The 71,502-nt window shown below is 35.3% G+C and overlaps 6 protein-coding genes across 12 annotated transcripts in view; 3 read left to right on the top strand and 3 right to left on the bottom strand.

Moving 5' to 3' along the window:
- The window catches only part of LOC137960245 (uncharacterized), a 3,807-nt gene extending 1,345 nt beyond the window's left edge, over positions 1-2,462 (bottom strand). Inside the window, exons 1-2 of one of the 2 annotated variants that reach the window (XM_068807814.1) lie at positions 2,368-2,462; positions 1-553 (exon numbers count right to left, since the gene is read on the bottom strand). The exon at positions 1-553 is cut by the window's left edge and continues 188 nt beyond it. In XM_068807814.1, the coding sequence (XP_068663915.1) occupies positions 1-547 (547 nt within the window). In that variant the 5' untranslated portion in view covers positions 548-553; positions 2,368-2,462. Of the gene's footprint in view, positions 554-2,009; positions 2,052-2,367 lie in introns of those variants that run through there. The other variant, XM_068807808.1, reaches the window with a different exon arrangement.
- Positions 2,463-11,381: 8,919 nt separating this feature from the next.
- On the top strand, positions 11,382-20,718 carry LOC137950793 (uncharacterized). Of its 5 annotated transcripts, none has more exons than XM_068797434.1 (9): positions 11,382-11,657; positions 13,600-14,057; positions 14,154-14,226; positions 14,376-14,456; positions 14,553-14,616; positions 19,828-19,915; positions 20,009-20,093; positions 20,180-20,244; positions 20,497-20,718. In XM_068797434.1, the coding sequence occupies exons 1-8, from the start codon at positions 11,544-11,546 to the stop codon at positions 20,222-20,224; spliced, it is 1,008 nt and encodes a 335-aa protein (XP_068653535.1). In that variant the 5' UTR covers positions 11,382-11,543; the 3' UTR covers positions 20,225-20,244; positions 20,497-20,718. The 5 variants fall into 5 exon arrangements, with proteins under 5 accessions (XP_068653535.1, XP_068653527.1, XP_068653519.1 ...); XM_068797426.1 differs by having other exon boundaries at positions 20,407-20,718; XM_068797418.1 differs by lacking the exon at positions 20,497-20,718 and having other exon boundaries at positions 20,180-20,393.
- Positions 20,719-21,332: 614 nt separating this feature from the next.
- Positions 21,333-29,954, bottom strand: LOC137950784 (pre-mRNA-processing factor 19-like). The gene is made up of 18 exons (XM_068797406.1): positions 29,875-29,954; positions 29,661-29,793; positions 29,431-29,516; positions 29,261-29,332; positions 29,092-29,154; positions 27,439-27,525; positions 26,871-27,012; positions 26,657-26,778; positions 25,425-25,541; positions 25,058-25,213; positions 24,778-24,852; positions 24,603-24,707; positions 24,377-24,499; positions 24,206-24,283; positions 24,004-24,097; positions 23,327-23,378; positions 21,815-21,885; positions 21,333-21,726 (listed from the first exon to the last, which is right to left on the bottom strand). The coding sequence occupies exons 2-18, from the start codon at positions 29,671-29,673 to the stop codon at positions 21,611-21,613; spliced, it is 1,572 nt and encodes a 523-aa protein (XP_068653507.1). The 5' UTR covers positions 29,674-29,793; positions 29,875-29,954; the 3' UTR covers positions 21,333-21,610.
- Positions 29,955-33,297: 3,343 nt separating this feature from the next.
- Positions 33,298-35,116, top strand: LOC137960236 (large ribosomal subunit protein eL37z-like). Its single transcript, XM_068807797.1, has 4 exons — positions 33,298-33,374; positions 33,499-33,634; positions 34,746-34,847; positions 34,945-35,116. The coding sequence occupies exons 1-4, from the start codon at positions 33,372-33,374 to the stop codon at positions 34,989-34,991; spliced, it is 288 nt and encodes a 95-aa protein (XP_068663898.1). The 5' UTR covers positions 33,298-33,371; the 3' UTR covers positions 34,992-35,116.
- Positions 35,117-35,335: 219 nt separating this feature from the next.
- On the bottom strand, positions 35,336-39,353 carry LOC137960222 (uncharacterized). 2 transcript variants are annotated; one of them, XM_068807776.1, is made up of 5 exons: positions 39,095-39,353; positions 38,880-38,999; positions 36,130-36,291; positions 35,910-36,056; positions 35,336-35,817 (listed from the first exon to the last, which is right to left on the bottom strand). In XM_068807776.1, coding segments are annotated over exons 1-5 (750 nt in total). In that variant the 5' UTR covers positions 39,096-39,353; the 3' UTR covers positions 35,336-35,497. The 2 variants fall into 2 exon arrangements, with proteins under 2 accessions (XP_068663877.1, XP_068663887.1); XM_068807786.1 differs by having other exon boundaries at positions 36,130-36,210; positions 39,095-39,350.
- Positions 39,354-62,473: 23,120 nt separating this feature from the next.
- On the top strand, positions 62,474-63,947 carry LOC137951559 (heavy metal-associated isoprenylated plant protein 47-like). Its single transcript, XM_068798339.1, has 3 exons — positions 62,474-62,528; positions 62,602-62,680; positions 63,521-63,947. The coding sequence occupies exons 1-3, from the start codon at positions 62,523-62,525 to the stop codon at positions 63,841-63,843; spliced, it is 408 nt and encodes a 135-aa protein (XP_068654440.1). The 5' UTR covers positions 62,474-62,522; the 3' UTR covers positions 63,844-63,947.
- Positions 63,948-71,502: the final 7,555 nt, after the last annotated feature.

The following is a 71,502-nucleotide window of genomic DNA, read 5'->3' as shown; positions in this document are numbered from 1 at the left end:
CAAGGAAAGAGGAAGAAGGCGAAGCGGGGCCCATCCGAACATACGACGGAGGCATGGAAGACAGAGCATCCTCTTCGAAGACTGTCCCTAAGGACGGGCAAGTTCCGAGTGGGACAGAGGTGTCGGACGAGTAGTGGGATAATCCACTCGCCTCTACATCCGCAAGAGGTATCTGCATCGAAGCTAGATCGAAGTGATCATTGTGGGTTGGCATATAGGGTAGAGCAGAGAAGGCGGAGGAGACTTGATTCTGAGGGGACACGGGCATGGACGAGGGGTAGTTTGTGGAAGCCGAAACCTTCGTTTGGTTTTCGGTGTGTGAGTCATGAAGGACGGATAGATTGTTACAAGGGGCAGCAGGGGCGGTTGTCGGGTCATGGAAACTCGTAATCTCTGAGGGAAAGGAAGAGAAGGAGAGGTCGTTTGTGTAGGAGGTATCGTCGTAGCAGCAGCCAGAGCAGGAAGATACCTCGGAATTGTGCAGAGCTTCGGCGAACAAGTTGGGGTCGCAGAAATCGAACATATGCGCCGCGATGGGGCTCGACATACCCTCCTGCATCAAATACTCTGTTAAAACTCTATTACAAACAACATTTGCATGGGGGAAGCTAAATCGCCCAATCCACGGACGTACCTAAGCTATCTATAGTTCGACTTCCAAAAAAAAAAAAATTGATAAAAAGTCTAACCAGACCGGTTTCCGGTCAAGGACATAATACGACAAACTGGACCATGGGTCCCACGATCTCGGATGCTAGACATCTGGTGTGGGTCCACGAAACTCTTCATATGACCCGATAAACGTTAGATTCCCGAAAACTTTATCTTTCTTGATAACAGGTGCTTACTTTGTGAGCAATTTCTGTGACAGCCCGTACCAAAAAGCCGAAGATTCCCAATACTTGGTGGGCCCCATGACTTTACATATATTTGGTGTTTACGTCGGGTGGCAAGGAATGTATAATGCGCACCACGTGAAATGTAGCCTCCGTTAATAACACCGGCTATAGTGACCCGATATGCAATCTATTAATATCGGTTAGACCTGTATTCGATTCTAACCCTCTGTCCTCCCAAAATGAACCAAAAAACAAGAAAAACAGAACAAGAGGAAGCAATTGCTTTTGATAGAAACAGTTATGAGAAAAGGGATCGTCCACGCCTTTTTCCTTCTTAGCATGGGTCGATTTAGGCCAAAAAAAATGGAAGCTTTCCTCGATCGCCGAGCAGAGAAAAAGCTTCAGAAACTGTGAAATAAATATTGGGAAACTTTGAGACCAGCTATACCGTACACATGCAATGCTTCAGGAAAACGATCTTGATTTAGAAGCTTCATTGACAGGCATCGATAAAAAAGCTTGGTGGCGGTGGAATAGACGAAAGAGAGCTAACGAAGGAAATATGCATCGCTACGGGTATTTAGGGAATGAATGGTTGCATATAGGTCAAACAGTTTTGACAATCTGTCATGTGAGAGTCGATCAAATCCAACCTCATTCATTACCCGTCGTTTCAGGAGCATTTGGAAAATGGAACAAGTCCTCCATTTGTTTTTTTCCTTGATGCGCGAAGAAATGGAGCAAATGATCCAGTAAATTGCACAGAATGTCAATCGGTTGGGGAAAACTAGATTTAGCCTTTGGATTTGATCAGATCAAAGGATGTGAACATTTTTTTTATATGTCCACTATTAGCTGCAGATCTGACATGAATCCAAGCTCTTCGTTCAGAAGAAGCTGGAGGAAGTTAGTCGGAGCTGCTACAGAAAGCAACCTAGCTGTGGACTTCTGGCAATGTGCGTCATGATAATGGAGCGAAGAGTCCACAGAAGATCGTCAATGAAAAAACTCAAATTAAACAACAGGATCAAATAAGATCATGAGATTGTAAAGCTAAAAGCCGAATCTGAATTGTTAGAAACCGTTCGTCCATCCTCAAAGAAGAAGGATCCAATCATAATCTGAAAAAATTCATGTAAAAAACCGTGAGTGAAAAGTTAGAATAATTACTATCTGCAGCTGCTCCGGCGGATGTACGACGTCCTGCAACATCCTTCTGTACGTGCAAACAGCAAAGAAAAGAAGAAGAAAAAAAAAGAAGCCAAAGGCTAGATCAGGAGCTGCAAAGCTGACAAATGCTCCATTGTCCTCTGACTCTCCATTTTTTATTAGTTTTTGTTCGTCTAAAACAGAGGAATACTCCAAACCAGATAGAAAGACATTTTCATGGATGGAAAAAGAAAAAGAAAAAGAAACAGAGAGAGAGAGAGCGAGCGAGAGAGAGAGAACGCGAGGGAGAGAAAGAACGCGACAGGGAAGACATTTTTATACGTTAAGATCGGAAACAAAAACGGCGTTTCGAGGGTACCTGTCCTGCCGCGTAAGACAGAAACAAGAAGAACCTCCACCCTCGCCGGGCGACCGCACGCTGGATACACGAAATTTGGTCTTTGTAGGTCTTCCACGTCCCACCAGTCACCGTGATCCCAGTAACTTCATCGGCGAGATTTATAACATATTAAAACCGTCGCGCGGGCCACTCTAACAGTGTGATCTCCTCGCTTATTTTTTTATTTTTTAACGCATAAACCGATCAACGTGGAATTCCCAGAAATAGATTTTGGTATTCGTGGGTCCTACTCTTGTCTTACGACGTGGCTCTGCCTCCGCATCTTACGACGGGATTTTCAGATTTGGCTCCTTCTCATGATCACCTACTCTCCTCGACTAAATCCCCGTCGCACCAAAATCTATTCCTTGTTTAAATGTGGTGGTTCTGCAGGGAGGAGGCCGGAGGTCGGAGGTCGGAGGCCGGAGCTCATTCTAACCGATGATTTGGTAAGCGAAGGAATTCTTTGCTTTTACTGAACTTTAGAAGCCGATCAATTTTCGGATGGCCTTGTTATCGTTGTTTCACAATTTTGCTTGAAATGAACAGAATTCGCTTCTAGAAAACTGCAATTTGTGTTTCTACATCTCGTAAAATTCGATCTTCGTTAAATAAAATCTTAGAACAATGGATTATGTTCTGCGGTGGCGGGGCCAGAGTCGGAAAATATTCCGGGACATTGAGGAGACTGCAGCACAAGTACCTGCCGAGTTCATCTTCTCTGGTCAAAGGGAATCAGGTTCCCTGGGAGTCTTGGTTGGCTTTGTCCTCGGATTACGAACTCAAGTCAGATCGGTATAACTAACTATATCCGACAAATAATAGGAAGCCATAGATTTGTAAAAACAAGTGCAATGTGTAGCGATTGTCTCGAAATCCCCCTTTTGAGATAATTTTGATGAAAATAAGCACTTAAGTTACAAATTATGTACATTAAGTATGCCTTGTAACTCAAAAAACTATGGGTCATATAAAAAGGGAAGCAAACAACTCATGCTAGAAAATACACGGACCAAACGACCTAGTAGCACTATTCGAATGAACAAGAGAGAGAACTCTCTGTTCAATACAATTAGCCTAGAATAGGCAAAAAGAGCAAAAGAACACAGAATTTGTGAAGAAGATCGTCCCATAAGATAGGAGGGAAAAGTTACTGAACTTTACATTTGATGACATGTTTGAAATACCAAGCTAATGAAGCCCAACACCCAAGAAAAAAAGAAAGAGACATCTAAATAAGACCATTCAATTGCTAAGAATTGTTTGAATAGTATGCTCCAAAGAAATTGAAGAACAAAATTGAAGTCTTTGATTCAATCAAGATAGATCTCCAAAATCCGTTAATTGACCTATCTATATGATTAACAGGTCGTCATAAAAAATAATAAATATTTTGTTATAATTTTTATTCGAGATTTCTTTTTGTTTTTACAAATGGACAAAAGGTCCCTTTTGCAAACTCAACAATTTGAAAAGTTAAACGTTGAAAACTTCTCTATTTAAGTCAATTTTCCCCCATAGTTTACTCTCATGATTCCTAACAAAAGCGACTGCACTTAAGTACTCTTACTTTGAGATCAAATTTAGAGATTGATTTAGGCATTCGAAACAGAAATCCCCCAATAAGCTAAATATTTTCAAGCTTATACTTTGAAGTTTCTTTACTTTTTGTGTTAGAATTTTTGCTATCATACTTTGAAATCATTGTATACATTCAAGCATTTTGATTTGCCAAGGCATTTGAAGGTGCTCCAGATAATATTAAAATTTGGGGATTGTATTATAGAATCCAAGTCTGAATGCATTTTTACTTTTTGAAGTCGGTCGAGTACATTGAACTAGTGCTATTGCTCTTTGAAATTCATCAATGTTCAACATACTACTCGTGGACTTATAGCTTGAAACTTTTACATACATTGAGTTGTCTTATTTATTTTCTCCCTTATTTATTATAGAATCCAAGTCTGAACGCATTTTTACTTTTTGAACTTGGTTGAGTACATTGAACTAGTGATGTTGCACTTTGAAATTCATCAACGTTCAACATACTACTCGTGGGCTTATATTTTGAAACTTTTACATACATTGATTTGTCTTATTTACTTTCTCCCTTATTTGAAAATTAATTCAAATTTATTGAGCTTATATTTTAAAATCTAGTTATTTAATGATCTATTGAGTTGCTATTCCATTGAATAGGTACTAGGATTGGTGTCCCTATCCGATTGTGCATAAATTATAAAATCTACCTAATCTAGAAGTTGTTTGCAAAAGCGCTAAACTGCAAAGCAAGTAACCCTTGTAAGCTTTGATCATGTTTGTGTAGGTAAGACTGTCCTCATCTCAAATTGTTTGAGATAAGCCTTGATTGACTCTTTTATGTATGATAATTGATCATGTGTTCATCTACTAAACCTAGATTTAGAAAGCCTTATGGACTTAACTACTCCATAATGAGTAATCTCTCCTTAAGTCAAGCCATGCTATAAAATTTAACATTATTTGAGCTTCAGAAGTTTGATCAATTGGATATTGGTGAACCCAAAAATATATGTTGGTTATAAGTTCTTTAGACATTGAAATTAACGTATTCATGCTAGAAATTAGTTAATGAGAATTTGGGTTTAAGTTGAAATATTAGAATTTCCCTTTTGTGAGAAGTATGTGTAGCACTAGGCTTCAACCTAGATGAGGATTTAAACATTGCAAACCTTAAGACTAGATTGACCTTGAATCATAATTTTATACACATTTCTTAAAAGTTAAGTTATTGAAAATATTCATTCTCTTTAGAACTTGAATTTGACTTAGTCACTAAGTCAATCTCCTTCTTATTTTGCCTATCATCTTGTTATAGCTATAATATCAAGTTACGCAAACATGTGTTGAAGTACAATTTCTATTGGTAATTTGTCATAGATACAACTTACTTGAGTTAAATTTTAAAATTTGGACAAAATTTTTAGGAACCTATTTGTCATATTCAAATGTTCATTAGGCACCCCTTGAACGTAAAGTGTAAAGTAGTCCAAGTCAAATTGAGTCTCAAGTTCTAAATTCATTCTAAGTCATGGGGATCTCATTATATGGTTCAAAATGACACACACACACACACACACACACACACACACATATATATATATATATATATATATATATATATATATTATTTTTTACGATTGCTTAATCATTTTGTTACATAAAATCTTGATTGGTTGCCGAACTTGAAATGAGATTCCTCAAAGAGTTATAATCCCTTGGGTGCACATTATTGAAGAATTTAGTTGATAGAGGAAGTTCATTTTGCCCCTCTATGCGGATGTAAGTTGCCAAATGTTATAGGATCTGTTTAGAACCTGGCCTTGAGTTTAAATTTGAAATCCACAAGTTCAATAGCCAAAAATACATATGTAGGAAGATAGGGCAAAAAATCGATTACCTCGTCATTGGTGTGGGATTACATGAACCAAACTTTGTATAGGGAAGTGTCTCTTAGAAATGTTTGGTATGAGCAATTAAGTCAGCATATACATTAGTGTCACTTTGTTGGTGAAATCAAATTTTTGGGATGAGTGAATGAGCCAAGGAGTGCTTATAAGCATAATAGGCATCTATACTTTGTGATAGCCATACTTAGGATATCTAGTTGGCTATATGTGCTTTAATTTGCTCTTTGAGTTTGCTTAAAGCAATTCAAACTAGCCTATGTATGCAAATTTTAAAGTAGGCATTCACCCCACATAAATTTGAAAAAGACTTTTCTCATGAGCATTAATCTACCATAGTTGATTTGGATAACTGAAACTATGAACTAATTATTTGAAAGGAAATTGAGTTCTGAATTCAAAGAATGATTTATGAGTGGATATGCTTTGTTTGAAGAGAAACATAGATATAATAGGCCCATGAAGAATTCTAGATAGCACTTTGATCATGGTTAGGTGGAGTTCTATAAAATGGTTCGGATGCTAGTAATTGTGACAAGTGTTTAGGGAGTGTAATTTGACTAGGTATGTATGAATAATGTTAGAATATCCTATGGGGTTTTGAAATGAGGAACATGAATCGAATCTCCTATTATGAAGGTGTAGCTTTTTTAAAATGATACGGGTCATGTAGTAATAAGCATGAAATTAGGTGATGGACTAGAATGTGAATTTCTGCTTTGGATGAATCACTTATGGAAATTGAAAACCATCTTGACCTTTAAGAAGTTGGATTAAGTGTTACCCCAAGTCAATAACTTATAGAAAAAAGAAAATAAATTTTTGGATATGTTGTTGAATTTACACTAGTTGAAATGTTTCCAGACCATACTTCAATTTTAAAACATGATTTTTTTATCTTGAACACATTCAAACATGGATATATTTTAGAACCATGCCCCATCTTTATGTACAAAGTTCATACTTGTTGAAGAGCAGGTATGGAAGAGTCTTACATGACTCTAACAACAAGAAGTCTTATAGAGCCAAGAATAAAATAGTCACAGCTTGAGCTCAAGTGGAATGTGTCTCACCCTAGTTGTTGCAAACGACTAGTCTAGAATTATGTGGGTAGATTTCTTAGCCAATGAAGATGAGGCACTTCTAGCCTTTGCCAAACTATGTGAAACAGTACATAAGGAATAAGGTTGTAGCTGTGTCAAAAATAGGAGTGACCATGGAGGAGAATTTGAGAATTCTTATTTCAAGGACCTATTGTACTCAACATGGCATTCAACATACATTTTCAACTCCTCAAACTCCTCGATAAAATGGTGTTGTTAAGAGAAAGAATAGAACCTTAATTAAAATGGCAAAAGTTATGTTACATGCATATGACATGCCTCATAGATTTTGAGCCGCAAATATGAATACAACTTTCTATATTTTGAACTGAGCTAGTATTAAGCCCCTTGTAAAAAAAACTCTTTATGAGTTGTACACGGGCAGCCTTCCCAACATAACCTATTTGAGAGTCTTTTGATGCCAAGTATACATACTAAGAGAGCCAAAGGAGAAACTATGGAAGTTTGATTTTAGGGCTGATATAGGAATATTGCTAGCTTATTCATCTCATAGCAATGCTTATACAATAAAACATATTTAAGAGTCACAAAGACATTATATGTTGAATTTGATGAGTCAGGCCCATCAAGTACAATACTAAATCCAATTTCCGATGATGAAGATGAAGCCCCTCTTGATCCATCAAGAGGGGCCCATTCACGAGACCAAAACCTTAAAGAGAATCGAAAAGACATGTATAACCAAGAGGAACCTTCTACTGGACTAAAGAACTCTAGGTTCACAAACAATAACCCTTTAGATCAAATAATGGGTAGCCCCCAAAGGAAAATTTCAACTAGAAGAACAAATCATGAATTCATGGCAAATAGTGCCTTTGTTTCTCAATTAGAACCCAAGTGCTTTGTCAAAGCCAAAAAATATGATTTTTGGATCATGACAATACAAGAAGAGTTTAATCAATTTAAAAGAAATCAAGTTTTGACTCTAGTTCCTAGACCTCAAGATCAACAAGTGATTGGAACTAATTGGATCTTTTAGGAACAAAACTGATGAAGAAAAAAAAAGCTATAAATTTTTTTTTTTGGGTTACTTATCAAATGATACAACCAAGAAGAAAGTATAGATTTTGAAGAAACATATGCAATTGTGGCAAGATTAGAAGCAATTAAAATCATAATAGCCTACGCTTGTAACTATTTCTTCAAGTTGTACCAAATGGATGTAAATAGTGCATTCTTAAATGGATACATATAATAAGAAGTTTATGTAGAGCAACCTGAAAGCTTTAAAGACCTGAGCAAATCAAACCACGTATATAACTTGCATAAAGCCTTATATGGTTTGAAACAAGCTCCTAGGGCTTGGTATGAAAGACTTAATAAATTCTTGGAAAAGAATGGATATAGGCAAGGTAGTGTGGACAAGACCTTGTTCAAGAGAGTCACGATCCAAATCTATGTAGACAATATCATATTCAGCTCTACCAACCCTATACTATGTGAAGAATTAGCTAGAGCAATGAAAAACGAATTTGAAATGAGTTTAATGGGTGAACTCATTTTATTCCTTGGATTACAAGTGATGAAAACCGAAAATGAAACATTAATAAATCAGTCCAAGTATACAAAAAGATTGCTTAAGTGATTCAACATTGAAAATCTTAAGTCTATTAGCACACCCATGATTTCATCCCTCAAATTAGATACAGACAAATCGAGTAGACCCATAAAGCAAAAATGATTTAGAAGCATGATTAGGTCACTATACCTATCATCTAGTAGACGCGACATAATGTTTATGGTATATCTATGTTCTAGATTTTAGTCTGATCCTGGAGCACTTAGTGGTCGTGATAAGAATATTCTGATATCTACTTGGAACACCTAATTTGGGGCTTTGGTGTTCAAATACCTCTACCATAGACTTAATTGGGTACTCCAATGCCAATTTTGATGAATACAAAATTGACTGGAAGAGTACTAGTGAAAGTTATCTCTTGGTTTTCTAAGAAACTACACTTACTATGGTGGAATGCATTATAGGCATATGTTGTTGTGCCCAACTTCTGTGGATGAAACAACAATTGAAGGACTATGGTTTAGATTGAGGTGAAATATATATCTATTGTGATAACATGAGTGCAATATGCCTAAGTAAGAATTCGGTTCACCACTCTTGATCGAAACATATTGAGATAAGACATCACTTCATAAAGCTAGTTCAAACCAAGGTGATAAAAGCTAAATATGTTCCTACTAAAAATGAATTAGCAGACATTTTCATAAAGCCATTAGGGTTTGACTTCTCTAATCTACGAGGAAAACTAGGCATTAGCAACCATCCTTAGTTCAATTAGCTGAATTTTCATAGATCTAGAATATATATCCCATTAATTCTAAGCTAGAAATGTGAAATGAAGAAAAAAGGCCAATTTGGGCACATCTTAGATGGCATGATCAATCAATGCAAAGTGCATGATCGATCAACTTAAGAGATTAATGGATAAATACAACTCGATTGATCGATCAACCATGAAAATACCCTACTTAAAATAGGGTTCAAGTTTCATTTTGAACATCACATTTTCACTCAGAACTCTCTAAGCTTCTGAATCACTCCTCCAACCATCCTTTTCATCATTCAACCTTTATTGTAAGGATTCTTTTTACAGATTTGAGATTCCATCCATTGGTAAAGTCTTGATTTCACTCTTGTGTGCCCCTTTCCCTACTTTCTTTGCCTCACAATCAAAATCTCTTTTTTTTATGCTTTAGTACCATCCTCATCAATGTTCATACAAAGTGACAAACTCGTAAGGAAAAGACACCCCAACTTGAGGAAGAATACTTAGAAATGTCGGATTGGCATAGTAGAACCTACCTAGATGGACCTTGGATGCTACCACTGTGAGGTAGCTCCTTTTGATGATCTTTTTGGGTCCACCATTCTAGAATGTAACTAACCCATCTAACCCAATCTTGTAAAGGGAGTGAAGTCATAACAAAGTAGCCATATTGGAAGGCATGGTTGTATCACCTCTTGTCGGGTATTTTGGTTTGACTCTATTTCACGCACAAAAATAAGTGAGCTACATCTAAGCTAAGCTTGGAGGTGGAAGCAATAATTCCTTTAAATTCAGATAAAGGTAAAGGAAACTAGCAATATATTCATTGTATATTATGGGGGAAAACACAAAGAATAAAAACAAGTTTATTACAATTCATGCCACTAAGGATGTTGGCCTAGGTGGCTTCTCAACAGGGGGTGAACTGAGAATAACAATTAAAATTTTAAGTGCAAAATCTACAAATAAAAGTGTAAACTCAAGCAAATATGTACACACCATAAGGAGAGTAAGATTTTTTGTTTCGATGTTTGCCTAATGGTAATCATCACCCAATAACCCCTGCTCAAGAAAAAAAATCACTAATAAGCTCTATTAGGTGAAATTAAAAGAAAGAGATTTTGACTCTCTTCAAGTCGTGTAATACCCAATTACACAATCCAAAATCTCCCCAAAATAGATTGAGTACAATTAGATTCTATCTATAGTGGGCAATTTCCCTTCTAGACTTAGTAGCTCTAGAAAACCCAAGTGAAAAAACAAAAACAAAAAATCTAAAATTTACACCTTCAATGGAGACATAGCTACTCCTAGAGTGTTTCCAAGCTTCCACCACATTAGACACAACTGAGCAATGATTTTGGAGCTTGAAAGAACTATTGATTCCAAGAGATATTCGAAAAATTTAAAGAAATTTGAGTGAAATCTGAAATTTCTCTTGCAAATGGGAAAAGTTGGAGATTACAATGGTAAATAATCTTTGAGTGAGTAGGTTTGTCAATAATTTTTCATAACTATTAAGGGACAAGTTAGGGTTCTTATTTATAAATTTCTTGGCAAACTAGACATTTTGGACCATTATAAAAATGTTGCACAAAAGGTTGATCCAACACGCATTTTCATTGATCGATCAATCGACCTCCAATGCTTAGATTTTTAGCCTGGTTGATCAATCATGTTTTGTGTAAGTTAATCGACCATGCTTTATAATCTTAGCCAGCTTCACTTTGGTTGATTAATCATGCCAAAGGGGGTTGATTGATTAAACTTTATATCTTCATCTATCACCATTTTGGTTGATCCATCATGCCCAATGTGGTTGATCAATCAAGTATATATACTGAAAACTTGTTGCCAATGTGTGATCTATCACAAAATTGATGAAGGGTTCCAAAATATTAGTATAAACTTTGAAAAAAAAAATTGAGAAAAAACCTTTCACCAACCATAGTTAAAAACAGGAGGAAGAAACTCAAGAAGAAGAGAGTCACCACAAATTGAGAGAGTCGAAATTGCAGCCCTCGAGTACGCCCACGTGTCATCAGCGTGTACGAAGAAAAAGCGTACACGCCCATTGGCCATTCTTCGTCGCCGCTTCTTCCCACCGACCTTTTCTTTGCTCACTTCCGTAACGGAAACAGTCATGAAAAAAAAAAGGAAAAAAACAAAGAGAAAAAGAAAAGGAAGAAAAAATTATAGGTGTTTCGCATCTTCAGATTTTTGAACCAATCTGTGCTTCCTGGATGGAAATGAGGCGTTAGGGTTCGTTACTGTATGCTTCTCCGTTGTCCATTGAAACGATGAGCTCATGGAGAGAGAAAATAGCAGACAAACTCTCTCGCATCCTCGCCGATTCCCCTTCTTCTCCCTCACATGTGGCTAAAGATTCTCCTGTTGTTCGCCCTGAGCCTCAGGTACCTTTGCCTTGTTTTTCTTATACCAAAATTGCAAGTCTTCCTATGCAGATTTTGTCTTCAATTTATCATATCTTTCTCTGGTACTGTTTTTATCTTTTCTTCTAAAGTTTCGGTTCGCTGTTTTTTTATATTCTATTTTTCGTCATTGTTGTCTTCTGTGTAATTAGCAGCGATTGGATGCATTTGGCTCCAGGGGAGATCAAGAAGTTCGGTGTTTAAATGATTATGTTTTATTTACTTTGTTATTTTCTTAAATTGAGGAACTTATTAATAATGATGAATGAATCCTTCGAAGTGAATATGAAGCTCTACCCTGAGATGCAAAGTCTTCGAAGATTTATTGAATTTCCATTGAACAAAAGGCACACATCTGAGTGGATAAGTCATCACTGTCTGTGCTTCACATGGCTACCACTTGATTTGCTTCTTGGTGTAGTAATGAGCTGACCAACGCTGTGGATATCCAACAGTGAAGCACGATCCTCCAAATAATGCGCTGATGATCAATGCCTCTCCCTTTTCTCTCGATCCTTTGTATCATGCAAAATGACAAGCATTTCCCCATACTTTTTGAGTTTGGCTCTTCCATTCTAAATCAAGCCCAGTGGATGAATGTTTGGCATGAAAATGTGATGCATCAACACTTCCACGTATTTTTGCATTGACAGGGAACAACCACCCTCTTTTTGAATTGAGGGTTGGTGGTGGTTTTTATTGAGGTCGTTTTAGATTAAATGCTGCTTCTAGCCCCCAAGATAGCTGATTTAAGTTTTCTATAGTATACGCTTAGAGATCACTCTTTCATTTTGTAAAACCACCCTGAAAGAAAAGTCTTTCATTAACAAAGAAACTTGTTTCTTGGCAATCGGTTAACCAAGTCAGGTATGTAAAAGGGGCCTCCGAGATGAGATATTTTTATTTCTTCAAACAAAAAGAGTAGATCTTGAGTACCAGCTGTCCTAAAAAAATTTCTGGGCAGCCCATTCCCCCTCCTCTTTTTATAAAAGTGGATGTCTAAGATGACAAATAATTATGTTTTTAGACTTTCTCTCTTTGTCAGCATCAGATGCACTAAGAAAACATGAGAAATAGTTTGATCAGGAAATTTAAAAGATTGCCAAATCATTAGGTTATCATGAAAACTTTTTATCTAAAGATTAGAATGAAGCTCTGAGGTGTAACAATTAATTTCTTAACAGGTAAAGAAGATGTGGCAAAAGTGAAAAGAGATTTTAAATAGTTTCATCATGTACATTATGAGCTTAAATTTAGATGAGTTAACAGAGATTGTAGAGTTGATTGTTAAGTTTGAGCCCTTGAACTATGATTGGCATCTTCTTTTTAAATTTGGCATAAATTTATATTATTTTGCCCAAGGTTACCTTAAGAGATTGCTAAAATGAAATGACATAATCAGATCTGATTTTGATTTAGGATGCCAATTGGTGGCTGCTTCTGCTCGTGCACAGCCAATGCATTTAAGTGTTAGACAAAATTGCAAAGACTTTCATGAAAAAGAAAAAAAAAATCCAAAGATGAGAAAACGGATCTGCTTGGAACATAAAATCAACTCCAAATGATTTGGTTTTCACCTAAGGAATATCAACAGAAATATAAGTTTGTAAATGCTTGAGATTATCCGAATGACTCAGTTGAAAGTAGGAAAAGTAGTTTGGAGATGTCACACTAGATCTTCTTGCTCACATTAAATACAAGACATCCTTGAGTTGACATATCTTTGCAGATTGGATCAGTTTTGAGCCCTTGATCCTTCAGTTATGTTGTTTGTTATTTTGTTTAATTTTATACTAAAGTTTGTCATGCCTATTGGTTTATTTTCATTACTAACTTAATGAATTAAAATCTATTTCTTCTTCTGATATCTGTATTCTCTTTGTCTTACTACTTTTGTCATAATCGGAGGCTTTTGCATGTTCAGGGCTTGCTGTTGCCAAATGAGGAGTTAAATCAGCTTGAGTCTCATTCTTCTTCATCATTGCTGTCATCATTCATCTCTATAGGAAGTAATGCGTTTAAACTAAACAAGCGTAGGTATTCAAGTGATACTGCACGATCAACTATTCGTTTACTGCCAAATAAATGGAGAAGCCAAAAAAATTCTTTGAAAGAAAGACCTTCAGAAGACAGTACAGAATCTCTGCGTGAATGTGAAACCTATCAGATCGTGGGAATATGTGATCAAGACCTAGATCCTGAGTCTGGAAGGGATAGCAATGGTTCTGACAAATTTGTGGAAGCATTAAGTTCTCCTAGTTTAGCCAAGTCTATTCCTGATCTAACAGATGAGTCTTCATTCATTTTGCCAGACTTATATGAGTTTTTGCAGTCTTGCCTTCCTAATATAGTTAAGGGGTGCCAGTGGGTTTTGTTGTATAGGTAAGAGACTTTTCATTTTCACATACATTTTAGTCTTATTTTCTGCTAATGGTCCTGAATCCTGATTTGTTGCTTCTCTGTTTGAATGAAGGGCAGTACGGCCAAACATGGTATTTCACTTCGTACACTTCTACGCAGAAGTGCAGCTCTATCAGGACCTTGTTTGTTGGTGAGTCTGTTTCTTTTTTAGTGGCTTTTTTTGACAAGTTGTTTGCTTTTCTGACTCTAGTTATGTTATTTTCAATATTTTATTATAATTATTTTCGCAAATGATATCTTGATTTAGAAATTAATGTTGAAAATATTTTGTTTTTCTAGATAGTTGGGGATAGTAAAGGTGCTGTATTTGGTGGGCTTTTAGAGTGCCCTCTACAACCTACGCCCAAAAGAAAGTATCAAGTACGTCATCCGTTTCATTTTTAGGTGTCATTTGCTGGATTCTAAGGTGCTATTTGACTTAGATGTGAATTCACACCAATCCATTTTGTGTCTCAGGGGACGAACCAATCATTTGTGTTTACAACAATATATGGTGCACCAAGACTATTTAGAGCAACTGGTACTTGTTTCAATACTGCAATCTTTGTTTTTATCTGAAATGCCAGTGGCAAATCATATATCCAGAGTTATCTTACATTTTAGTCAATGTGAAGTTAAATATTTGGACAAAATGAAATTTGATGAGAAAGTATTTCCCAGAGAATAATTAAAAGACATTATATGTGAAAGATAAAATGGAAATTTTCATTTATGTGCATGTCATTAAATTGCTGTTGGTGATTTAGTTACAATGTCTTTCTTCAAAAAAAAAAAAGAAGTTGGTGTGTTCCTTTCTCCCGATCAAGCATTAAAGTCTAAATGTATCACAGATGTCCTGGTCTAAGATTTCTATTTGTGGTTATTGGATGTAGTGTCAAATTCATCGCTCATAATACATTGTAGGCCAAGCGTGACTTAAGTTCTGTTTTATTTTTTCATTGGTTGAGATCAAATCAGGGACTTTTGATTTATTTATCAACAAAAATTATAGTTCTATACCATTCAAAAAAGAAGAATATGGTTCTCTAATATTAAGTTTTACAAGATAGAAATCCTGATTGTGTTAGAAGTTATCTATGGGAGGGGAGAGGTATTTCTTCTCATATAGATGATTTTTCAAGGAAGGTCTAGTACATGAAGGAAAAATTAAAAACTGTTATAAAGTGAGTAGAGAGTAGAAGTAGAAAAACATACCGGTAGACAGGTAAGTGTTTGAGAACTGACAATGGTGGTCAGTTCACTGGAAGAGGTTTAAAAATTTCTGTATGAAAGAAGGATTGAGCATCATTTCACTATTCTAGTGACAGCTCAACAAAATTGAGTAGCTGAAAAAATGAATATGATGCTACTTGAGAGGGCAAGGTGTATGAGATTACTTTCTGGGTTGCGTAAGGCATTTTGGGCAGAGGCAGTCGATACAGTTTGCTACACCATTTTCCACAGAGGTTGAATTCAAGACACTAGAAGAAGTATGGTCAAGTATGATTGTTGATTCTTCTAATTTGAGAATATTTGGACGTGCTGCTTATGTTCATCTGCAGGGTGGCCAAAGATAAAAAACTTGACCCAAAATCCAAATATCGTATTTTTCTGGGATAAACAGAGTTAAGGGTTACCGGTTGTGGAACCCAAATTCAAAGAATTTTGAAATCAGCAGAATGTAGTGTTCAATGAAGCTTCCATGTTACGATGTGTGCAAAATGAAGTCCAAGAAGAAAATAAGGATTAAACTATTGTCTAGGTGGAGTTGGAAAGTGAAAATGAAAAGAAAATAATATGTAACTACAAGATGACAGGAGTGGTAGTACTTCCAACAAGGTGGAATTTGATGGTGAAAATGGAAGAGATGCTATTGAGCTAGATACCTATATTTCTATAGATGGAGTTCAGGATGCATAGTTACAGGACGATGAACCTTATTGTGTTGTGAAGGGAAAGAGAAAAAGAAATGTTAGACGACTATTTTGTCTTGGGTTTGACACTATGTTTTTTTTTGCTTTCACAGTGGGTATGGGTGATCCAACCACCTTCAATGAAGCAGTAAAAGTTGAGGATAAAAATGAGCAGTTGAATGCTTTGAAGGAAGCGACCTTGGTTGTCCTAGGATCGCGGGCTACGGAGGTGTGTTTTGTATTGCGGATGACCTCTTTGTGTGACGGATTCCACAAGTGCTGAGCTCTTCAGACTCCTCCATGATCTTATTATCTTCCGAGACTGTTTTCATGGGCCCCTCATCATTGAAGGAGACTCGAAAGTTGTGATTGGCTAGTTTTCTACTCCTTCGGACCCCTCGTGGCGGTATTGGGACATTTTTTTGGACAATTCAGAAATTGTATCTTCTATTTCTTGTACTTGGTGTCATGAACCCTGATCAACAAATTCTGGGTAAGAGAAATTTTTATTTTTTTTCAAAAATCTGATCAAGTCCTGGATGCTTTGACAAACCTTGGAAAGTCTGAACCATTCCCGTCACTGCAAAGACTGAACTTGGAAACTTAGCCAACGAAGGAAAGTTTCCTCCCAGCCAGCCAATGAAGGAAACTTGGAAAGTTTCCTGTTCAGAAACTTGGAAACCTTCCAGTCTCAGATCTCGTACAGAAGGTTAGGCATAGAAGCAGATCTCTGCTATTAAAAAGTTTCCTAACTTAAGTAAAGGAAAATTGGTGAATTAAGGCATGATCCTTTACGTGGATTACCTTCCTCTCTGCTTCATGATTGTCGAATTATGGCTTCTTGGTCCTGCTCATCCTTAACAATTGAACAACAGCAGAGTTTCCGTGCTCATTCTCTTCTATGTTTTTTGAGAAATATTTGCAGTCACTGACGAGTAACAGCAGGATAAGGAACTCAACAATAGACGAGTCTTGAGTTCTTCATTCAACAACAGACGAGTCTCGAGTTCTTGATTCAACAACAGACGAGTTATTATTCTACCAGTAGTTATCCAACATTCAATAGCAGACAAGTTTTATTATTCTACCAGCAGATGAGGTTTTATTATTCTACTGGACTCATGCATAAAAGCTAAGAAAAACTCTGCTGCGTGTTTCTGATGTGTGTTTCAAACACTTTCTGCTGCTGCATGTTAGACTTTGAAAAGCAGAAGTTCAGAAGCTTTCTTCTCTGTTTTATGGTTGAGAAATTAAGATACAATGGTATCTGCTGAGAGGCCTTCTTGATTCGGAATCTGAGAGTATCTATCTAGTAATCTACTTGGAAAACATAGCCCGGAAGAAGCCTGGACGTTGCTGCTATTTCAGGAAGGTTTCCAGCACATTGCTGCTATTTAGGGAAGTTTCCGTTTCTTCTTGAATTGATGTTGGAATGTTATGTTTTGAATCAGCAACCTTCCATATCGAAATCCTGCAGACTACAACATGGTTATCTCTGGTTGGTCACGTTACTATTATTCAGAAAAGTTTCCAGTTTTTTTCTGAGTTGATATTGGAACGCTATCTTCTTAAATCAGCAACTTTCCATTAATTTAATATTGAGGCTATGCAGGCTATAGCATGATTATTCTTCATGTTGTATCATGCATGCACACGTTTAAGAAGATATACCTGAGATCCCATACTACCTTCTCTGTTTTTTGAGAAGTCCCGGTAGCAACTCTCGGATCCAGCAACACTTAGTTCAGTTATTCTTTTTTAGGAGATTAACAGTACTCGGTTCAACTTATTTTGGCAACTTATTACTTGGTGCACAACTTCCTTACTCACGGTTGGACTTGTTGTAGATTATTTCATGTGTCCTTATTACACTTAATGAATTTCATTATTTACATGTTATCCGTTGCTATATAACAATATATATGCTATGTGCTATTTGGGCATTGGTTCATTACCGCAGCTGTTATTGTGTCTCTCTAGTTGAGATATTACTATTGAAGAAGGAAATCCTCGATTGATTACCCTAGGTTCTTTATTTGCTGACTATTGACGGTTTGATTTTGTTAAGGAATAATCCCACATGGATTAGTGAGTACAAAGATCTTGAGTTTATTAATTGAAAAAGAGGTTTCCTAAGTTAGCTAGTCATTCTGGGATGGGCCTTGGACCCAACTTCACATGGTATCAGAGTAGGTACTCATATGTGGGCCTACACCTAAACTATCCGAACCACAAAAGAGAGCTTACACCTAAACTATCCACTTGTAGAGCCACAAAAGAGGGCCTACACCTAAAACTATCCACTTGTAGAGCCACCAAAAGGGGTCTACACCTAAATTATCCGCTTGTAGAGCCACAAAAAGAGGGCCTACACGTGAGGGGAGTGTTAAGGAATAGTCCCACATGGATTAGTGAATACAAAGACTTGAGTTTATTAGTTGGGAAAGAAGTTTCCTAAGTTGGCTAGTCATTTTGGGATGGGCCTTGGACCCAAGTTAACAAATTTAACTTAAAAGATTTGGTTGGTTGAAAGAGTTCAGTTTTACAATGACTCTTAAGAACCACAAAGGTAAGAAGACCATCCCTTCAAAGTAGTTTGAATTACTCCAGAAGATAAAGCATATGATGGCATCTACCCTTATGAAGAATTTGAATTACTTCAGAAGATAAAGCACATGATGGCGCCGACCTCTTCACTTTCTCTTCCTTCAATCCCCCATTAACCTTTTACTTGGTTGTCTTTCTCCTACCATCCTTTTTTTACTCTCGTTTACCCTCTTTGGTCAACCCTTTGGTGCGTTTGCTTTGGTTGGTCGTCTTTTTATATATGGGTGTTTTTAAATCCATTGAGCCTTAAGTCCTACTAAGAGAATAAGAGGAAATCTTCCTCTTTTATTCCAGTGTTTTCCTTTGAGTTTGCTTCTCTTGTGAGACTTGTATGTCATGAGATTTACATTAGAATCCATAAATCTTGTGAGATATGTTTTGCATGAGACTCATCTTAGATTCCTTGTTATGACTTCTTCAGCAAAAACCTACTGATTGAAATCTGCCTATGTTGAAGAAATGTTATTAGTTATCTCTTATATTCAATGGTTGTCATCCTTGGATGTTAGTAAGCAATCTTGTGTTCTCCATATCTTGGTTAAACCTTCTTCCCCTTCCCAAGGTCGGTATTCAAGAATCTTTGGAATTCATCCTTAAGGTTTGAATGCAACTCAATTCTTCGATAGGAAAGTTCTGATCCCTGGGTAATAGAGCCACACTCCTAAAAGCTACCGTGAAGCTGCTGAATAGAATTAAATTCTGGCCGGATTATAGCATGAAAGCTTTGGATTTGGTGCCCTCGAAGTTTATGACCCTAAGGTCACAGTTCATGCTTTTAGATAGATAGGTGGAACTTGAAGCTTATCTTCAGAGCACTTTCAGGCATCAAAGCTTAAGAAGCTATTAGTATCATTGTTATTCTTGATTACTACCACTAGTGGAAGGAAGTTGGTTAGAAAATACCAGTTTGTTTCAACAGAGCCATTATCACAGTCACATTGAGGCAGTGATGTCACATTCTCTCTCCTCTGTGCAAAATTCAGTCTCCCATGGTGCCCAACCCTCTTTCTTGGCTTGGAATTCTTTAGTGCCTTTCAGTTACTTTAGTGTGTTATTGACGGAGAGTTATTACTTGTGACCAATTTTAAATAAGAGGTATACTCGTTACAAATCCTATTTGGTGAAGAAAGTGCTCGGGCACTTTGCCTATTAGCTGCCCATCCAGTTTTCTATCTGGGCTGTGATTATTATCAGAGAGTTGGAAGTAAGCTAATGATTTTTGTTTGCTGTAGGTGCCAATAGATACTACTATCTTTGCCTGAATGAGTTGCTGGCACTCGGTGGAGGTGGCAATTTTGCTCTGTGCTTGGATGAGGACCTGTAAGACTTTTTGTTCTTTTTGTGTTGCCATTCGCTTTATCAGTAGATTACGAAATTAATGAGTATATTTACCCTCTCATGGAAACGGAAAAGGTTACGGGGAACAAGTGGGCCATGTGAGACCTTCGGGAATTTATGTCTGGCTCATAATCCGGAGTTCGAATTGAGGAACGTTGAGGTAGGTCTGGCAAAGAAGCCGTTTCAGCGTAACATAAAATGTCATTTGGAATATTTTGTGCTCACATCATTGCGCTATTGATGCAGTTGTGGGGTTTTGCATATTCTTCCCGTTACCTTGCGCGTAGTTGACGGTGAAATCTGCAGTGGAGGTATCTGGGATACTGTAACCATTTTCAATTCTTTATTCTTTTACCTTTGTTAGTGTAACCTCAAATTTATATTTCAACAAGATAAATAGCGCTGATTGTATGGCGTGGAAACTGTCTCGGTCATCCCGCTGATTATCTGTATTTTTTTTTCTTGAAAAATAGCTAATGAAGCATCACAGAGAAGTTGCGTTAATTTATTAATGTCAACGAATCCAACACCGTTGTTATCCATTACTAAGCTGTTTGCTTCAGGCGATGAAATGAGGAGTGATGGAGGAAATATGTGTTCAAGTCGAGAGGGCGGTTTTCCACTTAAAACAACCTGCTTAATCCGTAATGGCCTGGTCAGAAACTGCTGTGGTAGGGCGATTTGGCCTTCGGTTGGTATGTATAGTTTCATTTTTATACTTTATTCAACACAAAATTGTTCAGTTATTCTACTGCAACATGTTAAGTAATCATACTAGCAAAAAAGCTTTCAATTATTAACAGGAAGCATAGGAAGGAAAGTGTTCTATATTTTTTTTAAACTCAAATATAGATCTCAGAGGAACACATAAAAGAAACAGCTGATGGATCAGGTGTGCTAGAAATTAGTACCAAAAATGTTCTTGGACTCAACTAGCTCTTTTCATTTTCTCTAATGGCCTCATATCTCGGTCACATCTTTTTCTTTTCTCTTTTAAACAGTTTCCAAATTTATATTCATCTCCTGCTCTCCTTTAAGCCTTGAATACTTTTTTTCTACACAATAAACAAAACTACACCAACTTTAAACTGTAAATTACTCTTCTTCAATAATATAGTTGATTCAACGTTCAACTAAACCTTGATAAAAGCAATATTGAAGGAAGTTCACAACCCTCCCGTGGCCGAGTACCAATGTTTCCTCAAAACTCATCATAGGGAGAAACTTTCTGTAGGCCTCAAGTCTGTTTGTGATATTTCCATAAGATTCTAAGGCTTAATCAATTGTAGACTTCAATTTTGCCTTTTGGCTGACCTGTCTTATGGGATACCTCGGGAACGCACTCGGTGATGATGATGATCAAATATGTTTAGAATGTACTTGACAAGCATAGTACCCGAAAACCTGAAAATTGTACTGTTGGAATAAATAGCAACATAATAGAAACTATCAATCCAGGTACCTGAAAAACCTACAAATAATTTATGAAATTGCCACCTTCTCTTTGAGGCCATAGTACTACAACACCTTTTAATTGACTATGTTTTACATGATTTGCTCCATTACCATCACCCACGCCACTCGTTGAACCTTTAAAAATTAAAAAGGATACAAGTCCTTGAATTAAAGCCGCAGCCTGCAAAGATATTTCAAAGGCATTCTGAAGAGTTTTCTGTCCTAATCTTCTAACATACTACCAGGCAAAGGCAAACCATAAATTCGGAGATTCCTGTCCATTGAACCCACTGCCATGTACTTCGCATCCGGACCAAATTTTACAGAGGTCACTTTGCCTGTATTTAGGTGAAGAAGAAAAAATGAATTCAAAAGGGTGCACCATAGTGTGGAAGGAAGAGAGAGAGAGAGAGAGTTGAGCCAGACCTGTTCCTGATAGATCTTCAAATCTCTTAATAAGATTCCAATCTTGCCTCACACCGGCAGTTTGGTAAACTCTGCAACAAGAAAAGCGATGTTCCAGAATGAGAAAGGTTAGAAGTCAATTTTATGGGAACTATCCAGAGGTCACTTTATTTGTAAGGCCAATGAGAAGAAGGGGGCTCAAAAGAATTAACAGTAAGTTGATTCTTTGGCTATCATTTCCAGATGAACATAATGACACTTTAGTATTGAGCAGAAGCATAGACATACTCAAGGGAATGCAGAAATATGTTATCACAACAGAGAAACATAGAAAGTGGTGATTGCCTATGTCAGTGCAGCCAGCCAGCCAGAATTAGACAGGTCCTACAACCCAACCAGAACAAATCTCTTTGGCTGATATGACCACCACTGAAGTGTCGGATAGGCCCATTTTCCTCCACACACCTTCTCCCAACAAACAATTTACAGAGTAACAGGGATAAGGCAGCAGTGCCACTTCCAACGGTGAGAAAGAGGAGAGGTGAAACTGCAGCCTCCCACCCCCATCTTCCTTTGATAACAGGGAGGAGCCCCCTACCTGCCATCATGCAAGGCTCACATGACAGCAGAGAGAGTGAGAGCCCCTACTGCATGAGCAGATAGGAGGGGTAGGAACAGGGTAAGTGGAGCCCACCTCAGTCTTGTGTTCTATATGGCAAGGAGTTTGGTGGCAAACTGTCATGGAGAATAATCCCCTTCCCCCTGCATGCAGACAAAAATAAAGGCAGAGGGAACCACCCACCCACCCCCCCCCCCCTCCCCCTCCAAAAAAAAAAAAAAAAAAAAATCCACAGAATAAAAGTGTTGAATAACTAATATCTTATTCGCACATTAGCCTTTTTTACTCATGGATAATTGGGAGCTTTAATCCGCAGTTGTAGGGTCATTAAGTCTGTCACTAGTGACTAGTAAAAATTGTTGTGTATACAACAGTGAATGTTTTTGTGTATTAAAGAGGGGCATACTTGAAATTTCATGCAAATGATTAAGTGAATATAAGATTTACCCCTAATCTCAAGTTTTCTCATGGCCACAAACTTCTCCCTTTCTTCTCATTTCTTCTTTTCAAACTTCTCCTTACACTATTGACTTATTTATTTTCACACTAAAGTTTTTTTCATATTTGTGGTTCCTGTTTGAACCTATTCGGTCCAACCAGACCAACTTTCCAGTCTCCAGGTAGATGGGCCAGTCTGTCATTTAGGCTCCATGACAGATCTTGGATACTTCAGGTCACAATTGGCTGCAAAGGGAAATGTTATCCAGTAGAGAAGCATTTAAGATTTTCTTGCACTAAAAAACGGAGCTTTTTTGCTCATCCCCATTAATATATGCATGTAGATATTCCACATGCTACTATATAAAACCAAATCATTAAATTTTTACTTCTACCCAAAAAACAGAAAGACATTAACAAGGAATATTAGTGTAGTTTTATAGTGCTACAGAATTTTCATTTTTTTTAAAAAATACCTTGTATCAGAACCAACCGTTGCAAGGTAACTGCCACTATGATCAAAGTCCGCTGCACAAAAACATTATCAACAGCGTCAGTTTCTAGGGATTAAATATGTTTTTTAAAATGTGTCCAATAACTAGCAAAATGATCCTGAGCACCATCCCTACCATCGATTCAAAGGAGGGTGAAACTCCCCCTCCCGCAAACGCAAAAATGAGGGAGGAAAGGGGCTGTGCCCCCCTCCCCCCCTCTATCTGTATCTCTGAAGAAAAAAGCGAAACAGAGGGGAGGGAAAAACAGAGAACAGAGACAGAGAAGAAGGGGGAGGCATGGACAACAAGAATATAAAGTCAAAGATCAGGGGACGTAACATTTTTTAGTTTTTATGTTTTATAAAGACATGGTTATGATGTCAAACCAGTTCAACCAGTTGTAGACCCCGGTCACCTCTCCAGGCCCGGTTTATAAAATTGTTGTTAAAAATGAGAGTAACATATGATTTTGTCAAATAGAAGCAAAACAAGCATAAGACAAGAGTTTCCATTTTGAGGATCACAACTCTCCTGACTCAATAAACTATATAAATTATCACAAGTAAATATAATCTATGCAGTATAAAAAATGAAAGCATGTACTTGACAGGTATATATTAATGTGGAAATAGGAGAAAATCAAACGCTTAGTTGAGTACCTGCATATGTTTGTGTTTCTTCATCTTTGGAGAAGGGTCGGAAGTTCTTCAACTTGCGAAGATCCCACAACTTAACGCCATCTTGAGCAACAGTCTGATATAATTGACCAACATATTAATGGCCAATAACCAAAATAAAAGAGCAAGTATCAAGATCAAGTAAATAAATTCGTCCTTCCTGTATTAGATAAATTATGCGTACCGCAAGGAAATATCCATTTTCAGAAAAAGAGATAGAAGTCACAGGCCCTTGATGCCCATCAAACTGTGCAACGTTTGTCTGAAAATACATAATAGTAATTAGAACCTAATGATGGAATGAAAAGTAATATAACACGTATAAGGTATTTAAGAAAATATAAGTCAGCAGTACTTGAGATTTCACATCCCAAATTCTAACAAGGGCTTCAGTAGTGCCAGTTCCAAGGATAAGACCATCCGGATGAAAAGCAGCAGATGTGTAGCCTTTATTTGCAGAAGCATCATCCTCAGCAACCTGCATAACACACCATTCAATTTGAAAAAAACCCAAAGTGTCATGGAACGTACATGAGGGGAGATTTTTCTTTTTCTTGTTTTTTTGGATGGGAAGGAGGAACCTGAGCAAGACATAATGCTGAAGCCAAATCATAGAAGCACCATGTATTATCCAGAGAAGCAGTTACAAAAAAGTTATGTGTGGCATGGACTGAGACTGCTTGGACCTGGAAGATTACATCACCCTTGAGTCAATGCTGAGAGAGAGAGAGAGAGAGAGAGAGATAATACGCCAACCTCCGCAGTGTGATCCTTCAGTACATGTCGCATGGTGTAGTTTCCTTCACTAGAGCTTTGCCATAGGCGCACTGTCTGCACCATAGTGAATTAAAAAATTAATTTAAAAAGATAAGTGCTTTCAACAAAATGTTTATATACACAAGAAAAAAGCTAAAAAAATCTTGAAGAAACACTGCAAAGTTAAGCTACAAAGGCAGGAAACTGCATCCTGCTAGAGCAATAGATAGTATGTACACAATGTTTGTAATCTGTAATTAACAAAAAATTACTGACTCACCTTATCAGCTGAACTTGTAATAAACATCTCATCTCGAGGAATAAACTTAACACAGGTAACCTTCTTGGAGTGACCAGTAAGTGTTGATAAGATCTGACCTGCTGCTCGGTCAAATATCACAGCATTCGAGTCAACCCCTCCTGTTGCAATGATATCCTGCCAATCGATGCAGTACATTAATAGAAAATTAAAATGGAAAACATGTGGAATTAATATATATTGGGCACTTAAAGGCAAGAAATCTGCACTGGGTAACTTTCTTTATTATGAAATTATTGGTATCTAATTCAGATTCTTAAACAAATAATTGAAACAGTATATTGATAAATATAAAAATAAGTTGCACACTGAGTTTAATAAAGTTTACCTCAGATGAATGGATATCAATTGATAAAATACCCGGCTTGCTAGTTTTGTGAAGGGGATGACTAGAGATTTGGGTGTAACTTTGTAAGTCATCAACTGCTGCCAAAGACTCTGGAATCTGTTTGAGTACACAAAAATACGTTTTAGAAACAGATAAGAATTGCGATGTCCAGAATTATAGTACAACCAAGCATCTTATTCTAATTCCGAAAGTTTCTTTGCATTCAAATTAAATTGATGGAAATTGAAATTTCAGTAAGTTGCCTAATCCACATTAATTGCAAAATTAAAGTCTATATTTGGAAAGTTTAATTATGTTTGCAGAAGTGCAACAGCTTTAGGAGTTGTATTTTATTTTCTACGAAAAGAATAATCAAGTTTTGGAGATCTGGTGGTCATCCAAAGAACAAATAAGGCAACTTTCTTCTCTGGTCTATTATCACTTTCACCTTTTCTTCTCATGTTATATTTCTAAGTGGGTGCTAGTGTGTTTGAAATTGTAGTAACGGAGTGTCTCAAAAAAAAAAAAAAAAATTGTAGTAACTGAGTGTCTCAAAAAAAAAAAAATTGTAGTAATGGGATTCTGTTACTTGCATATAAGATTCTAAAATAAATATTTCTAGCATAAAGAATCCTAGAGTTAGTGTAACTATTGGAATTCTTATCTATATCTCTGAACAATGGAACTTTGGTGCTATTAAGTGGATAGGTTAAGAATTGATACAAATATTATTTAGACGAAGTAATTTATTCTTATGATAGTTATTATATCAATATTTAAATTTTAATGATAAATTTTATAGTTAACCTAATAATATGTGAGTTACTATTATCCAAAATCATTTGATAATTTTAAAACAAAAAGTAGATTATATTTATTAAGGTAAAAAAAATTATATCTAAACATTACTTTAAGTTATTATATTAAAATATCATAATATTTTTTAAATAACTAAATATAATTATTTTAAATTTAAGAAAGGAAAAAGGCTGTCAAGAGAAGGGCTGCCCTCCTGCAGACAGAAAACAGAAAGGCGGACCCCCCCCCCCACCTCTTCAATACTCCAAACAAAAAAAAAACAAAAAAACTCTTTCCTTTCTGTTCAATAGAATACATGGGAAAAAAAGAAGCTCAATATGCAATAGAAGTACTGTTTGTATAGAAAACGAATCTATATGGAACACAAAAAATCAAAATTTTAATTCCTGACAGCATAACCAAAAAAAACTGACCTGTCTTTTTTTTCGTTGAGCAGAAAGAGCAGTATTACAGGCTGTAAGTTCATCAATGATTGCATCGGAGATACCAGGACAAGGGCGCTTCACACCTGGACCCATCTCCTCATCCTCCGCAGCTGCAAATGCAGAATCAAGGTGCTTATGGAGATGTCTGAAACAAAACTCCATGCACTAAAACAAATCAATGACAAATGTATGTAGCTGAAACCTCTTTTTCCATTGCTGACCACCAGAGAATTTGCTGTGGCACCAGTTGAAATGGGCAACTGTCTGTCTGCTTGAGCTAAAAGTTCTCTTGCTTCATCTCTCTCCTTTTTTATCCTTGCTATAACACGACAAGCAGCATCATGCTGAAAATAGACATAAATTTCACATTAATCACACTTGGCTATAGACATTCCTTAAATAAATTACATGTCTTTTTTCTAACCTAGATTAATTTACCGTTTCTCATTTTATCTTTTTGTTTCAGAAGGATAGGATATTCATTTTACAGCCAAGTTGCATACAATTTTTTTAAAGCAACTTGCATATGAATTAACTAATTAAAAAAAAAAATTTGACTACATTCAAATTCTAGAGCTGTTTATCTTTTAACTAAACTTAAGAATTATTCATTTTTTTACGTACAATTAAAAGAGTTTAAAAAGTTGAACACAAATCCTGACCTATAGGGTGTGCCCTGACAGAGCAAAGAAAATATCAAAATAAAAGCACATGCAAGTAGGAGGAAGTGGTACAGAAGAAGGATAAGAGACAATGGAAATTACAAGCACCTGGTATAATGCATGACTAAGCTCTTGCCTTGCAGTGTGTAACTGCTGCTCCAATGCAAAATTGGATAACATGAGTGCATCCCATTCCTGTAGAAGTAGATAGGGCATATCAGCATACCATCTATGTTAGTGAAATAATGTTTGACAAGGACACTTTGGTTAGGGTATCAATACCAGTTATGGTTATTAATAAAATGTTTCTTGAAGATCAATGAGTCAAAACAAACCTTCAGAACTTTTTAAACAAGAATTATCAGATACAAACATTTAAAACAAAATTTGTGAAACAAACATGAATGGAATTGAAGATGATCACACTCACAATGCATGCAAAGAAATTCACATAGATGAAACACGAAAACAGATGAAAGAAAAAATTGAGCAACCTAGATATTATTGCACATGGGCTGGTACAGAATAAGCTGAACAGAAGAAAAATCCTCTCCTCAAACAGAATACAAGAGAAATGGCATTTGAGTCAGGTTTTCCACTTTGTTATAAAATCCAACCCACCAATCCAATGAATAACACAAAAATAATGCAGCTTCAAACTTTCAACAGTCACATTAGATGCTTGCATAGTTGGACGAACTGTGTTCAAGGCTAACAGGCAGAGGACCATCTCGAGTTTGTGTATTTAGCCAATAAATAAAAATGTAAAACCTCAAAACCTTCCTAATTGAAGGTTCAAGCGGAGTATTTGCCTATAAAAACTGTTCAAACAGATTTTTTTCTTTTTTGCTTGGGAGGGAATAGTAATCCAAAATGAGCATATCCAGTTATTTCTACGTAGCACCCATGATTAATGATCATAAATGTCAGCCAAACACAAACTGAGAACAAATCTCACAGGCAGCTGGTTATCTTTTGTTTTGCAGAGAGAAATTTAAGTAATATTCCATAACAAAATATCAGCTCAAACAGAGAATTTTTCTACAGCGATCCTACATGAGAAAAACCAGCAATTTCTAAGTGCTACTTATAAACAAAACACATAAATGACAAGTGAATATGAATAAGAGAAATGAACAACTGTTGCCAGAGATAAATGCCATAGGAATGCCCCAGTCTGGCAGCTATTAAAAATGATAATCAAACCACGAGAAATTTCATATGAAACATTTTTTCAGACACTACAAAGTCTTTTTAAAGCCATATTGAGCACCGCATTTGCATTCTCCATTTGCATTATGATAGAAAAAAGAAAGAAAGCCAATGTTATATGCAGTGTGCATCTCAGCATTACTGCCTGCATGACTGTAAACAGGAAACTATTTACAATTTTTTTTTCTTTCTTTTACTGATCTTCTAAAGTCTCAAACAGGTCAGTTGTCTGTCAGGCTAAGCCATTGCCCTGATTTGCTAAAGCTCACTCTCGCACAAGATCAACAGTGTCAAATCCTAAAATACATTTACTGATTCTCTAGTAGTGAATGTTTGGTCCTGTAGTTTGTATTTCAGTATTTAAAATGACTAAATCTACTTCAGACTAATAATATTATGCCCGCAGTAGAATACCATTCTCATGATAAAAAATTACTTTTAGTTCCAAAGAAGATCACAATCAAAAGGAGACATATTTCTAGAAAGAAGAAGGGAACCAACGAATCAGACATTAAAACTTCAAATCGATAATGACATAATTCTACATACATTTTGGAACATCCCAAGCAACCCGGGAATGCTGGCAGCTTGTAACAGCCTGGGCTTTACAGCCTGCATAACCAGGAAAGTAAGAGAGAAGCAACAAAGTTAAACAACCAAAACGGAAAATGATAAAAGAAAATTAAATAAATTAAAGAGAAAAATGTAAAACTTTAACCTTGTTTGTCTTGACAGCAACGATGTCATCCATGGTAAGCGGCTCACCAGTAACGGGGCATTTTCCGTAGTCCTAATAACAGAGGCACTTCCAATAAAGTTATCTCCACGAAAATCGAGATTACGGGTATCAGTAGAAAAAGGCACTAGCCAGAAAAGAAAGTCCCCTACCGCAATATGCCGCTCGACCAGTCGTCTCTCGAAGAGAAGCCCTGATTTCTTTGAAATTACCGGCTCTTCCGGCGCTTCGCCGGATACTACAACCAGAAAGATAAAAACAACATTAACAACAAATGACAACCATAAACATGAAATGTTGCAGACAAGGAAATGGAAGTACAGTAATAAACGAAACATTAAAAATTCAAACTGCCACTGTGGAACGAGAGGAATGAACTCACTAGCACAGATCATTATATTTAAAACCTAGGGTTTCGACGAGCTCTTCTCTTCTTCGGAGACAGCCAGGTCGAGACGGAAACCTTTCAACAACGCACAGACGCAAGCAGGAACAACGGAGCTATTCCCTGCAACCTAAGAAAAAGGAAGGAGCTAACTCGAGCTGCAGATTGAGCGGCACAGCAGAGCAGCGAGCTCAGAAGAGGGTTTTCTTACCGTGGAAAAGGGTTTTAGGTGTGTTGGCTTTCTTTCAAAAGACGGGCCTTCTCCTCTCTACCCGACCTTTCGGTAAATAGGTCAGACCAAATCTGATATCGTTTCTATTTTAATCTTAATTTTACGTGTGTTCACAAAATTATTTGTAATTCAGTGTGTATAATTAGTTTCACAATCAAATGAATATACACAACCATTTAAAGCATAGAAAACACACAATAATTTTATAGTGGTCTACAATCCTATCTTGGATCGTTAATCCACTACCAAAAGTGTTTTGCACCTCGGAGTTTCACTACTATATTTAGGTTGCCAAGCGGCACTTACTTCTAATTGTCTTCAAGGCCAATAAAAATGTTGCTTTCACAGGGTATTATGCCACTCAGTTGATCATAGCAACCAACTTATATAAGCTTACCCTCACATAGATTTACATCAGAAAATTAGGTTACCTAATCTAGACCCATAAAGGGATTTCCATCAACTAATTAAGCATTCCTAGCTAGACCTACACAGGAATTTGTAATAGTAGCTCACCAAGCACATTGGACCTAGACTCGATAATGGATTTTTCAAACCACCTTCTTACACAAGGACTTACAACTTAGCTGCAGCAAGACTTGGCAAACTATCTCCTTGAGAAATATAGTAGTTTTTAAATTCTCATACTTCGCAATTTCTACTACGAGCCAAGGAGGATATAAGTATGTTTCGCTACTTACGATATGGCGACTGGATGGGGGAGTGGACTATGAGCTAGGTAGTTCTCAATTTCTATAAAAGAGAGAGATCAATGGAAATGGAAATTTTAAATAGTTAGCTCAATGGAGTTGCTGAAGTTGCACTACTACAAATATGTAACAAAGTCAGCTCTCAAACATTGGTAGCCCATCACAAAATACCTTCAAAAATCCAACCACAAGAGCAGGTAGAAATGGAGGCAGGTGAGCTCACCCAAGCAATTGTAGTGGTGATCCAAAGCGACAAAGCAAACTCTACAACACAACTCATCTTGATAGCATACCTGAAAAGACGAGGAGGTCTTCATTCGCTATGGTAGAAGGAGAGTATCATGCTTGACCTTTGTGAAAATCCTAGACATGAACGATGATGAACGAAAAACAGACCCTACATCGGAAGTGGCAGCCATGATTTTGGAATACCAGAATAATTGAGTTTTCACTTTCTAGGAGCGAGACACAAGATATAAAGAAAGAGAGATATAGGAATAGGGAGCAAGGAGAGAGAAACAAGGAGGATTGGAGAGACGAATAGGAGTGTTTTTGTAGCAAGGGCAGTGAAGTGAGGAAGAGAATAAAGTAGAGAAAAAAACCATATACCAAATAAAAGAAAAAATAAACACAGGGCAAGGAAATAAGTGACAATGAAAAAAATAAATTATACTAAAACACTCATTGGGAGAGAGAGACACATTGTCTCTGTAAATTGATGTTGAATCAATTTATAGGCCTAGTTCTGATACCATGTAGAATTTTTAGAAAAGATAAATAATTTACGAATTTGATTATAACTGAGTATAATGAGCCTATATTTCTAATAAAGGAAACAAGTAGGATCATATTACAATTGAAATATTTATATCCCAATTACACACAAAATCTAATTATTAAAGAGAAATCCTAGAGTAATTAAGCAATTGAGAATGAATAAAATACTAATATAACTAAAATAACTTTTAAGTGAGATTGTTTTGTAAAACTACCTTCCGTGAGACTCTTTTAAGACTCAATCATATGAATTATTGCCCTATGAGACTTCTTACTATAAGAGTCATGTAAGATTATTTCATATATGTTTTTCAACGACTACCAACTTTATGAACTTAAAAATCCTATAACCCACTAAGGTGAAAGGCAATCATATAGTAGTATCTTTTGCCTTTCAAATTCCTCTTCTATTCTTGTTCCTGATTGTCATTGTTGCTCATCTTCATCGTGCAACTCATCCTTTACTTCAATCTTTATGGGCCTAGTTCCAATTGGGTTTGGAATGTTGATACCCACTTTTTCATCAGAGCTTGTGGAATCGTTCCTAAACTCTGATTCCCTTTTTTGGTCACTACAACGTCCAACCTAGAAGCTATATGTCAACTTGCCATCCATAACCCCTACCTAGTTTCTCAATAACTTTATTTCATCTTCCTGCCCTTGTATTCTTTCATCAACAAGCTTATAGAGCTATAACTTTGAGTTTCTGAGAGATGGTGGAAGTCTTTTGCTATTTCACCCTCGAATGATCAATTTGTCCTTCCTCTTCCATTTTATCTTCTACAACCACTTTACTTGATCAACTCCATCTTCGTCAATATTGTTGTGCACTAAGGAGACTGTGGTGATTCCTTGAACCTTCTTCAATTCAATTTTAATATACTTCTTTTCCATGATTCATGAGCAAATGAGTCAACAACCATCCATGAACAAGTGCTTCAATTCTCATCATCCTATGAAGGTATTGGCAATGATAAGATAAACTCCTATGTTTTTTTTCTTCTTCTTCCTTTTCAAGATATACATAAAAACTTTGTTGTTCAAGTGAAAACACCTTCATCTCTCTCCATCAATGATAGTGATAACAATTGAGCACAAAATCCTTGGCAACTTCTCCAAATTTTGGCCAGTAAAGGCCTTTTCTTTGCATAACTTGCAAACTGACTTTTTTTTAAGCATCTTTAACTCTCTAATGGGGTTTCCATCCAAGAACCATTCTCCTTCATTTTATTTTTAAAAAAATGATGTTCATTGTTGTGGTAACATTAAATTTAAAAAACACTCCAAAAACCATTGAGTACAATGTTCTCAATGATGAGTACTAAGCATAGACTATCCACATGTTTGAGTGTCCTCACAAAATCCTCACTTAAAAAATATTCATTTTGTGCATACAAAGGAAAGCAACCGTGTGCATCTGAAATTTCTTTGATAATTGGTAAGTGTCAAAGTAAATTGAAATCAATGGACCAGCTGCCCTTCACCTAGTCATGATTAGGATTGGTAGAACATTTGAATACCCTTTCCTTTTGACACTGTTCTTCTTCGTTTTCTATTTTTAACATTGGAATTCTACTATCTCTGGTATTCTATATTTTGAAAAGATTTGTATTAAAAAATTATAATCCAGTAATAGATTCAAAAAGGTATTTCCTAAAAATACATTTTTAAATACACGAACCCCATTAAATACTTAAATAATTGGATAGTGGGATAACACGACTGATCCAATATGAAAAACCATTTGGTACGAAACATGATGAGACAGCTGAGATAGCCATTTTCCACCAAATAGCTTTTCGTAATGGATCAGCCTAGTGCTATTATGCTTAATTTTGAGTTTGCCAATTGTGGTTTTCTTGAGGGCTATTTTAGTAATTCACGCATCCTTTAAGATGCTCAGCCGAGCGGGGGTTGTAGGGTTTCGGATAGTGGAAGAGGTTAAACTCCTAGGGGGCGACAGCGCACAATACCAACTCAAACGCGGAAATGGTTAGTAATCTCTTGGTTCTCTGGGATTTTTTTTAGTTCTATCACTGCCTTCTGCACAACTCGATCAGATAGATATGTTGCTTTGCTTTTATTGTTGAAACTCAAAGTAGTTTGATAATTTTAGGGAAAAGGTACGGGAAGTTTTGGTAAGAGGAGGAATAAGACCCACACGCTCTGCGTCCGTTGTGGTCGTCGGAGTTTTCACCTCCAGAAGAGCCGATGCGCTTCCTGCGGTTACCCTGCGAGCCGAATCCGAAAGTGTAAGTGCTTTGAAACGTGTCTTTATATTCGTGGAATCTCGACCAATTTCATATTTTGTTTTGCTTTTTGACTTTTTTATCAATCAGTGCATGTGAGTCGGTTTTGTTAAGTTCTCTTTGGTAGAGGTAGATTTTTTCTTCTTTGCTTCTATTTGGTGGTGGAATAAGCTCTATCTACTTGATCTGCCTTTATTTTGTCTGTTTTATAATGGGTACTTCAGTCAGGAATGTTTTAGGATGAACCTGTTTCCGGGTGTTTTTATAGATGCCCCGGAACTCTGTGGCGCTGTGATTCATCTATTATGCTTTTAAAGTTTGTTTGGGAACAAATTTTTTATGAAGAGCAGGGGGGTAAATAATTTTATGGAGATTTTGAAGTTTTAAACTTAAGTTTCTGTTAGAATTTTATCTATGATTAACGAGTTTTTCCCAGTTAGGTTGAATGACAATATAATTCACGCCCTTGTATTGTTTTATTTTGTATCTCCCATGGATATCGTCTTTAAGAGAGGTGTTCTAAATGAACATACTTTGAGGGGGCAATCAATATTTTCATATAGAGAATATGAAAGAAAAAATGCTGCTTAATTTACTAATTAGGACTGTATTAAGGTCTGAACAGGGAGAATTGTTTCTACATCTTCACGCTGGTGAGATATTATTGGTTCTATTTTTTTGGACCGTTAATTTGTCCTTTTATCTAACTTTTATCCCTACCATGCATTGTTTCATGGATTATTCTTTTATTAAGCTTATGATATATTTCTTCCTCTGAGAAGTTAAAGATCCTTGATATGAGTTTTAGGAGCTTTGTCAATCAGAGATTGCTCGTGTGTTTATAAAGAGAAAAAACATGTGCTTTAAGCTTGCCTTGAATGAAATTGTCTTTTTTCAAAAAAAAAACAAGTGCCTTGTAAGTGTTACAATTTGGTCTTTTGAGTAACAAATCTTCTCTTGCCATATTAAATAACAAACATTTCATGTGCAAGCCTAATTACTCCTTGAATCTTCATTATGGTTACAATTAAGGTTCCATGGCTGACCCATTTTTATTAGACTTCTCAGCTGTCCCTTATGTGCAAAGTGTTGATGTTTTAATTTACTAAAACAGATAACTGGAGTGTCAAGGCAATTAGGAGGAAGACAACAGGAACTGGCAGGATGAGGTATCTTCGTCATGTTTCTAGGAGGTTCAAGAGCAGTTTCAGAGAAGGTGATGATCATTGTTTAATCTACTTTAAAAAAAAAAAATTATATACATGATAGCTGCTTGCCTCCTTTCTTACCCTAAGTTTGGTCCAAATATACAGGAACCCAAGCAGCTCCGAGGAAGCCTGCTGCAGTGTCATCAACTTAGTCGGCTCTCACTTGGATCTCTTTAATCTGGAGTTTTGCCTCATTTTGTCAAACTAGAATTCCATTGGAAAAAATTGTGATTTCTGTTAAGAATGCTCATTATAACATTTAATTCTTTGGATTTAATCTTAAGTTTTGATATGAATGAACTTATTTTCAATCTAGTTCTATAGGGCCGTGGAGTATTTCTCCCTTGTTCTGAGGTGATTGAAAAAATGCCCAAGTCAAGAAATTGTTGAAAAATGCCAATGGCATTGTATTTTTAATGTAAACACACCATAACCGTTTTTTTTTATTGTTTGCTAAAGTGGCATAAACGTAAAAATACCAATCAAAAGAGTTCTTTCTATTAGGAATAAATCAGTAAGAAAATTACACTCTGTGACTTATAATTTGCTACATTCATGTTTCATGTTAGAAAAGGATCTATGATCGCACTCCTACAGTGTCTGCTGTTTAGTTTTCATATTATATGCTCCCGGCAGGGGGAGCCGAGAAATCAAGTTTCTATGCTCCAGATGGCCTTGGTTTTGCTCTCCTGCCTGCTTTAGGCTTCGCGGCTGTTGGCTCAGCCAGGTGCTGGACAAACTTGCTCTTGTTTTCAGCGTCTCTCATGGTTCTTTCTGTAGAAGTAGGCTTCGTTTTGTAATTCTTGTTGTCAGCATCCGTCAAAACTCTTCCTGTGCTCATGGGGCTTTCCATCTTTCGACTTCTGGGCTTACCTGTCTGACCTAGGGCTAGTGTTTTCTGGCTCAAACCACCTGTCTTGAGAGTGGTTTGTTTCGCTCTTGCCAACCGGTTTCTACTTCCAATCACGCCATCGTTATCTGAGATCATCCAAATACGAAACTGGTTAATTGTCTATGAAAACATTTACTGTCTTGTACCGTCTTAAAATTTAAAAGAATTGAGATTGTACCGGGGCTAGACAAGACAGCACGGGGCCTTGGTACTGAACTGGCTCTAATGTTTGATGGATTATCATCGTCATGCTCTGATTTATTGTTCTTCTCCTTCAACAGAGAGGGAGGGCTTCTATTCCGAATAAAGTCTTTGCTCTTGTTCCCTGTGAATAGATGTCCAAAATCAAACTCGTTCAAAGTGATGTCCAATGGAAAAAATAAATAAAAAACCCGAACCTTTCTTTACAGCAACGGAAAGCTTTGGCATGTTTGGGACATAAGACTCAGGAATTCTTGGGAGCGATTGAGGGGAGTTGTCTGTATCGTCACATTTTGTAAACACATTGCACATGCGGTGAGTATGAGTAATGCAGTGGTAAAAGTGAAGTTTCAAACACTCTGCACAGATTCAGCTGACACATCATTCTGATAGACAAAGAAGAAAGTTAATCTCCGACTATCATGTATGCATCTTATGGGTCAAATCAGACTTGATTGCCAAAGGAGCAATGCGACAAGAAGTTCAGTATCCATAGGAACAGTGAAACGAAATTGACAGCCAAAGAATCATGGTTTACATGAACAATCCCTACCACAAGGCGTACATGCTCCAGAGGAAGATGTCTACTGATAAAGGCAATAAGTAAGAATACTGGAGAGCAGCGGAATGATGGAGCGTCACACAGGCTGTAAGTACAAATCAAAATATTTGGTGGAAACTAATTAAAATTGGTGGACCAAATCAGAACTATGAATGCTATGTCGTAGTTGTGTCAGTGAGAACTAACACAAAAGGAAGCACAACGGGCAGTTTATTTGAGAATTTGAAGATTTAACTATGAGCAAGTCCATCTATGAAGAAACGAGTTTGTCTGACTGTTGTTGTTTTCAGAAAACATAAATCTGGGTTGGTGAACGGCGATACACACAGCCCATTCTTTGTAAAAGTTCAGGAGAGAAATGAGTCAGAATCTTAAAACAAGCTATATTGCTAAAATAAAATAAAATCAGAATGGACTTTTTCTCCAATGAATCAACTCAAGGTGTGAGCTTCCATCGCAGATTGTCCACGTATAATAAAAACAAAAAAAGGGCTTACATATGAGGGGGAAATATTGGAAAGAATTATCCCATATGATAAAATTCGTAGAATTTTTTTGACTTTATTAGTTGAAAACAAGAGTTTTTAATTTGATTAATCATTTTGGGATGTAGATTGAATCCAATTTTTGACAAGGAATCAGAATAAGTGCTCAAGCATGGACTTCCACCCTATGAGAAAAAACAAGAAAAAAGGGCTCACACATGAGAAGAGAGTTAAAAAAAATGGTCTCACATAAAAAAAAAGAAGAGTAAAAAGGTGTAAAGTTTATTAGCTGGAAAAGTGGGTTTTTAACTAAGCTAGTCACTTGGGGATGTGCTTTGGACCCAACTTCTAACATGGTATTAGAGTAGGTGTTTATGGGCTTTCACCCCAGATTGTCCACATCTAGTAGGAGCTAAAAACAAGAAGAAGCTCATATACCTGAGGGGGAGTATTGAAAAAATTGTTCTACATAAAAAAAATCAATAGAAAGATCTTAAATTTATTTGTTGAAAAAGATGCTTCCTAACTTGGTTACTTATTTTGGGATGGATTTGTTGTTTATTCATTTCATGTTCAATCCACATTGTAGTAATTTTGGAGGTTTTTTAGGAGGAAAACCAGGCATTTGCAGTGTGCACATAGAAAAATAGGGTCGACTCAATCCTGTGAGTTTCCAAGAAATACAATAGATAAAAAGAAGGGAAGTGTTCAGGCGAATGAGAACCAGGGTTCGGGTGACCTAGTGTGTCTGGAACAAGTTCTCTCCGGTGAGTGTGAACGAGAGCGATGACGGTCTCGATCTTCTAGTCACGGTCATGGTTTGCAGATTCGTTGCTGACATAAAATCGACAAGAGAAGCAAGCAAAAGAATACAAGGTAGTGAGGGCGATTTTACTGGTGAATGGGTTGTCATTTTTTCAGGTCCAGAGTTAGGCAGAATAAAAATCTGGTGAAGAGTAGATTGAGGTTTGAGGCAAGAAGAACAACTGTGATTTTACTACCTACGGCAATGACGACAAGGCGAATGAGGATATCTGCCTTGAGCTAGTGAATATGTGAGAGAACATGAGGTTAAGAGGAGGATGGGTGAGAATATGGTGGAACTTGAGAAGAGAGCAATGTGGAGAATGTTGGTTCAACCTTTCTACTGGTAGTGGGAGGGTTAATTTCAATAGTGGTTCCACTGTTCATCAAAATACTGTTGACCAATCATGCTAGGGAAACTATTCTACTTTAAAATATAGTAGTAGTTAGGAGTTGTCATGATTGAGCCTTGCAAGACAATATGGAGGGATGGGGAAGGTATAATAACATTTTGAGGTTTTGACAACATGGAGGGATGGGGTAGGTATGATAACATTTTCACAAGGATAGTTGAAAATGCAGGACGACAAAAACAGACTCCATAGAAGAATGGGTTCAAAGTCAATCCCAAAATGACTAACCAAGGTAGGATCTATCTTTCCTAAAAAATTAATATTTTTCTAATCATTTTTCTCTGTGGGACAACTATTTACAATAATAAGTTGTAGAAGCCACTGCTTGAATGCCAAATGCCGAACTAAACATGAATTATAACCCTCTCAAAATTAATAGAAATCTTCAGGCTAGAAGGACCGATCAGAAATGATCAAATATATAAAGCAAACAAATCTCAAACTTTCATAAAAGATAAGAATTATAATAATCAACAGCAATTTCACATCGAGAGCACCAATAATATTATCTTAGATTGATTAAAATCGGTTAAAATGAAAATAAGGATTCATCTTCATCACATCGCCACATCAATTCAAGAAGACAACTCCTACAAGGCAAAACCTTAAATTACTCCAACCAGAACAAAACTGTTAGTAGAGTACTGGAACAGAGATTCGGATGGAAGGCAAATCATCGATACCTGGACCGGAAGGATTGTCTAAAGACAGAGATTCAAAAGCCTTCAACCCAAGGGCGCTTCTCACCTCTTCGGCAGCAGCAACTGGTTCGACTTCTTCTCTCACCTTCACCTTGGGATACACTTTAAACACAACAAGGAAGAACACATAAGAAACCACGCAATCGAAGAAGAACAAAAAAAGAAAGGAGCTGATCCAAGAGGGGACAGTGATCTACTTTCCGAGATTCCTTGAAACCTTGCTGGGTCTGGGGAAGACGACTTCCGAAGTTGGGCATATGGGTATGGAGGGAAACGGACATGGGAAAGTGACTAAATGCGTTGAGAAGAGGGAGTCAAAGGGAAGGAAACGCTCGGAATTGAATGAGACGGTGTGTGAATCATGTGTTTCTTGACTTGTAAACAAATTTTAGGCGGTTCGGTGGATCATGGAATCGATTCAGAGGGTGTCAGAGGACATCATTGGAATTTGGAGTGGTGGAGACGTTTTGGACCGGAACAGTTTCGATTTTCGAAGGGACATCCAAGTCGGCGTTTACCCTTCACAATCAAGTTAATTAACAATTAAGTTGTCACGTCAAGAACTCTGGTTTTGTTGTTGACGGGTTGATTAAATTATTGATTTTGACGAAAGAAAAATTTAATAAAATTAACAATTTACAAATCAAAGTATTTCATATACTTTATTATTAGAAGATATGATGAATTGTCATTTTATATGAAAAATCTTGTACACCATTTGTAGCAAATTGGGCATTATAATATTCTTTCACACCCTAGTTTGAGGGGGAGTGTTGAAAAATGGGTTTAAACCCACATGCCCATGTGGAAGATGAACTCAAACCCATAAGACCAAGGAAGACTCCTATGTCCAAGAGAGGTGGTATCATGGTAAATAAGAAAACTTCTCATAAATATGGTACAAAGATATAATTAGTCAAGGAGGAATTATTTTCTTATGTAAAACTTATAGCCATAAGGGCATTATAGACATTGTAATATCCTCTCAAAAACTATAAATATAGAGGCCTTGGCTTGGGGTAGAACAATCAATTCACTCTCCCTTTCTCCAAATTTGTCCAAACTCTCTTAGCCTAAAGATTCTCTCCCTTTTCCCTCTTTCTCCCTTCTTTACTTCTCTTCTTCTCTCCCCTGCTTACTTTGCTCAAGGTTCTAATCATGGGCTCCTAAATTTAACATGGTATGAAAATGGAGAAAGATTTGAGATGGAAAAAGAGAAGAAGATGGACAAGAAGGGGAGGAAGAAGAAAAAAAAGAAAAAGAAAAATAAATATGAGGAGTTTTTCGTTTTTCTGTCTTCTTTCCCAATTTATGTTTTTCATTGGATTTTTAACTATCTTGCCATATTTTTTATTTAGAAAATTATATAACTTTGGAAAGATATTTGAGTTTAGTTTCCAACTTAAAAAGGACCGTTGAGATAAAATTTTTCTAGAAAAAAAAATCGATACAGAAGAAACAAAAAAGTTTCATGCAACAACAAAAAACTTCAACTTTCAAGCTGTTTTATGCCATCAAGAATGATAATTTATATGAATAATTATATATCAAAAGAAATTATATTTAAGTTTATTTTCTTACCTATTCAACCAATTCTCAATCTGCATTTTTTAAATGGAACTATCGATATCGAAAAAGTCAATGGTCTTGCAGGACAAAGGAGAAAGAGTACTCAGTTCGGCCATATCATAAAGTCCAAAATCTATCAGATTATTTATCATAAAAGAAGTATATTTTATGAAGAAAATTTATACTTGGATGAAATGTATTTAAGTTTAGTTTAAGATAGAGAAAATTTTATGTCAATTTGATCTATATTTAAGGGGATATTCGTATTAGAAGAATCAAAGGTCAATGTGGTATCCTGTTGCATGCCAAGATCTGAATTTAAGCCATTTTTTTTACTTCATTTTTTGAGTTGTTGTTGTTGATCAACAATAGCAGGAAAGTATCTCATGATCTACCCTTGGAGAGTTTCTATTTTATAAGTAACAATATCTAGAAAGAATATTTAGAAGATCATTTTATTTTTAAAAAACTTTTTTTGATTTATTTCTCAAAGAGAAGAAGTATTCCTATTCTGAATTATGAACCTTTTTCGCTAGCCACAAAATTTGTGAGTTTTTGTTGGCGATTTGAAAGATTACAAGAATCTAATTTGATATCCTTGAGTATTAAAGCAAGGAAAAATTATTTTTTTGGTAAGTGGTGCCATAATACAATGGAAAATTTCCTTATTTATAATTAGAAGTGGTTGATTTTATGAAAGATCTTCTCAAGAACATGATTTGTGGAAAATTTGATTATCATCCTTTTGATAAAGAAAGATATGATTTTTAGCCAACTAAGAGTTTCCTTAATTAAGTACATGATGAATTGACTAAAGTCAATAATTGAGTTCAAATTGAAATTGAAAGATTGGGCTCAGATTCTTTCTTGAGCCAAGTTGGTTCAAGTTGTCACTTACTCTGACTCTTTGATTTGGTTTGGTTCTTCTTAAACAAATTATGCAAATTGATATTTGAGCTACTGTGAAGTTATTACTACTAGCCTCCTCAATTAGTGGATAAAAAAATTGACCTAAGCCCATCATCAACTTGGGCTAGCTCAATTTGCCACGGTAGGACATCTTAGGTGAAGTGTAGTGATAAGGTGATTCATAAATATTTTTGGTGAACTTGTACTTAATCTATACTTTCTTGAGTTGATTATTAGCTTGACAGTCCTAAGAGGATCAGTAGCTCTCGGTTTGAAGTTTACCAAGGCTTGGAAATTACTTTCTACTTCAACCTTTACTAGCAACTTATTATTCAACTCCTACTTATTATTTGGTGCACATTCTCCTTATTCAAGGATGGACTTGTTGCAGATTATTTCATGTGTCCTTATTAAGGACTTTTATTATTTGGTACTTGTTATTTGGGCATTGGCCCATAGTTGCTGCTGCTATTGTGTCTCTCTAATTGAGACTTTATTATTGAAGAAGGATTTCTCAATTGTTGACTGTTGTCCACATTGGATATTTCGATGAAGAAGAAAGCACATGGTGCCCCCAACATATTATCTTCTGGTGATTCTCCATTACCCCCCTTATTTGGCAGTTTTTCTCTTACCATTTGATAGTCGGTGCCTGGTTTTGGGACACTGTGATGGAGGAGCTTATTGCTACACTTCTGAGCAATGCATATAGACCCATTACCTATAGAGGATAGGAGTGTGCTTAACATCTAGCACGAGCCAAGTCTATTGTTCACCCAATAGGTACTTTTTTGATCCACCTTGAGAAAGTGGGTAAACATTGTGCCCCAAAGTAGGGCTACTCTTCCACCTGTGAAATTGAGTGAAAAGTGTTTTGACTATGACCATTTGACTGGGGTATGGAGTTTTGTCTTGCAAATAGGAGTAGTTTTACTCTCTTATATTATGTTAGCTGAGTCTCTTGGGAAAGAACAAAGAGACCACTAGTTTAAGGGGGATTATTGGAAGATATGATGGACTGCCATTTTATATGGGAAGATCCTAAACACTATTTACAGCAAGCTAGGCCTTTATGATGTTCTCTCACCTCCAACTTGAAGGGCAATGTTGGAATATGGGTCCAAACGCACACGACCAAGGAAGACCCACACATCTAAGAGAGGTGGCATCATGGTAAATAAGAAGACTTCTCATAAAGATGACACATGGATGTAATTAGTCTGGAGGAACATGTCTACTTATGTCTTTCTTATGTAAATCTTGTAGCCCTAAAGGCATTATGGACATTGTAACATCCTTTCAAAAACTATAAATAGAGGCCCTTGACTTGTTGTAGAGCAATCAAGTCTCTCTCCCTTTCTCCAAATTAGTCCAAGCTCTCTTAGTCAACAGGTTCTCTTCCTTTTCTCTCTGTCTCCCTTCTTTACCCGAGTTCTCTCTCTTTTTATCTCCCCCTCTTACTTTGCTCGAGGTTCTAATCATGGGGACCTAAGATTGACTCACTTATTGATTTTGATGATTTTTTTTATAGAATTAAAAATTTATAAACTAAAGTATTTCAAATGCTTTACCTTCAAGAGACAATGTATTTCAAGTTCTAAAGCTTCTAAATGATCAAGCCTACACAAGACCTTAAGTACCATAGAAGGACATCTCTTGAAGAAGCACCTATGAAAAAGAAGACAACTAGAAGACTAGAGTTCAAGTGTCAATGTTATATGTCAAAACTTAGTCACAAATGTAAGAGAACTTCCTTATCTTTCTTCTTTAAAGTACAATGATAAACAAGGAACTTTAGGACATACATTTCATGTATACATGTTTAGGAACATCATCCCTGAAAACATGTTAGAGCACTTAGACTAAATCATTCCCATGCTTTAAAAGTCAATTGAGTTGAATTGACATTACAATGATCGATCAACCTCTGTCAATGATCGATCATCCAAAAATGTGTAGGCCAAGACTATAAACCATAATCGATCAATCTTAGTCAATTGATCGATCATCCAGAGCATGCCCATATCATGCTATAATGCATGATTGGTCATCCCATTTGGATTGATCCACCAATATTGTCCACGAAAACAAAATATACATAGTCACCTCCTTTCGGTTAAATTATTTTTCTCTAATATTTCTTTAATTTATCTTCTTGTGTTTTCATCACTTCAGAACAATGCCTAGACTCACTACCTAAAAAGCATAGGAGTGTGCCCAATATCTAACTTGAGTCATGACTTTTATTCTTCACTCAAGAAGTGATTTGTATTCGAGTTACCCTTAAAAAGTGATTAGTCTCTTTGTTGTGCCCTAAAGTTGATTTGTTTTTCTACCATTAAAGTTGAGCTAAGTGTATTTTAGGCTAAGATCATTTTAACTGGTGTATGGAACTTTGTTGTACGACTCGAAGTAATTTTCTTCTCCCACATTGTGTTTTATTATTATGGTCTTGGGTTAAGTACCTATGTCTTCCGCTCCTAGCAGGCTGGTCTTTTGGGTAGTATTGGCTAGGTGCTTAACATTTGGTATCAGAGCGGGCTCCCACGTCGCGAGTTCCAGTCCCGGGGCGCGCAAAGGCTGGATTAAAATTATTGGTAGGTTCGAAAGGGGCGACCTAGCGGAGGGGGCGACCTGGAGAGCTGCGAATGGGCACTAGGAGTAGGCCACCACTAGAGTAGGCCACCGGGTTGGGCCAGTGTCGTTGCGCCGCCGTGGTCGTCGGCTCACGAAGGTGGGGTGTGATATTATGATCTTGGGTTAAGTACCTATGTCTTCCGCTCTTAACAGGCTGGTCTTTTGGGTAGTATTGGCTAGGTGCTTAACATTTATCCAAGTTGGGTCTCTATGTCCTTTTTATCCCCAGCTCGAGGGGGGGGGGGGGGGGGAGAGTGAGAGAGAGAGGGAGAGAAGTAGAAGAAGAAGTATAAGAAAGAGGTATTTTGTTCCATATGTTGTCGTAATTTTTATGTGACCAAAATATTCAAGAAAATGGGAGAACAAATGATGAAGATTTAACATCTATGAAATTTTTTTAGCCAATGAAGTTCAAAGACCAAGATTGAAGACTGAGAATCCTTTTCATTGCAAGTTGAAGTTAAAAACTCCAAGTGGAAAGGGAGTGTTGAAGAGCATATATGAAAAAGTCTTACATGACTCTCACAACAAGAACTCTCATAGCCAAAATTAATATGGTGGAGTCTTACAAGAGTCATAGGAGGAAGTCTCACTAAAGAGTCTCAGTTAAAGGTATTTTACTTATGTTAATCTTCTATTTATGTTTAGTTGTTCAATTGTTCTAGGACTTATCTTTTAGTGTTTAACTTTGGGTGTAGTTGGAAAAATGGTGTTGAATTTAAGGAAAAGAGAAATACTTCATTGATGTGATGTAATTTGATTACATGAGCCTCTATTTATAACAGAGGAAAAAAGTAGAATCCAATTACAATTAAACTGCCTTTGTCCCAATTACACCTAAAGTTAAACACCAAAAGATTAGTCCTAGAACAATTAAATAATTGAACATAAATAAGAGACTAACATGACTATTACACCTTTAACTTAGATTTTTTTGTGAGACCTCCTCCAGTGAGACTCTTGTAAGACTCCACCATAATAATTTTGGCTATGTGAGAATTATGTAACACTCTTCCATATTTGCTTTTCAACACTCCACTCAAGCAGGAATTTATAACTTCAACTTGCAATAAAAATGATTCTTGGTTTTCAATCTTCATTGACTAATTTTTTTTATAGATATTAAATCTTCATCATTTGTTCTTCCCCTTTCCTGAATATTTTGGTCACATAAAAATTACTACAACATGTGGAACAAAATACCTCTTTCCTGTACATCTTCTTTTACTTCTCCCTCTCAAGTTGGGGAATAAAAAAAGGATATAGAGACCTAGCTTGGACAAAACACAAGGTGGGAGAAGAAAATCACTCCTGGCTGTATGACTAAGATCCATACACTAATCAAAATGGCCGTAGTATGGAACACACTACGCTCAATTTTAAAAGCAGAAAATGACCCAAATATAGATTAGACACAAATCACTGTTTGGGATGAAGAATAAAACACTTGACTCAAGCTGGATATTGGGCACACTCCTATATTTTTTAGGTAGTGGGTCTAGGCATTGCTCTGAAGTGATGAAAACACAAGAAGATAAACTGAAGAAATACTAGAGGAAAACAACTTTAACATAGGAGGCGTCTATGCAACACTCGTACTTCCAAACGCATCTAGCATATCACCTTTTTTTTATAAATTAGGGGAGACGATAACGATATAACTTATTATATTTGACCAAGAATAACTTTTTTTGTAGGGCGTGACCACAATTTTTGGATTTGACGATGTTTAAGATACACAACCAAGTAACAAAAATACAAAAACTTGAATACAACATCAAGGAGGAAATTTTCGCTTACCTTATGAGTACATCATGGAGTGATTAATTCTGACCAAAACTCTCTAATTAAAAGATAAATTTGGCTAAAAAACTTGAATTCTAGGAGAAAAGGAAAATAAATTCATGTCAATGCATGGAGAGATAATAAGAGTTCTGTCGAAAAAAATAGAGATTTTTTCGACTGAACTGACCTTTAGTACTTTTGATATCAATATTTCCCAGAATTTAGAACAGAATTACAAACCATTTATTTATTAAGAAATTAGAATCAAAAGATATTTAGGTGGATACTTAATTTGATAACAAAAGCTTCGTTATTTAACATATTATGAGCTCTCTATTTTCTTCATTCAGTAGCTTGATAGTTGCCAACTCCAATGCAAATATCTCCTAACATATAGATCTTCATGAAATTTTCTCCTTCTGAAGCTAGACTTCAATACTTTTCAGTCAAGTATAATATTATGTTATGAAATATACTTCTTTAGAGATAAAGAAACTGATAGATTTTAGACTCTATAATTTGGCTGAATCGAGTACTTTTTTTTCTTTGGCCAGCATAACTATTGACTCTTTTGATATTGCTATCTCCCTCTAGAAAAAACATATTCTGAATTGGTTTAATATTTAAGAAAATAAAGTTACATAAATATCTTTTGACATATAAATTCTCCATATAAAGTTTAATTTTTTATGACATAAAATGCCTCGAAAGTGGAAGCTTCCTACTACTGCTCTAACCTCTCTCGTAGTGTGACCTTTGCCGTTTCAAATATCGATTTCTCTTTGTAGAAAACTTTGATTGCCAAAATTATTTTTGCGAGTGAAGTTAGGCTTGTTAATATTTCCATTAATATATAATTTTAATTATGAAAAATTCAGTATAGAGGTACAAACACAAAAAAATAACGGGTACTGGGATACGAAGGAAGAAAAAAGATATAATACAAACTTAGATTAGAGAAGGATCACATTATCACTGTGGGTTGACCGAATCAACTTACAATACCCCCTCTGATACCATATTGAATTTTTAGAAAAGAGAAATACTTCGTTGACTATTTGTTATTTGGTTACTTGTGCCTCTATATATAATAGAAGAAATACGTAGAATTCAATTACAATTAAATTACCTTTGTCCTAGTTACACCCAAAGTTAAACACTAAAAGGTAAGTCCTCGAACAATTGAACAACTGAACATAAATAAAAGACTAACATAACACAAACACCTTTAACTGAGATTCTTTTATGAGACCTCCTCCTGTGAGACTCTTATAAGACTCCACCATAATAATTTTGGCTCTGTGAGAGTTCTTATTATGAGAGTCATGTAATAATCTTTCTAATCTTCTCTTTAATAAAAGGTAGTTTAATTATAATTGGATTCTACTTGTTTCTTCTAGTATATAAAGATGCTCATTGTACTGAAATAACATGAAGTCAATACAGTTTTTCACTTTTCCAAAAAAATAACACGTCTGACATCTTTTGGATGTGGGCCATCACTTAGAAAGTGAGATTTAACTTTGGGTACTTTTTGGTGAGCCGGATGATGGATATCGTGACTTGCTCACTAGCGGATCCCCTCCTATTTGCTCAAGAGTTGACAACCATCGTTTTTGATTGCGGGGTTGTTTTCATCGATGAGGAGAGCATTGGCATGACATGGAAAATGTCAAGTGGAGACAAAGGTAAGAAATTTTGGCTTCACTAAGTTGTGGGTTAATGGGTGTAGAAGGAGGCGATGCACATGGAAGCACCTCAAGTTGTTGGCTTCGGGGATAGATGAGCTCTAAACCTCAAGCTGACGAATTTGAGTTCGCGAAGAGGAGACATACCATAGAAGAAGATTCCTCCTCCATAGATCAGTTGAGAGCTTTAGAGGATGTTGTGGACGATGTTTGGGCCACCCTGGCGGCCATCCTTGCTACCCAAGAGTAATTTAAGACTGGGCAAATTGAGATTCGTGTCAGTCTATAGAGGTTGGAGACTATGATCGAGGCCTTCCTTATCCTTCTCACACCGCTTTCCAAGTCACTTTCTAACTCATTCTTGTTTGTTAACTCCCATGTATGTACATTTTCTTATGATATACTTGTATATACATTTGAGCACTTGTACTTATTTTACTTCTTGTAAATTTGAAAATCATATATTTGAGCCATTTTTTGCTACTCATGTGTGTTTTTAATATCTTTTTAAGTATGACAAAATGGGGGAGAAAAAGACTTAGACCCATTCAACACACTAAAAATTACAAATTGAATTTTAAATATAAAATGAGATATGCATAAATTAAGGGGGATCCATTTTTCAAATTTGCACATTTGATTTAGCTCCAACCATAGGGATGATGCAATTTTTAATTTTTCAAAATTAAGTTTTGTCATTATCAAAAGGGGGAGATTGTTGACCATGTGTTGACTCCCTTCTTGATTTTGATAATAACAAAACTTAATAGAGTTGACAATTATAAATTTAGTATTTAAGGTACTTTTCCTTCAAGCGACATCAACTTCAATGTCTAACGCATTGAATCGATACATGCTTCTCAAAGACCTCAAGCCTCATAGAAAGTTAAAAACTCTTGAAGAAGCACCCTCAAAAGATGAAGAGAAATTGACGACTAGAGTTTTATGATTCATTGAGAAATGTAAAAAAATCCAGTCTATATCAAGAGAGTTCTCCACTCCTTCCAAAAACTTGAGGTATAATACAAATTTGGAGCATTAAGACATATTTTTCATTGAAACATGTTTTTACAAATAGATATACAAATTTCATACATGTTAATACCATTTAGGATAATTCATTCCCATTCTTTAAAAGTCTATTAGATGAACTATCACATGAATGATCGACGATATCTGCCAATGATCAATCAACCAAAAGTCCACATGCCAAAAATATAAAGCATGATAGATCAAACACGATCAATTGATCAATCATCTAGAACATGGCCAATCTGTGCTATAAAGCATGATTCATCAACCCATTTGGACTGATAAATCAATATAGTCTTGGCAAAGCAAATTCTTCCTAAGCGATTGATCAACCTTTGAGACTGATCGATCATACCGATCTTTTCCAATCAGGGACATAAAACATGATCGATCATAGGAAGATCATTGATCAATCCTACTTGCGATGCACTACCAGAGGGAATTCTAATTGATCGATCATACCATGTACATTGACCGATTAACTTAAAATATTAAACCCAACGGGAAGATAGTGATCAATCATACCATAGATCAATAAGTCACATTCTAACAGAAAATTATCATTACACTCGATCGATTGATCAATGTAAACTCAATTTTTTGAAAACGGGCAAAAAATTGCTAGTTTGGTTTGGGGAACTTATAAATACCCCCACCAAACCACCTATTGAAAAGTTAATGAGTTTTAATTGGTATATCTACAAGCATTTACTCTCAATCCTTTGCAAATCTTCTAAAGTGAATTTATGAGAAAGAGTGAGCCGAAGCTAGGAAAAATCCTTTCTCTTTTCTCGTATGCTCTCCATTAGATATAAATTTGACAAGCTCCAACATCTCTCATTGTACTACAAAAACTGGAGGCTTGGATCTCTCGAAGGATAATATTTCTCTCCAATTGATAAGGGAGTAAGTTTTTACCTTTTTGTATTTTGTTTTTGAAATAGGTTCATCTAGAACCTGATTGAATCTAGATAGAAAGGGCTTAGCTAGAGCTAGAATTTAGCCAATTTCATAGGTAGATTATCTTGTAAATTGTGTATTTGAACTACACATGGATAAAAGAGAGCCTAAATCTCTTTGATATAAATTTAAGCTAATAGAACTTGATTAGTAGAATTTCACAAGCATGGGTTCTTGGGCGACAAAATATTTGGTGTGAACTATTGTCGTGTGTGAATTTTATATACTTTAATTTGCATGTTTACATGATTTTATATTCCATGTTTGAAGATTTTTATAATTTTAATTCTCAATTTACCCCCCTCTTGAGAAGCCATCTGGGCCAACATAGTGGCATTGGCCATAATGTAATCCTTATGGGTGCCACATTTCGGTAGCATTGAACGAACGTGCATGCTTGGTACAAACAGATGGGGGGTCACCAGGCTGCACGTCTGATCCTTTATATAGGGGTTTCCCCAAAAGACTAGTTGTGGCTGTGCACGAATGTATTTGAGGTGATGTTATATAATTAAATTCAAATATTTTTTAATTTTTATTACTAATGTAACAATTTTACACCCGTGTTTCAAATTTGGAGGGTAAAAACTACTTTGGAATTAAGCAATTTAGGATCACCCATAAGTCACAATACGATGGACTAAAGGGGCCGAAGTACAATAAGTAAGTATAAATTACTATTTTTTTTATCATTTATATGTTTTTAATTCAATTCAAAAAGCATTATTATAACTCTATCTTGTTATTGTCAATAATAAAACATACAACGGATGGTGCGAGAGGCACAAGAGGCTAGTCAACCAATCGATGAACATGCCATAGTGCAAGTCATTCGAGGAGTTAGGTCTAGGTACATCAAGGAGATGGGTCTAGCTCAATCATTTGTGCCCTAGGTGCCTCGATCATCCTCTTCTCACACACATCTAGAGGATGAGTTGCATTAGCTTCGGGTGACTTTGAGTCAATCTCAGGAGCAACTGATGGATGTACACTATCATATTCAAGACTGTCACTGTGTAAACTCTTTAAGAGTGGAGTATGAGGAGAAGATGAAGTCTATGCAATGTTTTAGGATGATGTTTCGGTTCTTTACATAGATAAGGACTCAAGGTCAATCAATTTTTAATCCTCCTTCAGATTAAGGTTTTTTTTTTTTATATTTTTTTATACAATATGTATTTTTTTGTTATTTGCACATTTATTGTATTTTTTATTTTTAAATATATATATTTTTGTTTTTTTGTTACACTTAATTTTTTTTAAAACTAATTAATTTCTGTTTTTTCAAATTATGTTTTATTTTTTATTTTCATATTAATAGGGAAAATATAATTTAAATCATCAAAATTAATAAAATGTTTAAAATACCTTATGCCAGCAAAATTCTAAAATAATTGGCAGAAAAAATTTAATTTTGAAAAAAAAATTAGACATCTTATCACCGAATTAGAAATTTTTCAAAAGAAACCATTACTTTTATGGTGACAGAGAAATTAGAAATTCATTGGTAGAGTTTAGATTTTCTACCAATGAAATAAGAAATTCAATGACCTAGTTCGAACACTCGGCCAATACTTTTTTTCAAATTTGTTGTCTTAGTTTTCAAACTATGCCAGCAAATTTCAGATTTCGATCGAACAAAGTCTACCAATGGAAACAAGACAACAAACTATTCTAGCAATTTTTTTACTAGCACAAGTATTTTTCCTTGTAGTGATATTATATGTGAATAGTGTCAATAATTTTTTTTTTCTCACGTATTGTACAAGGTTCCACTAGTAGAGACTTAATTACAAGGTATACCAATCATGTGCCAACTATTATACCTTTGAGCACTTGTACTTATTTTAGTTCTTGTAAATTTGAAAATCATATATGAAATGACATTTGAGCCATTTTTTTGCTACTCATGTGTGTTTTTAATATCTTTTTAAGTATGACAAAAAGGGGGAGAAAAAGACTTAGACCCATTCAGCACACTAAAAGTTACAAATTGAATTTTAAATATAAAATGAGATATGCATAAATTAAGGGGGATCCAATTTTCAAATTTGCACATTTGATTTAGCTCCAACCATAGGGATGATGCAATTTTTAATTTTTCAAAATTAGGTTTTGTCATCATCAAAAGGGGGAGATGGTTGACCATGTGTTGATTCCCTTCTTGATTTGGATAATAACAAAACTTAATAGAGTTGAAAATTATAAATTTAGCATTTCAGATACTTTTCCTTCAATAGACATCAACTTCAAAGTCTAACGCATTGAATCTATATATGCTTCTCGAAGACCTCAAGCCTGATAGAAAGTTAAGAACTCTTGAAGAAGCACCCTCAAAAGATGAAGAAAAATTGACGACTAGAGTTTTATGATTCATTGAGAAATATAAAAAAATCCAGTCTATGTCAAGAGAGTTCTCCACTCCTTCCAAAACTTGAGGCATAATACAAATTTGGAGCATTAGGACATATTTTTCATTGAAACACGTTTTTACAAATTGATATACAAATTTCATACATGTTAAAACCATTTAGGATAATTCATTCCCATGCTTTAAAAGTCTATTAGATGAACTATCACATGAATCATCGACCGACATCTGCCAACGATCAATCAACCAAAAGTCCACATGCCAAAAATATAAAGCATGATTGATCAAACACAGTCAATTGATCAATCATTTAGAACATGGCCAATCTGTGCTATAAAGCATGATCAATCAACCCATTTGGACTGATCGATCAATACAATCTAGGCAAAGCAAACTCTTCTTGATTGATTGATCAACCTTTGAGACTGATCGATCATACCGAATTTTCCAGTCAGGGATATAAAACATAATCGATCATAGGAAGATTATTGATCGATCCTACTTGCGATGCACTACTAGAGGACATTCTTATCGATCGATCATACCATGTATATTGACCGATTAACTTAAAATATTCAACCCAACGGGAAGATAGTGATCGATCATACCATAGATCAATAAGTCACATTCTGACAGAAAATTATTATTACACTCTATTGATCAATCAATGTAAACTCAATTTTTTAAAAAGGGGCAAAAAATTACTAGTTTGGTTTGGGGAACTTATAAATACCCCCACCAAACCACCTATTGAAAAGTTAATGAGTTTTTATTGGTATATCCACAAGCATTTACTCTCAATCCTTTGCAAATCTTCTAAAGTGAATTTCTGAGAAAGAGTGAGCCGAAGCTAGGAAAAATTCTTTCTCTTTTCTCGTATGCTCTCTATTAGATATAAATTTGACAAGCTCCAACATCTCTCATTGTACTATAAAAACTGGAGGCTTAGATCTCTCAAAGGATAATATTTCTCTCCAATTGATAAGGGAGTAAGTTTTTACCTTTTTGTATTTTGTTTTTGAAATAGGTTCATCTAGAACCTGATTGAATATAGATAGAAAGGGCTTAGCTAGAGCTAGAATTTAGCCAATTTCATAGGTAGATTATCTTGTAAATTGTGTATTTGAGCTACACATGGATAAAAGAGAGCCTAAAACTCTGTGATATAAATTTAAGCTAATAGAACTTGATTAGTAGAATTTCACAAGCATGGGTTCTTGGGCGACAAAATATTTGGTGTGAACTATTGTTGTGTGTGAATTTTATATGCTTTAATTTGCATGTTTACATGATTTTATATTCCATGTTTGAAGATTTTTATATTTGTAATTCTTAATTTAGCCCCCTCTTGAGAAGCCACCTGGGCCAACATAGTGGCATTGGCCATAATGAAATCCTTATGGGGTGCCACATTTCAGTACCATCGCACGAACGTGCATGTTTGGTACAAACAGATGGGGGGTCACCAGGCTGCACGTCCGATCCTTTATCTAGGGGTTTCTCCAAAAGACTAGTTGTGGCTGTGCAAGAATGTATTTGAGGTGATGTTATATAATTAAATTCAAATATTTTTTAATTTTTATTACTAATGTAACAAATTTACACCCGTGTTTCAAATTTGGAGGGTGAAAACTACTTTGGAATTAAGTAATTTAGGATCACCCATAAGTAGGGGTGGCTTCAAACCAACCCGGCTCGCGAGCGGCTCGAGTTCAGCTCGGTTCAATTCGTTATCAATCGAGCTCGAGCTCGAGCTCTGAAATCGGCTCATTTACCTTAACGAGCCGAGTTCGACCGAAGACAGGTTCGGTTCATCGAATCGTGAGCTGGCTCGAATTGAGTCGGGATCAGTATCGGTTCGGGAGCGGGGGAGCGCGAGCGGGATCGGGAGCGTGAGCGAGCGCGAGGGGGGGGGGATTTTCCTCCCCTCGTCACCGCCGAACCCATCCTGTCGGCTGTTGTCACCGTCTCTATCGCTGTCGACAGCTGCTCGTCGGCCGCCTCTGTGGCCGTCCGTTTGATTTCTTCCTCCAATTTTTTCCTCTCCTCACCGTCGCCTCTTTTTCTGTCGTCACCGCTTCCATCACCGCCGCTTCCGTCACTGCTGTCATCCCCGATGACAGGTCCTCCCCGCCGTCGTAACCCCCTTCCCTCCGTGTTGTCTCGGCTCTCGGCGAAAAACCTGAACCAGTAAGTTCAGAGGAGAAATTAGTCCCCCCTCCCCAATGCGGAGATGATCTCGCATGTGCGAGATTGTAAAGTAAAAAAAAAAAACTTTTTCCTTAAACTCTCCTTCCTCATAGCTCTTGAAAAAAATTAAAAATATATTTTATAGAAATAAGTTTCTATGAACTATTAGTGTCTCATGTTTTTTTTAAACATTTTTCTAATTAAAAATTCTTATTAAAAATCATATAATTTTCTAAGTAAGATTTTCCTACCAAGATGGGGTAGAAAACTGTATAGAAAATTTTTGAATAAGTATTTAACAGTAGATGTTGTAATACTTTTAGCGTGACGCAATTTTCATTGCAATTTTGTTTTTGATATTTTATTTGATTAAAAATTTAATGATAAGTATAATAATATATTAGATTTATTATTAATTTTTATTTATTTCCCTAGAAGACGCAATAAAAGGTCCATTTAAATTTCTTAAGAAAAATTTAAAATATTTCTTGTAATTTTCTAATAAGTCACTAATAGTAATAGGATTTTATTTAAAGTTTTTTTTGGGAATATGAATCATAGGAAAAATATTTCTAGTTTTCCTAGAATATAAATTTTCATCTAGGGGCACTAAGGAGGCCATAGTAAATTTATGGCCAGATTACAAGCTAGACAACAACTAGAGTAAAAAAGATTAATATTAGTGCATTTTAATCCATTATTGAAATTCAATCCTGAACCACCCCTATCATTATTTTTTTTAAATGTATGCATAATTTTATATATAATTTATTCAAAGCCACCCCTATGTGCGAGATCATAAAGAAAGAAAAAAAAAACTCTTTGTCCCTCCCTCATGGCTCTTAAAGAAATTAAAAAAATATTTTACTAGAAATACGTCCTAGAGACTATTAGTGGTTTTTTTTAATAAATGTTGAAAAGACATTTTTAGTAGAAATATAGGGACAATTAGTGCCTCATTCTTTTTGAAAATATTTTTCTAATTATAAATTCTTGTTAAAAAATCATATAATTTTCTTGCGAAGATGGGCTAGAAAACCGTATAGAAAATTTTTGAATAAGTATTTGACAGTTGATGATATAATCCTTTTAGCATGAGGCAATTTTCATAGCAATTTTGTGTTTGAAATTTTATTTGATTAAAATTTTATCGATAAGTATAATAATATATTAGATTAATTATTAATTTTTATTTATTTCCTTAGAAAAGGTAATAAGAGGTCTATTTAACTTTCCTAAGAAAAATTGAAAATATTTCTTATAATTTTCTAATAAGTTTCTAATAGTAATAGGATTTTATTTAAAGGATTTATAGTTTTTATTTGGGTGATTGTAAATTGATAGTAATATTTCATTTAATTTTGTTGTGTTTGATTATTGTATGAAATTTATTCATAATGTTATGTAGTGTATGGAGTGTTTAGAATATTTTATGGAGTGTATGGAGTGTATAAACAATTTCATGGAGTGTTTATGGAATGTATAGACAATTTTATGGAGTGTTTATGCAGGTACTATGTATAGGATTATGCCCAATTTTCAGTAGAGGTCATGCCGAATTTTATATAAGTATTATATAGATAGATTATGTTTAATTTTAAGTAGAGGTCATGCCCAATCTTATACATGTATTATATATATAGGTTATGCCAATTTTATGTAGAGGTCATACCCAATTTTATGTAAAATGTATGCATAATTTCATGTACAATTTATTTTATATATATTTTTTGAAAAGTTTGAAATATATGTAGAAGCTTGAACTCGGCTCAAATTCGGTTAAAATTTTTGGGCTCGAGTTCGATAATAATTTTAGGCTCGAGACGAGGTTCGGCTCGAAGCTCGGCTCGAACATAGGCAGGTTCGGGCTCGGCTCGGCTCGATGCCACCCCTACCCATAAATCACAATACGATGGACTAAAGGGGCCGAAGTACAATAAGTAAGTATAAATTACTATTTTTTTATCATTTATATGTTTTTAATTCAATTCAAAAAGCATTATTATAACTCTATCTTGTTATTGTCAATAATAAAACATACAACGGATGGTGTGAGAGGCACAAGAGGCTGGTCAACCAATCGATGAACATGCCATAGTGCAAGTCACTCGAGGAGTTAGGTGTAGGTACATCAAGGAGATGGGTCTAGCTCAATCATTTGTGCCCTAGGTGCCTCGATCATCCTCTTCTCACACACATCTAGAGGAAGAGTTGCATTAGCTTCGGGTGACTTTGAGTCAATTTTAGGAGCAACTGAAGGATGCACACTATCATATTCAAGGCTGTCATTGTGTAAACTCTTTAAGAGTGGAGTATGAGGAGAAGATGAAGTCTATGCAATGTTTTAGGATGATGTGTCAGTTCTTTACGTAGATAAGGACTCAAGGTCAATCATTTTTTAATCCTCCTTCAGATTAAGGTTTTTATTTTTATATTTTTTTATACAATATGTATTTTTTTGTTATTTGCACATTTATTGTATTTTTTATTTTTAAATATATATATTTTTTGTTTTTTTGTTACACTTAAATTTTTTTATAACTAATTAATTTCTGTTTTTTCAAATTATTTTTTATTTTCATATTAATAGGGAAAATATAATTTAAATCATCAAAATTAATAAAATGTTTAAAATACCTTATGCCAGCAAAATTCTAAAATAATTGGCAGAAAAAATTTAATTTTGAAAAAAAAATTAGACATCTTATCACCGAATTAGAAATTTTTCAGAAGAAGTCATTACTTTTAAGGTGACAGTGAAATTAGAAATTCATTGTCAGAGTTTAGATTTTCTACCAACAAAATAAGAAATTCAATGACCTAGTTCGAACACTCGGCCAATGCTTTTTTTCAAATTTGTTGTCATAGTTTTCAAACTATGCCAGCAAATTTCAGATTTCGATCGAACAAAGTCTACCAACGGAAACATGACAACAAACTATTCTAGCAATTTTTTCTCACGTATTGTACAAGGTTCCACTAGTAGAGACTTAATTACAAGGTATACCAAGCATGTGCCAACTACGACTTTTGCATGAAAGCCTACACAAATACTTCTTTAGAAAAGGACGACTCTAACTACAAAAAAACACACTACAAAGATAAATTAATGCATCGTGCATCGTTACCATAATCTTTTCTCTCTCAAGTCTCAACTATCATCACATGATTAAGTGCTTCATTGGTGGACCAATTCCACTAGAGTTAAGGGATCAAAATGGCTTTCATGTGCAGCTAAGCTAGCACATGGGACAATGAAAACTAAAAAAAGGAGTCCCAATCACTCCTAGTGAACGTCATTAATTATTAGGTCCAAAGTTAAGGTTTCTGAATGTTAAGGTTGACCCAATTAAAAACCCACGGCCTTGCCACTCATGGATAGCATTATTATTTCTGCGTTGGCTTCTGAATGTTTGCTCCTTCATCCTCAGCCTCCAGCCTTCACTGTCCCACAGGACCCGGATTTCCAAAAGAGTCTCGTTAAATGTGTAGATGAGGTCAAATATTTTTCTTATAGGATGAGTGAGGCTCCATTAGTGTCTCTAGTTGGAAATTTATATCTTAGCAAAAGACTTAAAATGTTTCTTTTAGGATATAAAATTTTATTAGTGCCTTACTAGAAAAAAATATATGGAAAATTTTAAATTTACAAGTGAACCACGTAGAGAATGATGCGAGGAGTTCTGATCCTCTATGAGTAAACTCCATATTAATTGTAACTTTGTGATACTTCTTGCTGTGAGAGTCATGTAAGAATCTTTCCTTATTGTTCTTCAACATACCCCCTCAAACTAGAGTTTATAACTTTACCTTGCAATGAATATCCTCCCCCTAACTTAGATATCTTAGTCACATAAAATTGGTTACCACAACACCTAAAATTCTTCATTATATATTGTACTTCTTCTTCTCCTCAAATGATAGCAACACCTATACTTGAAATTTGGAAGGAGGCGTAACCACTACCATACTCAACTTGCAAACTAAATTATTACATGTAAAGAAGATTAAAAGAAGATTAAAGAAGATGTTCATCAAATCGATAGAGTAATAAAAGTGATTGGGCATGATTCAACATGTAGAATCCTTTACTTCTCCTTCTATTATCTCCATTAAGCACAAAAGGTAATGACAATGATTTCAGCTTGAAAAAAAAATTATAGTAATTTTCTCATCCCTCAAGGTGTCCTAAGGATAAGTATCCAACCAAACACAAACTCAAAGAAAAAATAAAAATATGGATGATAAAGAGGAGTCTAAAACCAACGACATAAGATTTTGAACAAAATAGTGATAATAATAAGTAAAAGAGGTAGTGCCAGTCAATGAAAGGATAATGATGAAAAAACCCACTTATTAAGGGCACCAATAAAAAAATCTTGATGGACTTAAAAATACCCATATATAAAAAAAATGACCAACTTAAGCAACACACGAAAAAGTTGGCTTAAAAGGGTAAACAAGAATCCCTGTAGAGAACCCCAGTCCATGGCTTCTCTTATTACCACAATGATTTGACCATCTTTTTTTTCTTCATAATTATAAATAGACAGAGAGTCACGACTCCCTCTAGAGAACCCCTGGCCATGACTTCTCTCATAGCCACCATGTTGTCTATTGCAAGTGTTGCCTAGGACAAACTATTTTCATCATTCTTCTCAAACTATTTTCGTATTGTATAGAGGGGTTCAAACTATTTGCAACATTCTTCTCAATACCAGTGGCTCAACCTATTCCTATTTACATATAAAATTAAATAAGTGAGAAAATTTAAAATAGAAAATAATTTCAAGTTCATATATATATTTACACACATATTCAGATATCCCCCATTTTTTGTTTGATGCGCCGTAAGGTACGTGTCTAGTGCAGTATAATTGTATCTCTTGTTCTCACACTGTATTCAAATAAAAAATAAAATTTTGTGTACATGATTATAAAGGAACAATGTAATTCATTATACATCAAATAAGTAAGATTACTTCATCATAGTAGTGATAAGTAATGAACTTTAATCCAAGCATGTGTTGCTTGATCATTTGCATGATTCCTTTTATTCCGACCAGCCTCTAAAATTTTCCCATCAATTTTCTAAAATTTAAGAAGCGCTTGAGTCAGGATATTTTTAAGATCTTCCTCAAGCATATCCATGATAAAATACTATGATTTCAACTAATTGTGCCATTCTCTTATCTTATTTTGTAAGAATGCCTTACAAAATCTATATACAATAGAGTAATCTATTGGATGTCCTACTTGATAAAAAAAATAAATTCATAATCCACCTATAAATATCAAGCCTTAGTAATACAAATAAGAAATACATCTACATTAATATAAATTATCTTACCAGTATTTCTGTCATAGAATCATTAAAGTTATGCATTGATAGTTATTTCCACTTGTATGAAAGGCCAATGCACTTCCATGCATAGAACCCTAAGACAATTGTTACTTTGATGCAACTTTCCCCATTGGTTGCCCATCAACCATCTTGCCTTTCCACTTTTATCATCTAGGAAGGATAGTTGTTGTCTTTTGTGAGGGACCTCTAGACTTATGTCTCATAGTAAGACATGACGAAGTATGGGGTGTGACATCTTCTTGTATCTCTTAATAATATGCATCAAGCACCTCACCAGACAAGTGCATTTGCATTTCATTGCCTTTGGTAAAATTTGATGAGGAGGCACCTCCTTAAAAATATATAAGAAATTAATGTTAATATAAAATAAAAAGAAAAAATTCATTAAGATACAATAAGATACAAGACTTCTCTTGATGACATGTACATCTAAAATAAAGTAGCATATCTTGCATGATCATAGTGGTACAATTAGATTTAGGAGGCCTTTTTTTGTGCAAAAAATAAACAATTTTGATGCTAAACAATATAAAATGACACAAAAAATTATATCTTGACAAATAAAAATAAAAATATGAAAATTTCAAAAAATTAAATGATAAGTAGAAATAAAAATGTAATAAAACAAATAAATGGCAATTTTAGGTCACTCAATATGTTAATTCTAATAAATCTTTATTAACTCATATACCAGCTCCAAATTTTCTTCACACCCATAAAACATCATTATCCATAATTATTAATTCTTCATTGGTGATAATTGGTTCAATATTCCTCATTAATGTTTCATCATCAATGGCATTATCTTCGATCTCAATAGTATGAACTTCATAGGTGTCTCTTAGTTCAACAATTAACCAGACTCCAACCTATCTGCATAGGATCATTGGAGGAATATACTTGTTGAGCTTGAGACGGAAAGATAAGATGTTCATCTTGAAAGCTTGTTCTTGTAGTATTCATAGAAGTAAATTTACACTCGTCTACCACAATTCTATTTCCTCCTTTCATGTTATACCAAATACATTTGAACAAATACTTAGGTGGCAGTGTTCCAAAAGACCTCAATTATATTCTCCAAAGCCCCACAAAAAATGTTCTTTATTTTACCAATGCTTGTGTAATGCCATTATACGGACCCACAAGTTGTTAATAGATTTTGTTTCAAATCTGAACCCATTTTTAAAAAAACTCCTAATATGATTAAATATTCTGCTTTGGACCTCTAGCAAAAGACATTACTTCTTCTGCTATACTCACTTTCTCTCTTAAGCAATCAATCTAACCAACAAAATGAAAGAATTAATCACCAAATTTGCATGTGAATATGTACGATATTTAAACCACTATAAAAACTTAATATGTTGTTCCAATTGGATCTGATCATCATTCCATTGGGGATGACTCCCAATGGTCGATGTGGATTACTCTCTTATCTCCACTATATCAAATCACTTGTATGATTTGTCATCTTGAGTAGCAAATGAAACAACAATCGAACTTCATTCTACAAAAGTCTATAAAAGTCATACCTTTTTTTCTTAAAGTGAAAACAAGAAAAGTGGAAAACAATGGCGCCATTTTGCACAAACTTACAAAATAAGACGATTTAATGCCAACGAAAAATCTTGAAAATTAATATGCGTTACGCAATGAAAGAAACCTAAAAGCCAAAACATAGAAATCACTGGATGTAGCTCTAATGATATGCATGGAACTTATCAAGGTCTCGATGGGCAAGTGATAATTTTAGCCAATCAAGACTAATATAGGCAAGCAAATATAAAATGTCTTTTCTTTCACCTTGTTTGGGGTTACAATAAATAATACAAGGATTTATTAGAACTCATCAATCTCCCTCTTTTTTTACTACAAATTCATCCAATTCGACTAAACTTTCATGATTTATCGACATTGAACCCTTAGAATGGATATTCCAAGTTGAACATTACTCGTTTTATTACTAAAAGACCCTGATGAAGCAAGACTAACCTTCATTTGTTTTGGACCAACAACCTCTAAGGATTCCCAACAACATTGGTTTCAATGATCACTATTACTTTGAAGAAACATTTTACGAACATAGGAAGATAGGAACCATTTTTTCTCTCCATAATCAGATATAGACACAATTCACAAAAAAATGATTACCTAAGAAAACATATAAGGACCTTGTTGGAAAATCAATAGGGGCATGTGTGTGTGTGCCTAGAACAACTAGAATATAACTTTGGAAATGTTGTGCCACAACTATAATATAACTTTGGAAATGTTGTGCGACAACTATAATGAGGGGTAAAGATCCTTGTTGAACAATCGATAGGAGTGTTTGTGTAAAGGAATACAAGTTCCTGAGAAGAATGTTAACCAGGAATTCTGAGATGGGTCAAATGGTGAAATTTCATAGAAGCATGTATAAGTTTTACGTTTTAATATGTGCCACTTTCTGTAGTGATGAATAATGTTTCGTTTTGAGATTTTATTTGTTTTTTGAAGTTTTTCTGTGACCAAGAGTAGGGCACTTTTTCACCACCTATGTGGACATTTTTTTAGGGGATTAAGAGAGTTGGGTATCTTGTTTCAGACAAGGGAGGAAGCACTCAAGGAATCATAAGTAGGAGATTTGGTAGGTGTAAGAGTTTGAGTTTGTTAGACAATTATAGAGTATGATAATATGAAAATGATGATGTAAGTAAAAAAAATATTTTTACCACCTTGATGAAGGAACGTCACATAAAATATTCTATGATTTAGAATTCGGGCATGACAATTGAAGTTCTACCGCACCGTTCTTTAGAGAGTTTCTTAATTAACTTTTTTACTAATGATAACACACACTCCCCTACTTAGCCCAGGGAGTCAATTTTTGAAAATTTTAGCTATAATTAAATCTTTGATTACAATATCAGCTGATGTTATTCATTCAAAACAACAGTTATTAGTGGTTGAAGTGAAGCAGTTCAGTTCTAGCCGTGCATGAAGAGGTCAAAACGCTATACTGCCTTGACATTTATTATATAGCACGCCAGGCTACAAGGCTGGCCAAAGTCTTCTTTTCCTTCTTCATCACTTTACGTTTCGTAAAGTTCATTCTCTTCCACTGCTCAAGGCCGAAAGATATGAAGGTATCTCCTTTCTATGCCTGCTTCGTTGATCTATAGATGAACTAAGTTATTGACATTGCTCACTGATGTGCAGAAGAAGATAGTTGTGAAGGTGCAGATGAACTGCGAAAAGTGCCGGGTGAAGGCGATGAAGATTGCAGCTGGAGCAGCAGGTGACCTTGCCAATATCTCTTGCTTTAGTTCGATTGTCGCTGTTGTTATGGATTCTCGTAGCAATTTTCTTTTTAACAACGTGTAACAATTCCGTTTGAAGAGAAGTTCACACAATTTCCGAAGCCAGAGTTTTTGAAAGCTGTTTGCCTTTTCTTGTTTTCTATCTCCCTCGATGGAGGATATTAATTGCTCTTCCTGCACCTCTTGGGCTTATTGAATCACCATAGTCGGTTTGAGTTGAAATGTCACCGAAAAAAAAACGAGTACTTTGATGATCTCCGTCCTGAGGGGTCTTCTTAGGCTCTTCGGAGCATTGACTCTCACAAGAACAATGGTGAAGGGAATACATCTTCAAAGGCAGCTTCTTGGTCGTCCATGGGTGAATCTGGTGACTAGCCCTTGATTAATTGAGCCAACTTCTCTTCGTCCACGGATCCCTTTTGAGCTTCTCCTTTGTTTCATCGTCTCTCCTTTCGTGAATTCCTATAATCTTCTCCACCATGGTTTGGAACCTTCCGTAGGCTGCGAATGCAAAGAGAAAATAAGTTGATCCAGAAATCGATATTTACTTCCAAGTCAAATCAGACGTTTTAAGCGATCCCTGGAAAAAAGTTTGCCTTTAGAACTTGCGCATGTCCCCTGGAGAAAAGTCTGCCAGAAGGACGTGCTCATGTCCTTTTCCTTTGGAGACCCTGGAGAAGAGTCATTTGAATAGATTTACAAAATCCAGACTCTACACTTAAAATAATGGAGGAAATCATTCCGTTTCTCAAACCAGAAAAGCTTTCTGCAGTAGGATGTTAAATATTGGACTTCATTTTGCTTATCATTTTCTGTAGGGGTGAATTCAGTGGCAGTCGAAGGGGATGATAAAGATAAGGTGGTTGTAGTTGGCGACAGCGTAGACGCAGTCTACCTGGTGGAACTGCTGAGGAAGAAGGTGGGACACACGACCCTTCTCAGTGTTGAAGAAGTGAAACCAAAGGATGATAAACCCAAAGAAACAAAGCAGCCCTCAAGCACTCCTGGAACTTTCTCGGAGATTAATCAATGGCAATGCGTCTGTGCCACCAATTGCAAACCCATCTGCCCTCCTTATCCACAATTTATCGCATGTGAGACGGTCTGTGACCAGAATCCAAGCTTATGTACAATCATGTGAGTGGATTCAGAAGGGGTGGAGCTGGTTTCTTTCATTTTCTTTCACGTTTCTCTCTCTGGGACAGTTAATGGGTCATTTTTATGTCAATGGTATGTGAATCTTCTCAGAATAATTTGTATTGGGATCAGTTATTATGGTTTTAGCAATTTCAAGTAAAAGTCTTCTTTCGATCCTCTCCACTCTTAGTCCCAATTGCTCGGAGCAATGGGACTCAAGAGGTTTATATGCCTCATCACCTCCTTCATTCTTTATCGTGAGTGTGTGAGACATACACACGCACGAGTGCGTCCAAGGCCCCCATATGTGCACATGTGTGTAGTCTCATGCGTGGTTGGGCATTTACACATGTACAAATGCACACACGCATGTGCTTGTATGTCCCATATGTCACATGTATGACATGTGTGTGGCTAGGAAAGAACGATCTTTTACAGAATGATCGGAGGGATTTGATTGTTGGGAAGAATGAGGATTATAACCATTGGATGAAAGCGCTTACAAATCCGAACCATTAGTTGGAAAATTTGAACCATCTACAGATTTCAACCGTTAGATCATATGGTTAAAAATTTGAACTGTTAGATCGAGCAATTATAGATCTGAACAATCAGATGAGGTATTATTGATCTGAATAGTTAGACTGAGCAATTGCATATCTGAACAATCAGATCAGTCCAAAGATCAAAGAGAGGATTTTCCTTCAGTAGGTAGAAAGCTCTATAAATAGAGTTATAGAATGTGAGAAAGAGACAAAAGAAAACTCATTGTGCTTTGGAAGAGAAAAAAAAGTGCTATTGAGAAATTTCAAAGGTGTTCTCCGGTTCTTGATAGAAAATGAGGAAAATATCTCCATTTCATTGGTTCGAGTAATCAAAAAAGTCTTGCTGAGTTCCTGGGCCAATCTTAGTACTATGCACGTCTTAGAGGGCATAAGGGTCGTTGTACCTTGGGGTAAGATCGATGACATCCCATGCATTGTAGGAGGTGAATCTTTTTCAAAGACAATGTATAAACGCCTCATACCTATATAAGGGAAAGAGAAAAGAGAGGAACTCTAGCTCTTGGGAGAGAGGAGAGAAGAAACCAAGGGAGGGAAAGAAGAGGAAAAAATAGATAGGTATAAGGACGAATTTGAGCCAAGAGGAAGAGACTTAAATGTTTTACCCTGTGACTTGAGGCTATATTTATAGTTGTGAGAATGTGTTTATAATGACTACAATGCCCTTAAGGCTTTTCTAAAGAAAAAAGACATACGCTAGCTTGCATAATTACGGCCTACATATGTAGGTCTCTTAAAACTTCCTCTCAAGTGGGTGTTTATAACTTAACTTTACAAATAATGTTGGTCAAGAGACTTGTGTGCTTGAAAATAAATTCTAATCTTGTGTGGATTGAAAATTAAATTTTGATTACCTTGCTTTTATTCCTTTTGTTCTTGTTCACTTCTTCATTATTGCTAACCTCGTTGTTGAACTTTTTCTTCTACTTCTCCCTCTTAAGCTAGGGATCTCTTGGTTCTTTACCAAGAAACCAGCTTGCACAAAATAATGGTGAGAGGAAAAATAACTCCTAGTTGTACAACAAAGTTCCATACACCGGTCAAAATAATTATAGTCTAAAACATACTCCACTCAATTTCAAAGCAGAAAAATGATCCAACTTTAGGGTACAACAAAGAGACTACTCACTGTTTAAGGGTAGATCAAACAAAAAAACCTCTTGGGTGAAGAATAAAAAGACTTGACTCAAGTTGGAAGTTGTGCATAATCCTATACTTTTAGGTAATATGTTTGTACCCATTTCTCTGAAGTGATTTTAACAAACACAAATTGAAGAAAGTACTTTGAGGAATTAAGGGTGTGAATATAAAGATAACAACTCTCATATTTCAAACAGAAGGAGGTGCACAATGCAACTCTTTATACTTCCAAGTAAGAAGGATACACTTTTAGATCAATAGATAGATAAAAAAATTCCAAGTTTGACTCAAGAGGGGGATACAAATAATAATTCTTCTATGAACATGATGATTAAGGAAACTTAAAAAGCTCCAATAAGAAAATTTTGAGAAGTAACTTAATAATGGAAAATTTCCTAAAAATAGACTTCTCATATAATATAATTATTTTTTAAAACAACTTGACTAATCTGGAAAGAAAATATTTAATAGAGAAGTTTTGGAATAAGGGTGGTTTAGGACACTAATATAAAAAATTTAGAATGAGGAAACATGCCTTTCTAATTTAAATTTTTTAGACTTTATAAAAAAGGAAACTAAACTCATATAGGAAAAGACTTCTCTTAATGAAACTAAAGTAATGTGAGATAAAAAAAAAGAAAAATTTTAAGTAAGAAAAAATATTCAAGTTGGTTAATTTTGCATAAAGTTTGAAAAAAAATAGGAAGCTTAACCAAGATTAACAACCTAGATTAGCGACTTAAATTTGGATTTTCGCTTGCAACAAGCTACCAACATGACTTTTGACTATTTATATGTGGATATCTCTCTCTAGAAAGATCAGATTGAGAAAATGTTTATTGGTATAAAAAGTAGACACACATAGCTTTCCTTTGAGATATAATTCTCTATATAAATTCTCAGTCATGTTGGTATAAACATTTCTTAAAGTTGCGGTTTTCTACTGTTACTCGAAACTTTTCTGTTACTTGACCTTAGATGCTTCATATGTCGATTTCACATTGTAGAAAACTCTGATTATTTTTTTTTTTAAGTTGGAAACTAGACTCAAAGATATTTTCAAAGGCATATGATTTTTTATATGAAACTTATGTTACAAGAATGAGAAATCCGATTAAAACAGGGATTGAGAAAGAATATGACCACAGGGAAAAACAAAAAACTCTATCTTATTTCCTTTTCTTTTTCATATTCTTCTCCTTCTCCATGTTAGATCTTTGCCCACTTTGGTATTTTGTTAATTTCTAGGGCCAACAAATAAACACAAGATATTGCAAGGGAAAGAGAGAAGAGAGGGACTCTAGCTCTTGGGAGAGAGGAAAGAAGAACCCAAGGGAGAAAAAGAAGAGAAAAAGAGAGAGAGGAGTAAGGACAAATTTGAGACAAAAGGAAGAGGTTTGAAGGCTCTACCCGATGCCTTGAGGCTGTATTTATAGTTATTAAAGGTATTTACAAAGACTACAATGCTCTTAAGGCTGCATGCTTGAAAGAAAAAGATATAAGTGGACATACACCATCTAGCATAATTACAATTTTATGCCATCTCTATGGAAGTTTTCATTATTTACTAGTTATGCCTCCTCGACACATGTGGATGTCTTTTAACAACCATTATTATTTATTAGTGTTATTTGAATTCTGTAATTATTTATTTCCAACAATTTTGAAAAACATTCGACTTCTGGAATATTAGAATAGGGAAATTTGAAAACTCACTGAACACTAAAACATGAACAGTTAGATGGAAAGAATTTTCCTAGATGGCAGAAGAGAAAGGAATACCGCTTAACAACTATAGAGTTGTTTTATATGATAGTGAATAAACATCCTAAAAGTTACTCCAAAGACCATGAACCAGGGAGATAAGGTACTAAACACAAATATGAAAAGGACGATTATTTGTGTCGCGGGTTGATCCTTAGTGCTCTTAGGAATCGTTTATATTACATATATTTTGAAGCTAAAACTATGAGAGGATTATGGAAAACTATAAAAAATGGGCAAGAAACTAAGTGAGAATGAAAGCTTTTTATAAGAGAGTATTTTACCTACATGATGGTAGATGGGAAATAAATGATTGATCAAACATATGAGATTCAAAATATTGTTGTTAAATTGAAGTATTATATAATTTTTATTATTAATGTAACAAATCCACACCTATGTTTTCAAATTTATAGGGTGAAAATTACTCTAGAATTAAGCAAGGGTAGGATCACCCATAAGTCACAATACGAGTGGACTAAAGGGGCCGAAGTACAATATGTAAGCATAAAAAATTAATATTGTTTTATCGTTTTTATGTTTTTCATTCAATTAAAAATGCATTATTATAACTTTATCTTGTTATTGTCAATAAGAAGACACACAAGAGGTTGGTCAACCAGTCGACAAGCATGCCATAGTGCAAGTCATTTGAGGAGTTAGGTCTGGGTACATCAAAGAGACGGGTCTAGCTCAACCATTTGTACCCAGGGTGCCTCGACCATCCTCTTCACACACCCATCTCGAGGATGAGTTGCATTAGATTCAGGTGACTTTAAGTCAAACTCAAATACAGTTGAATTGAACTCTGGAGCAAGGGATGGACACACACTATCATATTCAATACTCTCACTGTGTCAACTCTTTAAGAGTGGAGTCTGAGGAGAAGATGAAGACTATGCAATTGACAGTTTTAGGATGATGTGTCGGTTCTTTCCATAGATTTAGACTCAGGGTCAGTCATCTTCAGATCCTCTCTCATATTAAGGTTTTTTTTTTATAGTTTTATACAGTACATATTTTTTGTTACTTTTACATTTATTTTATTTTTTATTTTTTATTTTTCATATATTTTTATGTTTTTTGTTTCACATATATTTTTTAAGTAATTAATTTTTTCAATAATATATTTTCAATAATTAAATATATATATGTTTAATAATAATTTTATTAATATTTTATATTTTCATCTTAATAGGGAAAATATAATTTGAAATCATCAAAACTAATAAAATGTTTAAAATACCTGATGCCAGAAAAATTTTAAAATTTGTGGGAGAAAAAAATTAATTGTAAAAAATTTTTAGACACTTTATTACCGAATTTAGAAAATTTTCGGAAGAAGTCATAAATTTTTTGGTGGCAGCTAAATTAGATATCCATTGGCAGAGTTTAGTTTTCTACCAACGAAATATGAAATTCACCGACATAGTTCAAATACTTTTTCAAATTTGTTATCTTAGTTTTCAAACTTTGCCAGCAAATTTCAGATTTGGATGGAACAAAGTTTACATACGGAAATGGGACAACAAATACAGAACCAACACCCTACATAGTATACCAAGCATGTGCCAACCACTTTTGGATGAAAGCCTAAACAAATACTTGTTTAGAAAAGTACGACCCAAACTAGAAAAAACTATAAAGAATGAATGACTTTAATTTTAGTCTCCATATAATAATTTAAATTAATGCATCGTCCATCGTTACCATAATCTTTTCTCTCTCAGGTCCAGCTAGCACATGGGGGACAAAGAAAACTAAAAAAGGAGTGGAACCAATGCCAATCGCTCCTAGTGAATGTCATATAATGTTTTTTCTCATAGGTTTGTTTCTTCTTCTTAAGGTTGACTAGAGCAAGTACGAATTGGTGTTCATCTACCGATGACTTTGTAGGAGTCGATTAGGTGTCTTCTCTCTAAATGTCGAAGGGGGAGGGGAGGTGGTGTACCTAACTCGATTAATTATTAGATTGAATTAATCCAAAATCCTCATTTTTTTGCTTAATATTACTAACATAAAACTCATATATTTTAAATTTGATCTATTTTTATATATTATATGTATTATTTATTTTAAATTTTCAGTGCATTAACTCAAACTCAGGCATCATGGTTCGAGTTTAAATTTTTAACCCATAGGATAGATGCGAGTCGACCTAATTAACAAAATGTTAAGGTTGACCCTATTAAAACCCCACGGCACGGACACGCGACAGGGCTGGCTGGAGGCGGTGGACAACATCAACCCTCTTCTCAAATCTTGACGGCCTCATGCAGCCCTTCATAAGATGGAGTAAGGCTCCAATGGTGTATCTTAGTTGGAATTTTATATCCTAGGAAAAGATTGAAATGTTTCTTTTAGAATATAAAATCTTATTAGTGCCTTACTAGGAAAATATACGAAAAATTTTAAAAATACAAATGAACCACAAAAGAATGATGTCATGGGTTTGGATTCTGATCCTCCATAGGCAAAAGGGCATGTTGTTGTGCCCACTTTAAAGAAATGTTTTTGTTTACGGGGAAATGTGTTTGTGAAAAGAGTTACTGCTAATTTTGTGTTGAGTTGTGTTATGTGTTTTGTTCCGGAAGCCGGTAAGCTGTGGTGGGAAATGAGGTGTTGAATTTATGAGAAAGAGAAATAATTTATTTACTTAATGTTAACTGAGTACAATGAAGAAAATCAATTTATAATAGTGGAACCAAGTAAAATTTGATTACAACTAAATTATCCATGTATCAGTTACACTCAAGTGTCCAACACCAAAAGATAAATCCTAAAATAATTACACAACTCAATATGAATAAAATACTAATATAACTAAAATACTTTTAAACTAGGCATCTTCCGTGAGACTTGCTTCTCATGAGACTCTTCTTAAACTCCATATTAATTTGAGCTTTATGAGACTTCTTGCTGTGAGAGTCATGTAAGAATCTTTCGTACTTGTTCGTCAACATTTTCCCTCAAGCTAGAGGGTATAACTTCACCTTACAATGAATAAGATTCATGGACTACAAAAAAAAAAAAAAAATCTTCATATTATGCTTCCCCTGACTTATATATCCTAGTCACATAAAATTTGGTTACTACAACACCTAAAATTCTTCATTATATATTGTACTTCTTCTCAAAGGATAATAACACCTATACTTCAAAATTGGAAGGAGGATTAATTACTACCGTACTAAACTTGCAAACTAAATTCTTACATGTAAAGAAGATAAAGGAAGATCATCAAATAGAGTAATAAAAGTGATTGGGCTTGATTCAACATGTAGAATCCTTCACTTCTCCTTTTACTATCTCCATTAAACATAAGAGGTAATGACAATGATTTTAATTGAAAAAAATGATTGTAATAATTAACTCATCCCTCAAGGTGTCCTAAGGATAAGTATTCAACCAGACACATACTCTCAAAAAAATAAAAAAATGGATGGTAAAAAGGAGTTTAAAACCAACGTCATAAGATTTTAAACAAATTAGTGATAATAATCAGCACAAGAGGTAGTGTTAGTCAATGAAAGGATGATGATAAAACACACACACTTAAGGGCACCAATAAAAAAATCCCGATGGACTTAAAATACCCATATATAAAAAAAGTGACCAACTTAAGCAACACATCAAAAGGTTGGATTAAAAGGGTAAACGAGAATCCCTCTAGAGAACCCTAGTCCATGGTTTCTCTCATAACCACAATGATTTGGCAATCTTTTTTTCTTCATAATTATGAATAGACAAAGAGTCACGACTCCCTCTAGAGAACCCTAGTCCATGACTACTCTCATAACCACCATGTTGTCTATTGCAAGTGTTATCTAGGACAAACTTTTTGCATCATTCTTCTCTTTTTCTCACACAGTATTCAAATAAAAAATAAAATTTTGTGTACATGATTATAAAGGAACAATGCAGTTCATTATAAATCAAATAAGTAAGAGTACCTCATCATAGTTGTGATGAGTAATGAACTTTAATTCGAGCATGTGTTGCTTGATCCTTTGCATGATTCCTTTTATTCTGACCAGCCTCTAAAATTTTCCCATCGAATTTCTAAAACTTAAGAAGTGCTTCTTTGACTTACTCTTGAGTTGGGATATTTTGTAAGATCTTCCTCAAGCATATCCATGAAAAATAAGAAACACAACTACATTAAAATAAATTATCTTACCAGTATCTTTTCATAG

Source organism: Aristolochia californica, unplaced genomic scaffold (assembly GCF_029961685.1).
Source record: "Aristolochia californica isolate CCGP_79_NKW_82.1479 unplaced genomic scaffold, dmAriCali1.0.hap1 SCAF_1, whole genome shotgun sequence".
Classification (NCBI taxonomy): Eukaryota; Viridiplantae; Streptophyta; class Magnoliopsida; order Piperales; family Aristolochiaceae; genus Aristolochia; species Aristolochia californica.
This window is presented reverse-complemented; position numbering and strand designations above follow the sequence as displayed.

Coding starts and splice junctions, on each gene's coding strand:
- LOC137951559 (XM_068798339.1), top strand. Junction 62,681..63,520: donor GATTGCAGCTGGAGCAGCAG/GTGACCTTGCCA, acceptor CATTTTCTGTAG/GGGTGAATTCAGTGGCAGTC.
- LOC137950784 (XM_068797406.1), bottom strand. Junction 27,013..27,438: donor TTAGTCATGCATTATACCAG/GTGCTTGTAATT, acceptor GTCTATTTTCAG/CATGATGCTGCTTGTCGTGT. Junction 24,853..25,057: donor TTACAAGTTCAGCTGATAAG/GTGAGTCAGTAA, acceptor ACTATGGTGCAG/ACAGTGCGCCTATGGCAAAG.
- LOC137960236 (XM_068807797.1), top strand. Junction 33,635..34,745: donor TGCGAGCCGAATCCGAAAGT/GTAAGTGCTTTG, acceptor TTACTAAAACAG/ATAACTGGAGTGTCAAGGCA. Junction 34,848..34,944: donor CAAGAGCAGTTTCAGAGAAG/GTGATGATCATT, acceptor CCAAATATACAG/GAACCCAAGCAGCTCCGAGG.
- LOC137960222 (XM_068807776.1), bottom strand. Junction 36,057..36,129: donor TTCCGTTGCTGTAAAGAAAG/GTTCGGGTTTTT, acceptor ATCTATTCACAG/GGAACAAGAGCAAAGACTTT. Junction 35,818..35,909: donor TGCTGTCTTGTCTAGCCCCG/GTACAATCTCAA, acceptor GGATGATCTCAG/ATAACGATGGCGTGATTGGA.
- LOC137950793 (XM_068797434.1), top strand. CDS start 11,544: ATGAGCTCATGGAGAGAGAAAATAGCAGACAAACTCTCTCGCATCCTC. Junction 14,227..14,375: donor TATCAGGACCTTGTTTGTTG/GTGAGTCTGTTT, acceptor TTGTTTTTCTAG/ATAGTTGGGGATAGTAAAGG. Junction 14,617..19,827: donor AAGACTATTTAGAGCAACTG/GTACTTGTTTCA, acceptor TGTTTGCTGTAG/GTGCCAATAGATACTACTAT.